The 70,244-nt window shown below is 53.1% G+C and overlaps 1 protein-coding gene across 1 annotated transcript; it reads left to right on the forward strand.

Annotated features, from left to right (window-relative positions):
• The first annotated feature begins 3,008 nt into the window (after positions 1–3,008).
• LOC147118343 (zinc finger homeobox protein 2-like) lies at positions 3,009–42,490 on the forward strand. Its single transcript, XM_085983888.1, has 2 exons — positions 3,009–3,536; positions 42,201–42,490. The coding sequence occupies exons 1-2, from the start codon at positions 3,009–3,011 to the stop codon at positions 42,441–42,443; spliced, it is 771 nt and encodes a 256-aa protein (XP_085840014.1). The 3' UTR covers positions 42,444–42,490.
• The last annotated feature ends 27,754 nt before the right edge of the window (positions 42,491–70,244 follow it).

Genomic DNA, 70,244 nt, shown 5'->3' on the forward strand with positions numbered 1-70,244 from the left:
GACAGTGCAGCTCTCCCTCAGTACTGCCCCTCCGACAGTGCAGCGCTCCCTCAGTACTGCCCCTCCGACAGTGCAGCGCTCCCTCAGTACTGCCCCTCCGACAGTGCGGCGCTCCCTCAGTACTACCCCTCCGACAGTGCAGCTCTCGCTCAGTACTGCCCCTCCGACAGTGCAGCGCTCCCTCAGTACTGCCCCTCCGACAGTGCAGCGCTCCCTCAGTACTGCCCCTCCGACAGTGCGGCGCTCCCTCAGTACTACCCCTCCGACAGTGCAGCTCTCGCTCAGTACTGCCCCTCCGACAGTGCAGCGCTCCCTCAGTACTGCCCCTCCGACAGTGCAGCGCTCCCTCAGTACTGCCCCTCCGACAGTGCAGCGCTCCCTCAGTACTGCCGCTCCGACAGTGCAGCGCTCCCTCAGTACTGTCCCTCCAACAGTGCAGCGCTCCCTCAGTACTGCCCCTCCGACAGTGCAGCGCTCCCTCAGTACTGCCCCTCCGACAGTGCGGCACTCCCTCAGTACTGCCCCTCCGACAGTGCTGCGCTCCCTCAGTACTGCCCCTCCGACGGTGCAGCGCTCCCTCAGTACTGCCCCTCCGACAGTGCTGCACTCCCTCAGTACTGCCCCTCTGACAGTGCTGCACTCCCTCAGTACTGCCCCTCCGACAGTGCTGCACTCCCTCAGTACTGCCCCTCCGACAGTGCTGCGCTCCCTCAGTACTGTTCCTCCGACAGTGCTGCACTCCCTCAGTACTGCCCCTCCGACAGTGCGGCGCTCCCTCAGTACTGCCCCTCCGACAGTGCAGCACTCCCTCAGTACTGCCCCTCCGACAGTGCAGCGCTCCCTCAGTACTGCCCCTCCGACAGTGCAGCGCTCCCTCAGTACTGCCCCTCCGACAGTGCTGCACTCCCTCAGTACTGCCCCTCCGACAGTGCAGCGCTCCCTCAGTACTGCCCCTCCGACAGTGCTGCACTCCCTCAGTACTGCCCCTCCGACAGTGCAGCTCTCCTTCATTTACTGGTAACCAGGAGTATCGGCCCTGGATTACAGGGCTCGTGACCCATGGAGTGGGACTCGAACCCTCGACCTTCGGATCCTGTGGGAGGAGAGCCCTACCCACTGAGCCATGACTGTCGGGTAATGGAGTTCGATGCCTGACACCGTGATGCCTAAGTAGGATGATGATTAGATATCTCGATGCCTTTGGTGGGACCTTGCTGAATAGTTTGTTTCAGCCTCGGAAAATGGCTAGTGATGGAGTCGGTGGCTAGGGAACAGAATTCGTGACGGGGACCGAAGACAAAGGAAATTTCTGCTCCATCCAGGACTGAATGCCGGACAAGCAGCGTGACAAATCAGAGGCAGTGTTGGGGGTCGCGAGAGGTGGCGGCAACGTACCCTCCCCAAAGCTCTCCGCCTCTCTTTCCTCCTTTAAGGCGCTTCTGAAAGCCGAACTCTTTGAACAACCCTCTTGACGCACCTGTCCTAGCATCAGCCGTGGCTCGGTGGGTAGCACTCTCTCTCTCTCTCGCCTCTGAATCAGAAGGTTGTGGGTTCAAGTCCCACTCCAGAGACTTGAGCACAAAAGCTAGGCTGAGGGAGCGCCGCACTGTCGGAGGTGCTGTCTTTCAGATGAGACATAAGAACATAAATAGGAGCAGGAGTAGGCCAATCGGCCCCTCGAGCCTGCTCCGCCATTCAATAAGATCATGGCTGATCTGATCCTAACCGCCAATCTACTATCACAGAACCATCTCCTGCATCTAACAGAATTAGACACACGAAATAGGAGCAGGATCAGGCTACACGGCCCCTGGGCCCGCTCCGCTACCCACAGGGCCATGACCGATCCGAACCTAGACTCATGTCCAAATTCCTGCCCGCTCCCCGTAACCCTTAATTCCCTTTACTTCTAGGAAACTGTCTATTTCTGTTTTAAATTTATGTAATGATGTAGCTTCTACAGTTTTTTGGGGCAGCATATTCCATGGACCTACCACCCTCTGAGTGAAGTAGTTCCTCCTCATCTCAGTTTTGAAAGAGCAGCCCCTTATTCTAAGACTATGCCCCCTAGTTCTAGTTTCACCCATCATCGGGAACATCTTCCCCGCATCCACCCGATCCAACCCCTTCACAATCTTATATGTTTCAATAAGATCGCCTCTCATTCTTCTGAACTCCAATGAGTAGAGTCCCAATCTACTCAACCTCTCCTCATATGTCCATCCCCTCATCCCCGGGATTAACCGAGTGAACCTTCTTTGTACTGACTCGAGAGCAAGTATGTCCTTTCTTAAGTATGGACACCAAAACTGTATGCAGTATTCCAGGTGCGGTCTCACCAATACCTTGTACAACTGAAGCAATACCTCCCTATTTTTATATTCTATCCCCCTAGCAATGAAAGCCAACATTCCATTGGCCTTCTTAATCACTTGCTGCACCTGCATACTAACCTTTTGAGTTTCGTGCACCAGGACCCCCAGATCCCTTTGTACTTCAGTACTTTCCAGTTTCTTGCCATTAAGATAATAACTTGCTCTACGATTTTTCCTGCCAAAGTGCATAACCTCACACTTTCCAGTATTGTATTCCATCTGCCAAATCTCTGCCCACTTACTTAGCCTGTCTATGTCCCCTTGCAGGTTTTTTATGTCCTCCTCACTCACTACTTTCCCTCCCATCTTAGTATCATCTGCAAACTTTGATATGTTTGCCTCATCTGCCCTTTCAGGTGGACGTAAGGGATCCCCTTGTACTAATTTGAAGACGAGCAGCTGCGGCCAATATTTATCCCTTAACCAAAATCGCAAAAAAGCAGATTACTATGTCATTCATCTGATTGCTGCTTGCAGTATGCAAATCGGCTGGTACGTTTCCCTACGTTACAGCACTTCAAGAGTACTTTGTTGGCTGTTACTTATTATTGACATCACCCTGAACATATGCTACGGGGACGGGGGGGGTCTTTTAATTTTTCCGCTCCAGGTTTCGACGGCCTCCCAGCGGACATGACGATTGGCGAGAGCGGAGGCAGAATCCCGGTGGAGGAGGAGGAGGAGGAAGAGTTGGAGGAGGAGGAGGAGGAGGAGGAGGAGGAGGAGGAGGAAGAAGAGGAGAGCTCGCTGGCCATCGACGACCTCCGCACCAAGCTCTTCCAGTGCATGATCTGCCGGCTGTACGGCACGGACAGCCTGGAGGGGCTGCACCACCACGCCGGCGCGGTGAGGCACCTGCCCGAGGCCGAGTGGAGGGAGGTCTCCGGCGACCTCCACCGCTGCAAGCTCTGCTCCTATGGCACCCAGCTCAAAGCCAACTTCCAGCTCCACCTCAAGACCGACAAGCACGGCCAGAAATACCAGCTGGCGGCCCACCTCCGGCAGGGGGGTCCCGGGGCCGAGCTTCGCCTGGCCGCCCTCAACCCCGCCAACCCCGTCCACCTGCGCTGCAACCTCTGCCACTTCGAGACCAACAGCCGGGACCAGCTTCGCCTGCACGCCGCCGGGCAGTCCCACCAGGAGAACCTCAAGGTCTACAAGGTACGTCCCCTGGACCTGGCCGCCGCTCAAGGCAGGGCTCGCACTCATACCGAGACTATCACACCATCGGGTCGTCCCAAAGCGTCTCACTCTCTCTTTCTCTCGCTCTGTATCTCTCATTCTGTATCACTCTCTCTCTCTCTCATTCTGTATCACTCTCTGTCTCTCCCATTCTGTATCACTCTCTGTCTCTCCCATTCTGTATCACTCTCTGTCTCTCATTCTGTATCACTCTCTGTCTCTCCCATTCTGTATCACTCTCTGTCTCTCCCATTCTGTATCACTCTCTGTCTCTCCCATTCTGTATCACTCTCTGTCTCTCATTCTGTATAACTCTCTGTCTCTCTCATTCTGTGTCACTCTCTGTCTCTCTCATTCTGTATCACTCTCTGTCTCTCTCATTCTGTATCACTCTCTGTCTCTCCCATTCTGTATCACTCTCTGTCTCTCATTCTGTATCACTCTCTGTCTCTCCCATTCTGTATCACTCTCTGTCTCTCCCATTCTGTATCACTCTCTGTCTCTCTCATTCGGTATCACTCTCTGTCTCTCTCATTCTGTATCACTCTCTGTCTCTCATTCTGTGTCACTCTCTGTCTCTCTCATTCTGTATCACACTCTGTCTCTCCCATTCTGTATCACTCTCTGTCTCTCTCATTCTGTATCACTCTCTGTCTCTCCCATTCTGTATCACTCTCTGTCTCTCTCATTCTGTATCACTCTCTGTCTCTCCCATTCTGTATCACTCTCTGTCTCTCTCATTCTGTATCACTCTCTGTCTCTCTCATTCTGTATCACTCTCTGTCTCTCATTCTGTATCACTCTCTGTCTCTCCCATTCTGTATCACTCTCTGTCTCTCCCGTTCTGTATCACTCTCTGTCTCTCCCATTCTGTATCACTCTCTGTCTCTCTCATTCTGTATCACTCTCTGTCTCTCCCATTCTGTATCACTCTCTGTCTCTCCCATTCTGTATCAGTCTCTGTCTCTCCCATTCTGTATCACTCTCTGTCTCTCTCATTCTGTATCACTCTCTGTCTCTCCCTGTATCACTCTCTGTCTCTCCCATTCTGTATCACTCTCTGTCTCTCCCATTCTGTATCACTCTCTGTCTCTCCCATTCTGTGTCACTCTCTGTCTCTCTCATTCTGTATCACTCTCTGTCTCTCCCATTCTGTGTCACTCTCTGTCTCCCATTCTGTATCACTCTCTGTCTCTCATTCTGTATCACTCTCTGTCTCTCCCATTCTGTATCACTCTCTGTCTCTCTCATTCTGTATCACTCTCTGTCTCTCCCATTCTGTATCACTCTCTGTCTCTCATTCTGTATCACTCTCTGTCTCTCCCATTCTGTATCACTCTCTGTCTCCCATTCTGTATCACTCTCTGTCTCTCATTCTGTATCACTCTCTGTCTCTCCCATTCTGTATCACTCTCTGTCTCTCTCATTCTGTATCACTCTCTGTCTCTCCCATTCTGTATCACTCTCTGTCTCTCATTCTGTATCACTCTCTGTCTCTCTCATTCTGTATGACTCTCTGTCTCTCCCATTCTGTATCACTCTCTGTCTCTCATTCTGTATCAGTCTCTGTCTCTCCCATTCTGTATCACTCTCTGTCTCTCCCATTCTGTATCACTCTCTGTCTCTCTCATTCTGTATCACTCTCTGTCTCTCCCATTCTGTATCACTCTCTGTCTCTCCCATTCTGTATCACTCTCTGTCTCCCATTCTGTATCAATCTCTGTCTCTCATTCTGTATCACTCTCTGTCTCTCATTCTGTATCACTCTCTGTCTCTCTCATTCTGTATCACTCTCGTGTCTCTCCCATTCTGTATCACTCTCTGTCTCTCATTCTGTATCATTCTCTGTCTCTCCCATTCTGTATCACTCTCTGTCTCTCCCATTCTGTATCACTCTCTGTCTCTCTCATTCTGTATCACTCTCTGTCTCTCATTCTGTATCACTCTCTGTCTCTCCCATTCTGTATCACTCTCTGTCTCTCCCATTCTGTATCACTCTCTGTCTCTCCCATTCTGTATCACTCTCTGTCTCTCATTCTGTATCACTCTCTGTCTCTCCCATTCTGTATCACTCTCTGTCTCTCTCATTCTGTATCACTCTCTGTCTCTCATTCTGTATCACTCTCTGCCTCTCTCATTCTGTATCACTCTCTGTCTCTCTCATTCTGTATCACTCTCTGTCTCTCATTCTGTATCACTCTCTGTCTCTCCCATTCTGTATCACTCTCTCCCATTCTGTATCACTCTCTGTCTCTCCCATTCTGTATCACTCTCTGTCTCTCCCATTCTGTATCACTCTCTGTCTCTCCCATTCTGTATCACTCTCTGTCTCTCATTCTGTATCACTCTCTGTCTCTCCCATTCTGTATCACTCTCTGTCTCTCCCATTCTGTATCACTCTCTGTCTCTCATTCTGTATCACTCTCTGTCTCTCTCATTCTGTGTCACTCTCTGTCTCTCCCATTCTGTATCACTCTCTGTCTCTCCCATTCTGTATCACTGTCTCTCCCATTCTGTATCACTCTCTGTCTCTCTCATTCTGTATCACTCTCTGTCTCCCATTCTGTATCACTCTCTGTCTCTCCCATTCTGTATCACTCTCTGTCTCTCCCATTCTGTATCACTCTCTGTCTCTCCCATTCTGTATCACTCTCTGTCTCTCCCATTCTGTATCACTCTCTGTCTCTCTCATTCTGTATCACTCTCTGTCTCTCCCATTCTGTATCACTCTGTCTCTCCCATTCTGTATCACTCTCTGTCTCTCCCATTCTGTATCACTCTCTGTCTCTCCCATTCTGTATCACTCTCTGTCTCTCCCATTCTGTATCACTCTCTGTCTCTCCCATTCTGTATCACTCTCTGTCTCTCCCATTCTGTATCACTCTCTGTCTCTCATTCTGTATCACTCTCTGTCTCTCCCATTCTGTATCACTCTCTGTCTCTCCCATTCTGTATCACTCTCTGTCTCTGTCATTCTGTATCACTCTCTGTCTCTCCCATTCTGTATCACTCTCTGTCTCTCTCATTCTGTATCACTCTCTGTCTCTCCCATTCTGTATCACTCTCTGTCTCTCCCATTCTGTATCACTCTCTGTCTCTCCCATTCTGTATCACTCTCTGTCTCTCCCATTCTGTATCACTCTCTGTCTCTCTCATTCTGTATCATTCTCTGTCTCTCCCATTCTGTATCACTCTCTGTCTCTCCCATTCTGTATCACTCTCTGTCTCTCCCATTCTGTACCACTCTCTGTCTCGCTCGCTCTGTCTCGCTCGCTCTGTCTCGCTCGCTCTCTGTCTCGCTCTCTCTGTCTCGCTCTCTGTCTCGCTCTCTCTGTCTCGCTCTCTCTCTCAATTCAATTCAATTCAAATTGCTTTATTGGCATGACAAGGTACATCTTATGTTGCCAAAGCACCGAAAAAACCCATTTATGGTTGAACACAAAAACGCAGATCTATCCAATATGTATATACTCTTTTCTTAGATTTAATGGTTGTCTCTCTGCTTATGGCAAGCTGTAACATAGTTTGCTGCAAAGGTTACACAATTTCTCTGTTCCCCTAAGAGGTATGGGAGTTTTTGGTCGTCATTCAAATTTTTGAATTCAGGGCATATTTTTGTGAATTTTGGGTAGAAATTCTCCCTGATGCCCTGATATTTTCCACAAGCTGTGAGGAAGTGCATCTCTGTCTCCACCACTCCCTGACTGCAGTGAGAGCATATCCTGTCCTCTCTGGGCAGCCAGGTCTGCCTGTGTCTGCCTTTTTCGATGGCCAGGCTATGCTCATTATCTCTGTACATAGTCAAGGTTTTTCTCAATTTGCTATCTTTTACCGTGGTCAGGTATTCAGCCATGTTGTATTGTCTGTTTAGGGCCAAATAGCAATCGAGTTTGTTTTGGGCTTTTGTTGTTTCTGTCCAATATGTCAGATATTTTTCCTTTTGTTTAGTGACAATTGTGTTGGGTCGAATTCTCTGTGCTACGATGTCACTGTCCTGGGGCTGGTTATTATTAGTAGTGTTAGTAGTTATTTCACTGAGTCCCAGGACTAGTTGACTGAGGGGACTCTTCTTTATGATCCTCTCTTGGCATTTCAGGGCTTCGTAATGATAGCAGTGGGGGTTGCTCATTTATAGGTGTTTCCAAAATTTGGTGGCTCTTTTTTGGATATTAATTAGCAGTTGATATTGGCCTAGTTCTGCCCCACATGCATTGTTTGCGGTTTTCCTCTGAGTCCGGAGGATACTTTTACAGAATTCTGCATGTAGGATCTCAATTGGGTGTTTGTCCGATTTTGCAAATTCTTGTTGTGTTAGCGGTCCCCACACCTCACTGCCATAGAGTGCAATTGGTTCAATTACTGATTTGAAAATGTTGAACCAAATGCCACCTCCCTGTCTCTCTCTCTCTGTCTCTCTCTCTCTGTCTCTCTCTCTCTCTGTCTCTCTCTCTCTCTCTCTCTCTCTGTCTCTCTCCCTGTCTCTCTCTGTGTCTCTGTCTCTCTCTCTCTCTCTGTCTCGCTCTCTCTGTCTCTCTCTCTCTCTCTCTGTCTCGCTCTCTCTCTCTCTGTCTCGCTCTCTCTCTCTCTGTCTCGCTCTCGCTCTCTCCGTCTCGCTCTCTCCGTCTCGCTCTCTCCGTCTCGCTCGCTCCGTCTCGCTCGCTCTCTCTCTGTCTCTCTCTGCCTCTCTCTCTGTCTCTCTCGCTCTCTTTGTCTCTCTCTGTCTCTCTCTCTGTCTCTCTCTCTCTCGCTCTCTCTCTCGCTCTCTCTCTCGCTCTCTCTGTCTCTCGCTCTCTCTGTCTGTCTCTCTGTCTCGCTCTCGCTCGCTCTGTCTCGCTCGCTCTGTCTCGCTCGCTCTGTCTCGCTCCCTCTGCCTCGCTCCCTCTGCCTCGCTCCCTCTGCCTCGCTCCCTCTGCCTCGCTCCCTCTGCCTCGCGCTCTCTGCCTCGCTCCCTCTGCCTCGCTCCCTCTGCCTCGCTCTCTCTGCCTCGCTCCCTCTGCCTCGCTCCCTCTGCCTCGCGCTCTCTGCCTCGCTCCCTCTGCCTCGCTCCCTCTGCCTCGCTCTCTCGGCCTCGCTCCCTCTGCCTCGCTCCCTCTGCCTCGCTCCCTCTGCCTCGCGCTCTCTGCCTCGCTCCCTCGGCCTCGCTCCCTCTGCCTCGCGCTCTCTGCCTCGCTATCTCTGTCTCAAGAACATAAGAATATAAGAAATAGGAGCAGGAGTAGGCCAATCAGCCCCTCGAGCCTGCTCCACCATTCAATAAGATCATGGCTGATCTGATCCTAACCTCAAGTCTTCTATCACTCTGCATCCACCCGAACCCATGTGATCTCCCGGGAGAGGCGAAAAACCAGATAAAGACCCAATGGCCAATTTTCACAGATTCACAGAAACCCCACAGTGCAGATAGAGGCCATTTCGGCCCATCGAGCCTGCACCGACACATATCCCACCCGATCCCCGTAATTCCTACACCAACACATATCCCACCCTATCCCCGTAACCCCATGTATTTAATCCCCCTAACACTAAGGGTCAATTTATCATGGCCAATCAACCTAACCCGCACATCTTTGGACTGTGGGAGGAAACCGGAGCACCCGGAGGAAACCCACGCAAACACGGGGAGAATGTGCAAACTCCACACAGACAGTCACCCGAGGCCGGATTCGAACCCGGGTCCCTGGCGCTGTGAGGCAACAGTGCTAACCACTATGCCACCGTGCTCCCAATTTGGGAGAAAAAAATCTGGGAAATTCCTCTCCGACCCATCTAGGCGATCGAAACTCTTCCAGGAGATCACGCTGTCCCTATATTTTCTACAGTACTTACCTTCTGTAAAGGCGATCTCCACCTCAGCCAGGAACAGGAATAAAACCATCTCCTGAAACCGAACACAGAATTAGAACACAGTAGGAGCAGAACCAGGCTACACGGCCCCTGGGCCCACTCCACTACCCACAGGGCCATGACCATTCCGAACCTAGACTCATGTCCAATTTCCTGCCCGCTCCCCGTAACCCTTAATTCCCTTTACTTCTAGGAAACTATCTATTTCTGTTTTAAATTTATTTAATGATGTAGCTTCCACAGCTTTCTGGGGCAGCAAATTCCACAAACCTACCACCCTCTGAGTGAAGAAGTTTCTCCTCATCTCAGTTTTGAAAGAGCAGCCCCTTATTTTAAGATTATGCCCCCTAGTTCTAGTTTCACCCATCATTGGGAACATCCTCACCGCATCCACCCGATCAAGCCCCTTCACAATCTTATATGTTTCAATAAGATCGCCTCTCATTCTTCTGAACTCCAATGAGTAGAGTCCCAATCTACTCAACCTCTCCTCATATGACCACCCCCTCATCCCCGGGATTAACCGAGTGAACCTTCTTTGTACTGACTCGAGAGCAAGTATGTCTTTTCTTAAGTATGGACACCAAAACTGTATGCATTATTCCAGGTGCGGTCTCACCAATACCTTGTACAACTGCAGCAATACCTCCCTGTTTTTATATTCCAACCCCCTAGCAATAAAAGCCAACATTCCATTGGCCTTCTTGATCACTTGCTGCAGCTGCATACTAACTTTTTGAGTTTCGTGCACCAGGACCCCCAGATCCCTTTGTACTACAGTACTTTCCAGTTTCTTGCCATTAAGATAATAACTTGCTCTATGATTTTTCCTGCCAAAGTGCATAACCTCACACTTTCCAGTATTGTATTCCATCTGCCAAATCTCTGCCCACTTACTTAGCCTGTCTATGTCCCTTTGCAGGTTTTTTATGTCCTCCTCACTCACTACTTTCCGTCCCATCTTTGTATCATCTGCAAACTTTGATATGTTACACTCGGTCCCCTCCTCCAAATCGTTAATATAGATTGTAAAGAGTTGGGGACCCAGCACTGACCCCTGCGGAACACCACTAGTTACTGATTGCCAAACTGAGAACGAACCATTTATCCCAACTCTCTGCTTTCTGTTAGAGAGCCAATCCTCCACCCACGCCAGAATATTACCCCCAATCCTGTGATTTTTTATCTTGAGCAATAATCTTTTGTGTGGCACCTTGTCAAATACCTTTTGGAAGTCTAAATACACTACGTCCACTGGTTCCCCTTTATCCACCCTGTATGTTACTTCCTCAAAAAACTCCAGCAAATTTGTTAAACATGACTTCCCCTTCATGAAACCATGCTGAGTTTGTCCTATTAAATTATGTTTATCCAAATGTCCCGTTACTGTCTCCTTAATAATGGACTCTAACATTTTACCAACCACTGATGTTAGGCTAACAGGCCTATAGTTTCCAGCCTTCTGCCTTCTACCCTTTTTAAATAAGGGTGTTACATTAGCAGTTTTCCAATCTGCCGGGACCTTTGCCGAGTCCAGGGAGTTTTGGAAAATTATTACCAATGCATCCACAATCCCTACCGCTACTTCCCTCAAGACCCTGGGATGCAAGCCATCAGGTCCAGGGGATTTATCCGCCTTGAGTCCCATTATTTTACCAAGTACCACTTCCTTAGTGATTTTAATCGTATTTAGTTCCTCCCCCCCTAGAGCCCCCTGTTTGTCCAGTGTTGGGATATTCTTGGTGTCCTCTACTGTAAAGAGTGATACAAAATAATTGTTCAGTGTTTTTGCCATCTCCATGTTTCCCACCATTAATTTCCCGGTCTCATCCTCTAAGAGACCAACATTTACTTTAGCCACCCTTTTTCTTTTTATATAACTTTAGAAACTTTTACTGTCTGTTTTTATATTTTTTGCTAATTTACTTTCATAATCTATCTTCCCTTTCTTAATCAATCTTTTAGTTATTTTTTGCTGTCTTTTAAAGACTTCCCAATCTTCCATCCTCCCACTAGATTTGGCTACCTTATATGCCCTTGTTTTTAGTCGGATACTATCCTTAATTACTTTACTTAGCCACGGATGGCTATCTTTTCTTTTACACCCTTTTTCCCTCAGTGGAATATATTTTTTTTGGAAGTTGTAAAATAACTCCTTAAATGTACACCACTGATCATGTACCGTCTTACCCTTTAATCTATTTTCCCAGTCCACTCTAATCAATTCCGCTCTCATACCTTCATAGCCTCCTTTATTCAAGCTCAGCACGCTTGTTTGAGATCCAACCTTCTCACCCTCTAATTGAATATGGAACTCAACCATGTTATGGTCACTCATTCCAAGGGGATCCTTTACTCGGACATTTTTAATTAATCCTGTCTCATTACACAGGACCAAATCTAAGGTTGCTTGCCCCCTGGTCGGTTCAGTTACATACTGCTCAAGAAACCCATCCCTAATACACTCAATGAACTCATCCTCAAGGCTGCTCTGCCCAATTTGATTTGTCCAGTTAATATGATAATTAAAATCCCCCATAATTATAGCTGTTCCCTTATTACAAGCCTCAACTATTTCCTGATTAATACTCCGTCCAACAGAGTTGCAACTGTTCGGAGGCCTATAGACTACAACCACTAGTGTTTTTTTCCCCTTATTATTCCTTATCTCCACCCAAACTGTTTCACTATCCTGCTCCTTTGACCCAGTATCATTTCTCTGTATTATAGTGATTCCTTCCTTTATTAACAAAGCCACCCCACCTCCTCTCCCTTCCTGCCTGTCCTTCCTGATTGTTAAATAACCTGGTATGTTTAATTCCCAGTCATGGTCACCCTGCAGCCATGTTTCTGTAATGGCCACAAGATCATACCCATATGTCGTTATTTGTGCCGTTAACTCATTCATTTTGTTACGAATGCTACGTGCATTCAGATAAAGAACTTTCAAATATGTTTTGTGACACTTAGTTCCTGTTTTTTCCCTTTTTAGTACTTTACTTTTTGCTCCATACCTTCTGTCCCTTCCTGACACATTCTGTTTTTTAATTCCCCCACTGCTACCTAAGTCTATGACCTTCTCTGTTGTCATTTCTATTATTTGCTCTCCAGAAACCTCCCCCCCACTAATTAGTTTAAAGCCCTCTCTACAGCCCTAGTTATATGATTCGCCAGGACTCTAGTCCCAGCACTGGCCAAGTGGAGTCCGTCCCAACGGAACAGCTCCCTCCTGTCCCAGTACTGGTGCCAGTGTCCCAAGAAGCAAAACCCATTTCTCCCACACCAGTCTTTGAGCCACGCATTTAACTCTTTAATTTTATTTATCCTAGCCATATTCGCTCGTGGCTCAGGTAATAACCCACGAGGCTCCCTCTGCCTCGCCCCCTCTGCCTCGCCCCCTCTGCCTCGCTCCCTCTGCCTCGCTCCCGCTGCCTCGGTCCCGCTGCCTCGCTCTCTCTGCCTCGCTCCCTCTGCCTCGCTCCCTCGGCCTCGCTCCCTCGGCCTCGCTCCCTCGGCCTCGCTCCCCCCGCCTCGCTCCCTCGGCCTCGCTCCCTCTGCCTCGCTCCCTCTGCCTCGCTCCCTCTGCCTCGCTCCCTCTGCCTCGCTCTCTCTGCCTCGCTCTCTCTGCCTCGCTCTCTCTGTCTCGCTCCCTCTGCCTCGCTCCCTCTGCCTCGCTCCCTCGGCCTCGCTCCCTCGGCCTCGCTCCCTCGGCCTCGCTCCCCCCGCCTCGCTCCCTCGGCCTCGCTCCCTCTGCCTCGCTCCCTCTGCCTCGCTCCCTCTGCCTCGCTCTCTCTGCCTCGCTCTCTCTGTCTCGCTCCCTCTGCCTCGCTCCCTCTGCCTCGCTCCCTCTGCCTCGCTCCCTCTGCCTCGCTCCCTCTGCCTCGCTCCCTCTGCCTCGCCCCCTCTGCCTCGCCCTCTCTGCCTCGCTCTCTCTGCCTCGCTCCCTCTCCCTCTGCCTCGCTCCCCCTGCCTCGCTCCCTCTGCCTCGCTCTCTCTGTCTCGCTCCCTCCGTCTCGCTCTCTCTGCCTCGCTCCCTCTCCCTCTGCCTCGCTCCCTCTGCCTCGCTCCCCCTGCCTCGCTCTCTCTGCCTCGCCCCCTCTGTCTCGCTCCCTCTGCCTCGCTCTCTCTGCCTCGCTCTCTCTGCCTCGCTCCCTCTGCCTCGCTCCCTCTGCCTCGCTCTCTCTGCCTCGCTCCCTCTGCCTCGCTCCCTCTGCCTCGCTCCCTCTGCCTCGCTCCCTCTGCCTCGCTCCCTCTGCCTCGCTCTCTCTGCCTCGCTCCCTCTGCCTCGCTCCCCCTGCCTCGCTCCCCCTGCCTCGCTCCCTCTGCCTCGCTCCCTCTGCCTCGCTCCCTCTGCCTCGCTCTCTCTGCCTCGGCCCCTCTGCCTCGCCCCCTCTGCCTCGCCCCCTCTGCCTCGCTCCCTCTGCCTCGCCCCCTCTGCCTCGCCCCCTCTGCCTCGCTCCCTCTGCCTCGCCCCCTCTGCCTCGCCCCCTCTGCCTCGCTCCCCCTGCCTCGCTCCCCCTGCCTCGCTCCCGCTGCCTCGCTCCCCCTGCCTCGCTCTCTCTGCCTCGCTCCCTCTGCCTCGCCCCCTCTGTCTCGCTCCCTCTGCCTCGCTCTCTCTGCCTCGCTCCCTCTGCCTCGCTCCCTCTGCCTCGCTCCCTCTGCCTCGCTCTCTCTGCCTCGCTCTCTCTGCCTCGCTCTCTCTGCCTCGCTCTCTCTGCCTCGCTCCCTCTGCCTCGCTCCCTCTGCCTCGCTCCCTCTGCCTCGCTCTCTCTGCCTCGCTCCCTCTGCCTCGCTCTCTCTGCCTCGCTCCCTCTGCCTCGCTCCCTCTGCCTCGCTCCCTCTGCCTCGCTCCCTCAGCCTCGCTCCCTCTGCCTCGCTCCCTCTGCCTCGCTCCCTCTGCCTCGCTCCCCCTGCCTCGCTCCCTCTGCCTCGCGCTCTCTGCCTCGCTCCCTCTGCCTCGCTCCCTCTGCCTCGCTCTCTCTGCCTCGCCCCCTCTGCCTCGCCCCCTCTGCCTCGCCCCCTCTGCCTCGCCCCCTCTGCCTCGCCCCCTCTGCCTCGCTCCCTCTGCCTCGCCCCCTCTGCCTCGCTCCCTCTGCCTCGCTCTCTCTGTCTCGCTCCCTCTGTCTCGCTCCCTCTGTCTCGCTCCCTCTGCCTCGCCCCCTCTGTCTCGCTCCCTCTGCCTCGCTCTCTCTGCCTCGCTCCCTCTGCCTCGCTCCCTCTGCCTCGCTCCCTCTGCCTCGCTCTCTCTGCCTCGCTCCCTCTGCTTCGCTCCCTCTGCCTCGCTCCCTCTGTCTCGCTCCCTCTGTCTCGCTCCCTCTACCTCGCCCCCTCTGCCTCGCTCCCTCTGTCTCGCTCCCTCTGCCTCGCTCCCTCTGCCTCGCTCTCTCTGCCTCGCTCCCTCTGCCTCGCTCCCTCTGCCTCGCTCCCTCTGCCTCGCTCTCTCTGCCTCGCTCCCTCTGTCTCGCTCCCTCTGCCTCGCTCTCTCTGCCTCGCTCCCTCTGCCTCGCTCCCTCTGCCTCGCTCCCTCTGCCTCGCTCTCTCTGCCTCGCTCCCTCTGCTTCGCTCCCTCTGTCTCGCTCCCTCTGCCTCGCTCTCTCTGCCTCGCTCCCTCTGCCTCGCTCCCTCTGCCTCGCTCCCTCTGCCTCGCTCCCTCTGCCTCGCTCTCTCTGCCTCGCTCTCTCTGCCTCGCTCCCTCTGCCTCGCTCCCTCTGTCTCGCTCCCTCTGCCTCGCTCTCTCTGCCTCGCTCCCTCTGCCTCGCTCCCTCTGCTTCGCTCCCTCTGCCTCGCTCTCTCTGCCTCGCTCCCTCTGCCTCGCTCCCTCTGCCTCGCTCTCTGCCTCGCTCCCTCTGCCTCGCTCCCTCTGCCTCGCTCCCTCTGCCTCGCTCCCTCTGCCTCGCTCCCTCTGCCTCGCTCCCTCTGCCTCGCTCTCTCTGCCTCGCTCCCTCTGCCTCGCTCCCTCTGCCTCGCTCCCTCTGCCTCGCTCCCTCTGCCTCGCTCCCTCTGCCTCGCTCCCTCTGCCTCGCTCCCTCTGCCTCGCTCTCTCTGCCTCGCTCCCTCTGCCTCGCTCCCTCTGCCTCGCTCTCTCTGTCTCGCTCCCTCTGCCTCGCTCTCTCTGCCTCGCCCCCTCTGCCTCGCCCCCTCTGCCTCGCTCCCTCTGCCTCGCTCCCTCTGCCTCGCCCTCTCTGCCTCGCCCTCTCTGCCTCGCCCTCTCTGCCTCGCCCTCTCTGCCTCGCGCTCTCTGCCTCGCTCTCTCTGTCTCGCTCTCCGTCTCGCTCCCTCTGCCTCGCTCCCTCTGCCTCGCCCCCTCTGCCTCGCCCCCTCTGCCTCGCCCCCTCTGCCTCGCCCCCTCTGCCTCGCCCCCTCTGCCTCGCCCCCTCTGCCGTGCTCTCTCTGCCTCGCGCTCTCTGCCTCGCGCTCTCTGCCTCGCTCTCTCTGCCTCGCTCCCTCTGCCTCGCTCCCTCTGCCTCGCTCCCTCTGCCTCGCGCCCTCTGCCTCGCTCCCTCTGCCTCGCTCCCTCTGCCTCGCTCCCTCTGCCTCGCTCCCTCTGCCTCGCTCCCTCCGCCTCGCTCCCTCCGCCTAGCTCCCTCCGCCTCGCTCCCTCCGCCTCGCTCCCTCTGCCTCGCTCCCAATTCAATTCAATTCAATTCACATCGCTTTATTGGCATGATAAGGTACATCTTATTTTGCCAAAGCATGAAAATACATTCATGGTTGAACACATAAACGCAGTTCTATTCATACAGTGTATAAACAGGTATATCCCTGAGTGTATAAATATACATTCGCATTATTTATATATACTCTTTTCTTAGGTTTACTGGTTGTCCCTCTGTTCATGGCAAGCTGTGACATAGTGTGCCGCCAGTGTTACACAGCTTCTCTCCTCCCCCAGTAGGTATGGGAGTTTTTGGTCGTCATTCAGATTTCTGAATTCAGGGCATATTTGTGAGAATTCTTGGTAGAAATTCTCCCTGATGCCCTGATACTTTCCACAGGCTGTGAGGAAGTGCATCTCTGTCTCCACTACTCCCTGACTGCAGTGAGAGCATATCCTGTCCTCTCTTGGCAGCCTGGTCTGCCTGTGTCTGCCTTTTTTGATCGCTAGGCTATGTTCGCTAAATCTGTACCTTGTCAAGGTTTTTCTCAGTTTGTTATCCTTTACCATGGTCAGGTACTCAGCCATGTTGTATTGTCTGTTTAGGGCCAAGTAGCAATTGAGTTTGCTTTGGGTTTTTGTTGTTTCTGCCCAATATGACAGGTATTTTTCCTTTTGTTTAGTGACAGTTGTGTTGGGTCGAATTCTCTCTGCTACGATGTCACTGTCCTGGGGCTGGTTATTGTTAGTAGTGTTAGTGGTTGCTTCACTGAGTCCCAGGACTAGTTGACTGAGGGAGTTATTCTTTATGGTCCTCTCTTGGCATTTCAAGGCTTCGTAATGATAGCAGTGGGGGTTGCTCATTTTTAGGTGTTTCCAAAATTTGGTGGCTCTTTTTTGGATAGTAATTATTAGTGGAAATTGGCCTAGTTCTGCCCTGCATGCATTGTTTACGGTTTTCCTTTGAGTCCGGAGGATACTTTTACAGAATTCTGCATGTAGGATCTTAATTGGGTGTTTGTCCCATTTTGCAAATTCTTGTTGTGTTAGCGGTCCCCACACCTCACTGCCATAGAGTGCAATTGGTTCAATTACTGATTTGAAAATTTTGAGCCAAATGCTAATTGGGATTTCTATTTGGATTGATCTTTTAATGGCGTAGAAAGCCCTTGCTTTCCCTTTCAGTTCATTCACAGCCAGTTTGAAATTTCCCGTAGAGCTGATTTTTATGCCCAAGTATGTGTAGTTAGTGGTTTGTTCGATTTTAGTTGTTCCTAGTGTGAGATTTATTTTGGGTCCCTGATGTCTGGATCTTTGTTGGAACACGAGGACTTCGGTTTTTTGGAGGTTTATTGTCAGGGCCCAGCCTCTGCCTTGCGCCCGCTGCATCGCTCCCTCTGCATCGCTCCCTCTGCATCGCTCCCTCTGCATCGCTCCGTCTGCCTCGCGCTCTCTGCCTCGCGCTCTCTCTGCCTCGCTCCCTCTGCCTCGCTCCCTCTGTCTCGCTCCCTCTGTCTCGCTCCCTCTGTCTCGCGCTCTCTGTCTCGCTCCCTCTGTCTCGCTCCCTCTGTCTCGCTCCCTCTGTCTCGCTCCCTCTGTCTCGCTCCCTCTGTCTCGCTCTCTCTGTCTCGCTCTCTGTGTCTCGCTCTCTGTGTCTCGCTCTCTGTGTCTCGCTCCCTCTGTCTCGCTCTCTGTGTCTCGCTCTCTGTGTCTCGCTCTCTGTGTCTCGCTCTCTGTGTCTCGCTCTCTCTGTCTCGCTCTCTGTGTCTCGCTCTCTGTGTCTCGCTCTCTGTGTCTCGCTCTCTGTGTCTCGCTCCCTCTGTCTCGCTCCCTCTGTCTCGCTCCCTCTGTCTCGCTCCCTCTGCCTCGCTCCCTCTGCCTCGCTCCCTCTGCCTCGCTCCCTCTGCCTCGCTCTCTCTGCTTCGCTCTGCCTCACTCCCTCTGTCTCGCTCTCTGTCTCGCTCTCTGTCTCGCTCTCTGTCTCGCTCTCTGCCTCGCTCCCTCTGCCTCGCTCTCTCTGCCTGGCTCTCTCTGCCTGGCTCTCTCTGCCTGGCTCTCTCTGCCTGGCTCTCTCTGCCTCGCTCTCTCTGCCTCGCTCTCTCTGCCTGGCTCTCTCTGCCTGGCTCTCTCTGCCTCGCTCTCTCTGCCTCGCTCCCTCTCCCTGGCTCCCTTTGCCTGGCTCTCTCTGCCTGGCTCTCTCTGCCTCGCTCCCTCTGTCTCGCTCCCTCTGCCTCGCTCCCTCTGCCTCGCTCCCTCTGCCTCGCTCCCTCTGCCTCGCTCCCTCTGCCTCGCTCTCTGTGTCTCGCTCTCTGTGTCTCGCTCTCTGTGTCTCGCTCTCTCTGTCTCGCTCTCTCTGTCGCTCTCTCTGTCTCGCTCTCTCTGTCTCGCTCTCTCTGTCTCGCTCTCTCTGTCTCGCTCTCTGTGCCTCGCTCTCTCTGTGCCTCGCTCTCTCTGTGTCTCGCTCTCTGTGTCTCGCTCTCTGTGTCTCGCTCTCTCTGTCTCGCTCTCTCTGTCTCGCTCTCTGTGTCTCGCTCTCTCTGTCTCGCTCTCTGTGTCTCGCTCTCTGTGTCTCGCTCCCTCTGTCTCGCTCCCTCTGCCTCGTGCTCTCTGTCTCGCTCCCTCTGCCTCGCTCCCTCTGCCTCGCTCTCTCTGCCTCGCTCCCTCTGCCTCGCTCCCTCTGCCTCGCTCCCTCTGCCTCGCTCCCTGTGCCTCGCTCCCTGTGCCTCGCTCCCTCTGCCTCGCTCCCTCTGCCTCGCTCCCTCTGCCTCGCTCCCTCTGCCTCGCTCTATCCGCCTCGCTCTATCCGCCTCGCTCTCTCCGCCTCGCTCTCTCCGCCTCGCTCTCTCGGCCTCGCTCTCTCCGCCTCGCTCTCTCCGACTCGCTCCCTCCGCCTCGCTCTCTGCCTCGCGCTCTCTGCCTCGCGCTCTCTGCCTCGCTCTCTCTGCCTCGCTCTCTCTGCCTCGCTCTCTCTGCCTCGCGCCCTCTGCCTCGCGCCCTCTGCCTCGCGCCCTCTGCCTCGCGCCCTCCGCCTCGCGCCCTCCGCCTCGCTCCCTCCGCCTCGCTCCCTCCGCCTCGCTCCCTCCGCCTCTCTCCCTCCGCCTCGCTCCCTCCGCCTCGCTCCCTCCGCAGCGCTCCCTCCGCCTCGCTCCCTCCGCCTCGCTCTCTCCGCCTCGCTCTCTCCGCCTCGCTCCCTCCGCCTCGCTCCCTCCGCCTCGCTCTCTCCGCCTCGCTCTCTCCGTCTCGCTCTCTCCGCCTCGCTCCCTCCGCCTCGCTCCCCCCGCCTCGCTCCCCCTGCCTCGCTCCCTCTGCCTCGCTCCCTCTGCCTCGCTCTCTCTGCCTCGCTCTCTCTGCCTCGCTCTCTCCGCCTCGCTCCCTCCGCCTCGCTCCCCCTGCCTCGCTCCCCCTGCCTCGCTCCCTCCGCCTCTCTCCCTCCGCCTCGCTCCCTCCGCCTCGCTCCCTCCGCCTTGCTCCCTCCGCCTCGCTCTCTCCGCCTCGCTCTCTCCGCCTCGCTCTCTCCGCCTCGCTCCCTCCGCCTCGCTCCCTCCGCCTCGCTCTCTCCGCCTCGCTCTCTCCGTCTCGCTCTCTCCGCCTCGCTCCCTCCGCCTCGCTCCCCCTGCCTCGCTCCCCCTGCCTCGCTCCCCCTACCTCGCTCCCCCTGCCTCGCTCCCTCTGCCTCGCTCCCTCTGTCTCGCTCTCTCTGCCTCGCTCTCTCTGTCTCGCTCTCTCTGCCTCGCTCCCTCTGCCTCGCTCCCCCTGACTCGCTCCCCCTGCCTCGCTCCCCCTGCCTCGCTCCCCCTGCCTCGCTCCCTCTGCCTCGCTCTCTCTGCCTCGCGCCCTCTGCCTCGCTCTCTCTGCCTCGCGCCCTCTGCCTCGCTCTCTCTGCCTCGCGCCCTCTGCCTCGCTCTCTGCCTCGCTCTCTCTGCCTCGCTCCCTCTGCCTCGCTCTCTGCCTTGCTCTCTCTGCCTTGCTCTCTCTGCCTTGCTCTCTCTGCCTCGCTCTCTCTGCCTCGCTCTCTCTGCCTCGCTCTCTCTGCCTCGCGCCCTCTGCCTCGCTCTCTGCCTCGCTCTCTCTGCCTCGCTCCCCCTGCCTCGCTCTCTCTGTCTCGCTCCCCCTGCCTCGCTCCCTCTGCCTCGTTCCCTCTGCCTCGCTCTCTCTGCCTCGCTCTCTCTGCCTCGCTCTCTCTGCCTCGCTCTCTCTGCCTCGCTCCCTCTGCCTCGCTCTCTCTGCCTCGCTCTCTCTGCCTCGCTCTCTCTGCCTCGCTCCCTCTGCCTCGCGCTTTCTGCCTCGCTCTCTCTGCCTCGCTCCCTCTGCCTCGCTCCCTCTGCCTCGCTCCCTCTGCCTCGCTCCCTCTGCCTCGCTCCCTCTGCCTCGCTCTCTGCCTCGCTCTCTCTGCCTCGCTCTCTCTGCCTCGCTCCCTCTGCCTCGCGCTTTCTGCCTCGCTCTCTCTGCCTCGCTCCCTCTGCCTCGCTCTCTGCCTCGCTCCCTCTGCCTCGCGCTTTCTGCCTCGCTCCCTCTGCCTCGCTCTCTGCCTCGCTCCCTCTGCCTCGCGCTTTCTGCCTCTCTCCCTCTGCCTCGCTCCCTCTGCCTCGCTCCCTCTGCCTCGCTCCCTCTGCCTCGCTCCCTCTGCCTCGCTCCCTCTGCCTCGCTCTCTCTGCCTCGCGCCCTCTGCCTCGCTCTCTCTGCCTCGCTCTCTCTGCCTCGCTCCCTCTGCCTCGCTCCCTCTGCCTCGCTCTCTCTGCCTCGCTCTCTCTGCCTCGCTCTCTCTGCCTCGCTCCCTCTGCCTCGCTCTCTGCCTCGCTCTCTCTGCCTCGCGCCCTCTGCCTCGCTCTCTGCCTTGCTCTCTCTGCCTCGCTCCCTCTGCCTCGCTCCCTCTGCCTCGCTCTCTCTGCCTCGCTCCCTCTGCCTCGCTCTCTGCCTCGCTCTCTCTGCCTCGCTCTCTCTGCCTCGCTCTCTCTGCCTCGCTCTCTCTGCCTCGCTCCCTCTGCCTCGCTCTCTCTGCCTCGCTCTCTCTGCCTCGCTCTCTCTGCCTCGCTCCCTCTGCCTCGCGCTTTCTGCCTCGCTCTCTCTGCCTCGCTCCCTCTGCCTCGCTCCCTCTGCCTCGCTCCCTCTGCCTCGCTCCCTCTGCCTCGCTCTCTGCCTCGCTCTCTCTGCCTCGCTCTCTCTGCCTCGCTCTCTCTGCCTCGCTCCCTCTGCCTCGCGCTTTCTGCCTCGCTCTCTCTGCCTCGCTCTCTCTGCCTCGCTCCCTCTGCCTCGCTCCCTCTGCCTCGCTCTCTGCCTCGCTCCCTCTGCCTCGCGCTTTCTGCCTCGCTCCCTCTGCCTCGCTCTCTGCCTCGCTCCCTCTGCCTCGCGCTTTCTGCCTCTCTCCCTCTGCCTCGCTCCCTCTGCCTCGCTCCCTCTGCCTCGCTCCCTCTGCCTCGCTCCCTCTGCCTCGCTCTCTCTGCCTCGCTCTCTCTGCCTCGCGCCCTCTGCCTCGCGCCCTCTGCCTCGCGCCCTCTGCCTCGCTCTCTCTGCCTCGCTCTCTCTGCCTCGCTCCCTCTGACTCGCTCCCTCTGCCTCGCTCCCTCTGCCTCGCTCTCTCTGCCTCGCTCCCTCTGCCTCGCGCTTTCTGCCTCGCTCCCTCTGCCTCGCTCTCTGCCTCGCTCTCTGCCTCGCTCCCTCTGCCTCGCGCTTTCTGCCTCTCTCCCTCTGCCTCGCTCCCTCTGCCTCGCTCCCTCTGCCTCGCTCCCTCTGCCTCGCTCCCTCTGCCTCGCTCTCTCTGCCTCGCGCCCTCTGCCTCGCTCTCTCTGCCTCGCTCTCTCTGCCTCGCTCCCTCTGCCTCGCTCCCTCTGCCTCGCTCTCTCTGCCTCGCTCTCTCTGCCTCGCTCTCTCTGCCTCGCTCCCTCTGCCTCGCTCTCTGCCTCGCTCTCTCTGCCTCGCGCCCTCTGCCTCGCTCTCTGCCTTGCTCTCTCTGCCTCGCTCCCTCTGCCTCGCTCCCTCTGCCTCGCTCTCTCTGCCTCGCTCCCTCTGCCTCGCTCTCTGCCTCGCTCTCTCTGCCTCGCTCTCTCTGCCTCGCTCTCTCTGCCTCGCTCTCTCTGCCTCGCTCCCTCTGCCTCGCTCTCTCTGCCTCGCTCTCTCTGCCTCGCTCTCTCTGCCTCGCTCCCTCTGCCTCGCGCTTTCTGCCTCGCTCTCTCTGCCTCGCTCCCTCTGCCTCGCTCCCTCTGCCTCGCTCCCTCTGCCTCGCTCCCTCTGCCTCGCTCTCTGCCTCGCTCTCTCTGCCTCGCTCTCTCTGCCTCGCTCTCTCTGCCTCGCTCCCTCTGCCTCGCGCTTTCTGCCTCGCTCTCTCTGCCTCGCTCTCTCTGCCTCGCTCCCTCTGCCTCGCTCCCTCTGCCTCGCTCTCTGCCTCGCTCCCTCTGCCTCGCGCTTTCTGCCTCGCTCCCTCTGCCTCGCTCTCTGCCTCGCTCCCTCTGCCTCGCGCTTTCTGCCTCTCTCCCTCTGCCTCGCTCCCTCTGCCTCGCTCCCTCTGCCTCGCTCCCTCTGCCTCGCTCCCTCTGCCTCGCTCTCTCTGCCTCGCTCTCTCTGCCTCGCGCCCTCTGCCTCGCGCCCTCTGCCTCGCTCTCTCTGCCTCGCTCTCTCTGCCTCGCTCCCTCTGACTCGCTCCCTCTGCCTCGCTCCCTCTGCCTCGCTCTCTCTGCCTCGCTCCCTCTGCCTCGCTCTCTCTGCCTCGCTCCCTCTGCCTCGCTCTCTGCCTCGCTCTCTCTGCCTCGCTCTCTCTGCCTCGCTCTCTCTGTCTCGCTCCCCCTGCCTCGCTCCCCCTGCCTCGCTCCCTCTGCCTCGCTCCCTCTGCCTCGCTCCCTCTGCCTCGCTCCCTCTGCCTCGCCCCCTCTGCCTCGCCCCCTCTGCCTCGCTCCCTCTGCCTCGCTCTCTCTGCCTCGATCCCTCTGCCTCGCTCCCTCTGCCTCGCCCCCTCTGCCTCGCGCTTTCTGCCTCGCTCTCTCTGCCTCGCTCTCTCTGCCTCGCTCCCTCTGCCTCGCTCTCTCTGCCTCGCTCCCTCTGCCTCGCTCCCTCTGCCTCGCTCCCTCTGCCTCGCGCTTTCTGCCTCGCTCTCTCTGCCTCGCTCTCTCTGCCTCGCTCCCTCTGCCTCGCTCTCTCTGCCTCGCTCCCTCTGCCTCGCTCTCTCTGCCTCGCTCTCTCTGCCTCGCTCTCTCTGCCTCGCTCTCTCTGCCTCGCTCTCTCTGCCTCGCTCCCTCTGCCTCGCTCCCTCTGCCTCGCTCCCTCTGCCTCGCTCCCTCTGCCTCGCTCTCTCTGCCTCGCGCCCTCTGCCTCGCGCCCTCTGCCTCGCTCTCTCTGCCTCGCTCTCTCTGCCTCGCTCCCTCTGCCTCGCTCTCTCTGCCTCGCTCTCTCTGCCTCGCTCTCTCTGCCTCGCTCCCTCTGCCTCGCTCTCTGCCTCGCTCTCTCTGCCTCGCGCCCTCTGCCTCGCTCTCTCTGCCTCGCTCCCTCTGCCTCGCTCTCTGCCTCGCTCTCTCTGCCTCGCTCTCTCTGCCTCGCTCTCTCTGCCTCGCTCCCTCTGCCTCGCTCCCTCTGCCTCGCTCTCTCTGCCTCGCTCTCTCTGCCTCGCTCCCTCTGCCTCGCGCTTTCTGCCTCGCTCTCTCTGCCTCGCTCCCTCTGCCTCGCTCCCTCTGCCTCGCTCCCTCTGCCTCGCTCTCTGCCTCGCTCTCTCTGCCTCGCTCTCTCTGCCTCGCTCCCTCTGCCTCGCGCTTTCTGCCTCGCTCTCTCTGCCTCGCTCTCTCTGCCTCGCTCTCTCTGCCTCGCTCTCTCTGCCTCGCTCCCTCTGCCTCGCTCCCTCTGCCTCGCTCTCTGCCTCGCTCCCTCTGCCTCGCGCTTTCTGCCTCGCGCTTTCTGCCTCGCTCCCTCTGCCTCGCTCTCTGCCTCGCTCCCTCTGCCTCGCGCTTTCTGCCTCTCTCCCTCTGCCTCGCTCCCTCTGCCTCGCTCCCTCTGCCTCGCTCCCTCTGCCTCGCTCTCTCTGCCTCGCTCTCTCTGCCTCGCGCCCTCTGCCTCGCGCCCTCTGCCTCGCTCTCTCTGCCTCGCTCTCTCTGCCTCGCTCCCTCTGACTCGCTCCCTCTGCCTCGCTCCCTCTGCCTCGCTCTCTCTGCCTCGCTCTCTCTGCCTCGCTCCCTCTGCCTCGCTCTCTGCCTCGCTCTCTCTGCCTCGCTCCCTCTGCCTCGCTCCCTCTGCCTCGCTCTCTGCCTCGCTCTCTCTGCCTCGCTCTCTCTGCCTCGCTCTCTGTGTCTCGCTCCCCCTGCCTCGCTCCCCCTGCCTCGCTCCCTCTGCCTCGCTCCCTCTGCCTCGCTCCCTCTGCCTCGCTCCCTCTGCCTCGCTCCCTCTGCCTCGCCCCCTCTGCCTCGCCCCCTCTGCCTCGCTCCCTCTGCCTCGCTCCCTCTGCCTCGCTCCCTCTGCCTCGCCCCCTCTGCCTCGCCCCCTCTGCCTCGCTCCCTCTGCCTCGCTCCCTCTGCCTCGCTCCCTCTGCCTCGCTCCCTCTGCCTCGCTCCCTCTGCCTCGCTCTCTCTGCCTCGCTCTCTCTGCCTCGCTCCCTCTGCCTCGCTCTCTCTGCCTCGCTCCCTCTGCCTCGCCCCCTCTGCCTCGCTCCCTCTGCCTCGCTCCCTCTGCCTCGCTCTCTCTGCCTCGCTCTCTCTGCCTCGCTCTCTCTGCCTCGCTCTCTCTGCCTCGCTCTCTCTGCCTCGCTCCCTCTGCCTCGCGCTTTCTGCCTCGCTCTCTCTGCCTCGCTCTCTCTGCCTCGCTCCCTCTGCCTCGCTCTCTCTGCCTCGCTCCCTCTGCCTCGCTCCCTCTGCCTCGCGCTTTCTGCCTCGCTCTCTCTGCCTCGCTCTCTCTGCCTCGCTCCCTCTGCCTCGCTCTCTCTGCCTCGCTCCCTCTGCCTCGCTCTCTCTGCCTCGCTCTCTCTGCCTCGCTCTCTCTGCCTCGCTCTCTCTGCCTCGCTCCCTCTGCCTCGCTCTCTCTGCCTCGCTCTCTCTGCCTCGCTCTCTCTGCCTCGCTCTCTCTGCCTCGCTCCCTCTGCCTCGCTCTCTCTGCCTCGCTCCCTCTGCCTCGCTCCCTCTGCCTCGCTCTCTCTGCCTCGCTCTCTCTGCCTCGCTCCCTCTGCCTCGCTCTCTGCCTCGCTCCCTCTGCCTCGCGCTTTCTGCCTCGCTCCCTCTGCCTCGCGCTTTCTGCCTCGCTCCCTCTGCCTCGCTCCCTCTGCCTCGCTCCCTCTGCCTCGCTCCCTCTGCCTCGCTCTCTCTGCCTCGCTCTCTCTGTCTCGCTCCCTCTGCCTCGCTCCCTCTGCCTCGCTCTCTGTGCCTCGCTCTCTCTGCCTCGCTCTCTCTGCCTGGCTCTCTCTGCCTGGCTCTCTCTGCCTGGCTCTCTCTGCCTGGCTCTCTCTGTCTCGCTCCCTCTGCCTCGCTCTCTCTGCCTCGCTCTCTCTGCCTCGCTCTCTCTGCCTCGCTCTCTCTGCCTCGCTCTCTCTGCCTCGCTCCCTCTGCCTCGCTCTCTCTGCCTCGCTCTCTCTGCCTCGCTCCCCCTGCCTCGCTCCCTCTGCCTCGCTCCCTCTGCCTCGCTCCCTCTGCCTCGCTCTCTCTGCCTCGCTCCCTCTGCCTCGCTCCCTCTGCCTCGCTCCCTCTGCCTCGCTCTCTCTGCCTCGCTCCCCCAGCCTCGCTCCCTCTGCCTCGCTCCCTCTGCCTCGCTCCCTCTGTCTCGCTCCCTCTGCCTCGCTCCCTCTGCCTCGCTCCCCCTGCCTCGCTCCCTCTGCCTCGCTCCCTCTGCCTCGCTCACTCTGTCTCGCTCTCTCTGCCTGGCTCCCTCTGCCTCGCTCCCTCTGCCTCGCTCCCTCTGCCTCGCTCTCTCTGCCTTGCTCTCTCTGCCTCGCTCTCTCTGTCTCGCTCACTCTGTCTCGCTCCCTCTGCCTCGCTCTCTCTGCCTCGCTCCCTCTGCCTCGCTCTCTCTGCCTCGCTCTCTCTGCCTCGCTCTCTCTGTCTCGCTCACTCTGTCTCGCTCCCTCTGCCTCGCTCTCTCTGTCTCGCTCCCTCTGCCTCGCTCCCTCTGCCTCGCTCCCTCTGCCTCGCTCTCTCTGCCTCGCTCTCTCTGCCTCGCTCTCTCTGTCTCGCTCACTCTGTCTCGCTCACTCTGTCTCGCTCCCTCTGCCTCGCTCCCTCTGCCTCGCTCCCTCTGCCTCGCTCCCTCTGCCTCGCTCCCTCTGCCTCGCTCCCTCTCCCTCTGCCTCGCTCCCTCTGTCTCGCTCCCTCTGCCTCGCTCCCTCTGTCTCGCTCCCTCTGCCTCGCTCTCTCTGCCTCGCTCCCTCTGCCTCGCTCCCTCTGCCTCGCTCTCTCTGCCTCGCTCTCTCTGCCTCGCTCTCTCTGTCTCGCTCACTCTGTCTCGCTCACTCTGTCTCGCTCCCTCTGCCTCGCTCCCTCTGCCTCGCTCCCTCTGCCTCGCTCCCTCTGCCTGGCTCTCTCTGCCTCGCTCCCCCAGCCTCGCTCCCTCTGCCTCGCTCCCTCTGCCTCGCTCCCTCTGCCTCGCTCCCTCTGCCTGGCTCTCTCTGCCTCGCTCTCTCTGCCTGGCTCTCTCTGCCTCGCTCTCTGTCTGGCTCTCTCTGCCTCGCTCTCTCTGCCTCGCTCTCTCTGCCTGGCTCTCTCTGCCTCGCTCTCTGTGCCTCGCTCTCTCTGCCTCGCTCCCTCTGCCTCGCTCCCTCTGCCTGGCTCTCTCTGCCTCGCTCCCACTGCCTGGCTCTCTCTGCCTCGCTCCCTCTGCCTCGCTCCCTCTGCCTGGCTCTCTCTGCCTCGCTCTCTCTGCCTCGCTCCCTCTGCCTCGCTCTCTCTGCCTCGCTCCCTCTGCCTCGCTCCCTCTGCCTCGCTCCCTCTGCCTCGCTCTCTCTGCCTCGCTCTCTCTGCCTGGCTCTCTCTGCCTCGCTCTCTCTGCCTGGCTCTCTCTGCCTGGCTCTCTCTGCCTCGCTCCCTCTGCCTCGCTCCCTCTGCCTCGCTCCCTCTGCCTCGCTCTCTCTGCCTGGCTCTCTCTGCCTGGCTCTCTCTGCCTGGCTCTCTCTGCCTCGCTCTCTCTGCCTGGCTCTCTCTGCCTCGCTCTCTCTGCCTCGCTCCCTCTGCCTCGCTCCCTCTGCCTGGCTCTCTCTGCCTCGCTCCCACTGCCTCGCTCTCTCTACCTCGCTCGCTCTGCCTCGCTCACTCTGTCTCGCTCTCTTTCTCTCGCTCTCTGCCTCGCTCCCTCTGCCTGGCTCTCTCTGCCTCGCTCCCACTGCCTCGCTCTCTCTGCCTCGCTCCCTCGGCCTCGCTCCCTCTGCCTCGCTCTCTCTGCCTCGCTCTCTCTGCCTCGCTCCCTCTGCCTCGCTCCCTCTGCCTGGCTCTCTCTGCCTGGCTCTCTCTGCCTCGCTCCCACTGCCTCGCTCTCTCTGCCTCGCTCCCTCGGCCTCGCTCCCTCTGCCTCGCTCTCTCTGCCTCGCTCTCTCTGCCTCGCTCCCTCGGCCTCGCTCCCTCTGCCTCGCTCTCTCTGCCTCGCTCTCTATGCCTCGCTCCCTCTGCCTCGCTCCCTCTGCCTGGCTCTCTCTGCCTCGCTCCCACTGCCTCGCTCTCTCTGCCTCGCTCGCTCTGCCTCGCTCACTCTGTCTCGCTCTCTTTCTCTCGCTCTCTGCCTCTCTCCCCCTCTCAGCGTTCCTCTCTCACGCGGTGGGACTGTCTTCGCATTGACCCCGAACGGACAGAGCTAGTTGCACTGCTTGGGGACTGGCCAGCTGTCCAGCACCTAGTCCATCGGCTCCACCTGTGCTCCCCGTGTCAAGACACCCCCAGTCTCACTGACACCTCGCTGAAAGTTGCCCAAGCGGCCATTAACCCTTGTAAACACAAAACTCACCCCATCACCACTTCATTCTTGGTTCAGTACATCTCTGGGAGACATAAGTTACGTCTGCAAGAGATTCCTTCTCCGTGCTTGGAGGCATCAATCAGATCTGTATTCCTCCGGGAAGGTTTTTAAACGTCTTTACTTGAGCGATGTCAGGTTATTGATGTCTGAGGCTGGGAGTGGAATTCGATAATGGCAAACAAATTGCAATTAATGGGCAACAAGAGACAACGGATTAATGCAGAGTTCATCAAAAGGATCCCGATCCATTCGCAGGGAGGAGTAACCCATTAACCGCCGGGACCCTACCATAAGACAAAGAAAGAAAGCCTCGCATTTCTACAGCGCCTTTCACGACCGCAGGATGCGCCAAAGTGCTTTACAGCCAATGAAGTACTTTTATTGAAGTGTAGTCACTGTTGCAATGTGGACGATGCGGCTGCCAATTTGCGCACAGCAAGATCCCACAAACAGCAATGTGATAATGACCAGATTCATCTGTTTTAGTGATGTTGATTGAGGGATAAATATTGGGCCCCGGACAGCGGGGAGAACTCCCCCTTGCTCTTCTGCTAGTAGTGGGCATGGGATCTTTTGCGTTCACCTGAGGGGGCATCTCATCTGAAAAACGACACCTAAGAACATAAACATAAGAAGTAGGAGCAGGAGTAGGCCATACGGCCCCTCGGGCCTGCTCCGCCCTTCAGTAGGACCATGGCTGATCCGAACTTAGACTCACGTCCACTTCCCTGCCCGCTCCCCGTAACCCCTAATTCCCTTATCAGTTAGGAAACTGTCTATCTCTGTTTTAAATTTATTTAATGCCGCAGCTTCCACAGCTCTCTGAGGTAGCAAATTCCTTAGATTTACTACCCTCCGAGTGAAGAAGTTTCTCCTCATCTCAGTTTTGAGATTCTAAGATTATGTCCCCTAGTTCTAGTCTCACCCATCAGTGGAAACATCCTCACCGCATCCACCCGATCAAGCCCCCTCACAATCTTATATGTTTCGATAAGATCGCCTCTCATTCTTCTGAACTCCAATGAGTAGAGTCCCAACCTACTCAACCTCTCCTCATAAGTCAACCCCTCATCTCCGGAATCAACCGAGTGAACCTTCTCTGAACTGCCTCGAGAGCAAGTATATCTTTTCTTAAATATGGAAACCAAAACTGTACGCAGTATTCCAGGTGTGGCCTCACCAGTACCCTGTATAACTGCAGCAAGACTTCCCTGTTTTTATACTCCATCCCCCTCGCAATAAAAGCCAAGATTCCATTGGCCTTCCTGATCACCTGCTGTACCTGCATACTAACCTTCTGTGTTTCATGCACCAGGACCCCCAGATCCCTTTGTACTGTAGCACTTTGCAGTTTCTCTCCATTTAGATAATAACTTGCTCTTTGATTTTTTCTGCCAAAGTGCATAATCTCACACTTTCCAACATTATATTCCATCTGCCAAATATTTGCCCACTCACTTAGCCTGTCTATGTCCTTTTGCAGGTTTTTTATGTCCTCCTCACTCACTGCTTTCCCTCCTATCTTTGTATCGTCAGCAAACTTTGATATGTTACACTCGGTCCCCTCCTCCAAATCGTTAATATAGATTGTAAAGAGTTGGGGTCCCAGCACCGACCCCTGCGGAACACCACTAGTTACTGATTGCCAACCCGAGAATGAACCATTTATCTCAACTCTCTGTTTTCTGTTAGATAGCCAATCTTCCACCCATGCCAGTATATTACCCCCAATCCCATGATTTCTTATCTTGTGCAGTAATCTTTTGTGCGGCACTTTGTCAAATGCCTTTTGGAAGTCCAAATACACCACATCCACTGGTTCCCCTTTATCCACCCTGTTTGTTACGTCCTGAAAGAATTCGAGCAAATTTGTCAAACATGACTTCCCCTTTATAAAACCATGCTGACTCTGTCCGATTAAATTATGCTTATCCAAATGTCCTGTTACTGCTTCCTTAATAATGGACTCCAACATTTTACCAACCACAGATGTTAGGCTAACTGGTCTATAGTTTCCAGCCTTTTGTCTACCTCCCTTTTTAAATAAGGGCGTTACATTAGCAGTTTTCCAATCTGCTGGGACCTTGCCTGAATCCAGGGAGTTTTGGAAAATTACCACCAATGCATCCACAATCCCTACCGCTACTTCTCTCAAGACCCTAGGATGTAAGTCATCAGGTCCAGGGGATTTATCCGCCTTAAATCCCATTATCTTACCGAGTACCACCTCCTTCGTGATTTTAATCGTGTTTAGCTCCTCCCCCCCAAAGCCCCCTGTTTGTCCAGTGTTGGGATATTTTTAGTGTCCTCTACTGTAAAGACTGATACAAAATATTTGTTCAACGTTTCTGCCATCTCCATGTTCCCCACCACTAATTTCCCGGTCTCGTCCTCTAAGGGACCAACGTTCACTTTAGCCACCCTTTTTCTTTTTATATAACTGTAGAAACTCTTGCTATCTGTTTTTATATTTTTTGCTAGTTTACTTTCATAATCTATCTTCCCTTTCTTAATTAATCTTTTAGTTATTCTTTGCTGGCTTTTAAATGCTTCCCAGTCTTCTGTCCTCCCACTAGATTTGGCTACTTTATATGCCCTTGTTTTCAGTCGGATACTATCCTTTATTACTTTACTTAGCCACGGACGGCTGTCTTTTCTTTTATGCCCCTTTTTCCTCACTGGAATATATTTTTCTTGAAAGTTGTGAAATACAGGTACACTATCCCTTATCCGAAAGCCTTGGGACCAGCTGAGTTTCGGTTTTCGGAATTTTTCGGATTTCAGAAGGTATTATTATAAGACTGGGAAATTTGTATTTAATATAAGTTGTAAAAGTTCAGGCTACCTCTTGCGACTGTTCCGTGTCTCATTCCCCTTCCTGCTTCTCTGCAAAGCCGGATATCGGCTGACTCCTACTAAGCTGGCCCGCAAATCAGGTCGGGGGTCGGGTGGGGGGGGAGAAAGGAATATCGGACGGGCCGCGGTTCAGGTCGGGGGGCTCCGGGGGGGGGGGGGTCGGGGGGGTCCGGTGGGGGGGGTCGGGGTCCGGGGGTGGGGGGGGGGTCGGGGGGTTGGTCGGGGTCCGCGGGGGGGTCGGGGGTGGGGGTCCGGGTCGGATCGGGAGAAAGGAACATCGGACGGGCTGCGGTTCGGGTCGGGTCGGGGGGAGGAAAGAATATCGGACGGGCCGCTGCAGCTATCGGACGGGCCGCTGTATTGTTGGGTTCACTCTCCCGGTACCTCCTTCACACTGCCCGGCTCGGCCTGCAATCTCCTACCCAGGAGGGAACTCTGTGACCCTCTGCCCTGCTCAGCGTAAGTCGTGCGCCACTCTGGTCATGTCGTGCGCACGACTTACGTTGAACAAAAAAACTTTCGGTTTTTAGAGGTTTTCGGTTTTCGGAAGTTCGGATAAAGGATAGTCTACCTGTATCTCCTTGAATGTAGACCACTGCTCATGTACCGTCTTACACGTTAATCTATTTTCCCAGTCCACTTTATCAACTCTGCTCTCATACCTTCATAGTCTCCTTTATTTAAACTTAGTACGCTGGTTTGCGATCCAACTCTCACCCTCCAACTGAATTTGGAATTCAACCATGTTATGGTCACTCGTTCCAAGGGGATCCTTTACTAGGACATTTTTTATTAATACTGTCTCATTACACAGGACCAGATCTAAGATTGCCTGCCCCCTGGTTGGTTCAGTTACATACTGCTCAAGGAACCCGTCCCCAATGCACTCTATGAACTCTTCCTCAAGGCTGCCCTGCCCAATTTGATTTGTCCAGTCAATATGAAAGTTAAAATCCCCCATGATTATAGCTGTTCCCTTATTACAAGCCCCAACTATTTCCTGATTTATACTCCGACCAATAGAGTTGCAACTGTTAGGAGGCCTATAGACTACGCCCACTAGTGACTTTTTCCCCTTATTATTCCTTATCTCCACCCAAACTGTTTCACTATCCTGATCCTTTGACCCAATATCATTTCTCACTATTGCAGTGATTCCATCCTTTATTAACATAGCCACCCCACTTCCCTTTCCTTCCTGTCTGTCTTTCCTAATAGTCAAATACCCCTGGATGTTTCGTTCCCAGTCATGGTCACCTTGCAGCCATGTTTCTGTAATGGCCACCAGATCATCCCTCAGTACTGCCCCTCCGACAGTGCGGCGCTCCCTCAGTACTGCCACTCCAATAGTGCAGCGCTCCCTCAGTACTGACCCTCCGACAGTGCAGCGCTCCCTCAGTACTGCCCCTCCGACAGTGCAGCGCTTCCTCAGTACTGCCCCTCCGACAGTGCAGTGCTCCCGCAGTACTGCCCCTCTGACAGTGCAGCGCTCCCTCAGTACGGACCCTCCGACAGTGCAGTGCTCCCTCAGTACTGCCCCTCCGACAGTGCGGCACTCCCTCAATACTGACCCTCAACAGTGCAGTGCTCCCTCAGTATTGACCCTCCGACACTGCAGTGCTCCCTCTACTGCCCCTCCGACAGTGCGGCGCTCCCTCAGAACTGCCTCTCTGATAGTGCAGCGCTTCCTCAGTACTGCCCCTCCGACAGTGCGGCGCTCCCTCAGTACTAGTGTGGCGCTCCCTCAATACTGCCCCTCTGACAGTGCAGCGCTCCCTCAGTACTGCCCCTCCAATGCTGCAGCGCTCCCTCAGTACTGCCCCTTGACAGTGCAGCGTTCCCTCAGTACTGCCCCTCCGACAGTGCAACGCTCCTTCAATACTGCCCCCTCCAACAGTGCAGCTCCCACTCAGTACTGTCCCCTCTGATAGTGCAGCACTCCCTCAGTACTGCCCCTCTGACACTGCACTGCTCCTTCAGTACTGTCCCTCCGACAGTGCAGCGCTCCCTCAGTACTGACCCTCCGATAGTGCAGCGCTCCCTCAGTATTGCCCCTCCCGACAGTGCAGCGCTCCCTCAATACTGTCCCTCCGACAGAGCAGCGCTCCTTCAGTACTGACCCTCCGACAGTGCAGTGCTCCCTCAGTACTGCCCCTCCGACAATGCAGTGCTCCCTCAGTACTGTCCCTCCGACAGTGCAGCGCTCCCTCGGTACTGACCCCCCGACAGTGCAGCCCTCGCTCATTGCTGACCCTCTGACAGTGCAGCGCTCCCTCAGTACTGCCCCTCCGACAGTGCAGCACTCCCTCAGTACTGCCCTTCCGACCGTGCAGCGCTCCCACAGTACTGCCCCTCCGACAGTGCAGCTTTCCCTCAGTACTGACCCTTCCGACAGTGCAGCGCTCCCTCAGTACTGGCCCCCCGACAGTGCAACGCTCCCTCAGTACTGCCCCTCCGACAGTGCAGCACTCCCTCAGTACTGACCCTCCGACAGTGCAGCACTCCTTCAGTGCTGCCCCTCCGACAGTGCAGCGCTTGCTCAGTACTGCTCCTCCGACAGTGCAGCGCTCCCTTAATACTGCCCCTCCGACAGTGCAGCGCTCCCTCAGTACTGCCCTTCCGACAGTGCAGCGCTCCCTCAGTACTGCCCCTCCGACAGTGCAGCGCTCCCTCAGTACTGCCCCTCTGACAGTGCAGCGCTCGCTCAGTACTGCCCCTCCGACAGTGCTGCACTCCCTCAGTACTGCCCCTCCGACAGTGCAGCGCTCCCTCAGTACTGCCCCTCCGACAGTGCTGCACTCCCTCAGTACTGCCCCTCCGACAGTGCAGCGCTCCCTCAGTACTGCCCCTCCGACAGTGCAGCGCTCGCTCAGTACTGACCCTCCGACAGTGCAGCGCTCGCTCAGCACTGCCCCTCCGACAGTGCAGCGCTCGCTCAGTACTGCCCCTCCGACAGTGCAGCGCTCGCTCAGTACTGACCCTCCGACAGTGCAGCACTCCCTCAGTACTGTCCCTCCGACAGTGCAGCGCTCCCTCAGTACTGGTACCAGGAGCGTCGGTCTTAGATTATGGGGCTGGAGTCTCTGGAGTGTGGGGGACTCGAACCTACGGCCTTCTGACTCGGAGGGGAGAGAGAGAGTGTGACCCACTGAGCCACGTCTCATTCAGTCCTGGCCAATTCTCTTCCCAAGTTAATACGCAAACTTTCTAGTGTGTGTGCAAGGCTCCTCTTTAACCCTAGCTCAGTGATGTTGTCACATAACAACATAAGACATAAGAGCAGGAGTCGGCCATCTGGCCCCTCGAGCCTGCTCCGCCATTCAATAAGATCACGGCTGATCATCGACCTCAACTCCACTTTCCCGCCCGATCGCCATATCCCTCGATTCCCCTAGAGTCCAACAATCTATCGATCTCAGCCTTGAATACACTCAAAGACTCAGCATTCACAGCCCTCTGGGGCAGAGAATTCCAAAGATTCACAACCCTCTGAGTGAAGAAATTCCTCCTCATCTCAGTCTTAAATGGCCGACCCCTTATCCTGAGACTATGCCCCCTAGTTCTAGACACACCAGCCAGGGGAAACAACCTCTCAGCATCTACCCTGTCAATCCCCTTCAGAATCTTGTATGTTTGAATGAGATCACCTCTCATTCTTCTAAACTCCAGAGAGTATCGGCCCATTCTACACAATCTCTCCTCATAGGACAGCCCTCTCATCCCAGGAATCAATCTAGTGAACCTTCGTTGCACCGCCTCCAAGGCAGGTATATCCTTCCTTAGATAAGGAGACCAAAACTGTACACAATACTCCAGGTGTGGTCTCACCAAGGCCCTGTGCAATTGTAGCAAGACTTCCTTACTCTTATACTCCAAACCCCTTGCAATAAAGGCCAACATGCCATTTGCCTTCCTTATTGCTTGCTGTACCTGCATGCTAGCTTTCTGTGTTTCTTGCACGAGGATCCCCAGATCTCTCTGAACACCAACATTTGAAAGTTTCTCACCATTTAAAAAAGATTCTGTGTTTCTATTCCTACCAAAGTGAATAACCTCACGTTTCCCCACATTATACTCCATCTGCCACCTTACTGCCCACTCACTCAGTCTATCTACATCCCTTTGCAGACTCTTTGGGGGAGAAATTGAGTATGGCCCTGTTTGGGGCGCCAGCCTCGCCAGGGCGCTAAAAGTAGCGTCCCGGAAACATTCGCGCCCCCGCACCAGAAATTGAGTGGTTGCGCCCCAAAGGGAAGCGCGGCGCTACCGGAGGTGCCCCGCATCCCTCTTGGGGCGCTGCGAGTGAATATCGTGCGTCGCGCTGCGGTATTGCAGGCCTTCCTCCCCTTCTTAAAGGGGAGGGGCCTTGTGCAGTGCGATCTGGGGCCCAGCTGGGCCCCGAGGATCAGGGGTGCAGGCAGAAGAGCCTGGCCCCGAAGAGAAGTGCCGGACTCTTGGAGCGCAACCGGCATTCCGCGGGGCGGGGGGGAGGGGGTGTTCAGGAGGCCGGGGACGGGAGCGCTGGCAGGCGGCCAACAACAAAAATGGCCGCCCCGCACCTCGCCTTTAATTTGCGCCTCCCCGGCCACAGGTAGGCCCCCCTGAACCCGTCAGATATAGCGTCCGGCGGCAAATCAGGGGGTGCTGCCGAATATCGCGGCCGGGGCGTCAGCGGGGCGCTGCGCACACCAATGACGTCATCGGCAGCAGCGCAGCGCTAACGGTTAGCGCCACCACTAACGTCCCGCGGAATTTAGCGGGAGGCGTGGGCAGTGCCGCGTCCAGGCGGCAGTTGGCTTGTGACCCACTTAGTGCCCTCTTAAGGCGCTAATGGGTGGTGCAACCTACTGAATTTCTCCCCCTTTGTGTTCTCCTCACAGCTCACCATTTAAAAAATATTCTGTTTTTCTATTCTTCCTACCAAAGTGAATAACCTCACATTTCCCTACATTATACTCCATCTGCCACCTTACTGCCCACTCACTTAGTCTATCGATATCCCTTTGCAGACTCTGTGTTCTCCTCACAGCTCACTGTCCCACCTAGCTTTGTATCATCAGCAAACTTGGATACTTTACACTCGGTCCCTTCATCTAGGTCATTAATATAGATTGTAAATAGCTGAGGTCACCGAATGAACCGTCAGCTTCTTGCTCCCAAAATGGCTGCTTCTATATCTAAAATGGTGGTTGGCTTCATGTTCGCCCTCTCTTCAAATACTTGTTCTACACCAAGCATGTCAGCCTAGATTATGGGGCTCAGGAGTCACGGAGTGGGACTCGAGCCCACGACCTTCTGACTCAGGTGGGGGGGGGTTGGAAAGCGTCATGCCCACTGAGCCATTGCCATCCAGAGACTTGAGCACAAAAATCTAGGCTGACACTCCAGTGCAGTGCTGAGGGAGTGCTGCACTGTCAGAGGTGCCGTCTTTCAGATGAGACGTTAAAATCTCAGGTGGACGTAAAAGATCCCATGGCACTATTTCGAAGAGAAGCAGGGGAGTGCTCCCCGGTGTCCTGGTAAATATTTAAGCCTCAACTAACATCCCTAAACAGATTATCTGGTCATGATCACGTTGCTGTTTGTGGGAGCTTGCTGTGCGCAAATTGGCTGCCGCGTTTCTGACATTACAACAGTGACTACACTTCAGAAGTACTGCATTGGGTGTAAAGTGCTTTGGGACGTCCTGAGATCATGAAATAAGCTATATAAATGCAAGTCTTTCTTACTAGCTTATGCGCGGTCCTTGCACAAACCTTTTTAATAGAACCTTAGACTACATTTAGAGCACTGTGCACAGTTCTGGTCTCCATATCACACTGGGAGCACTGTGCACAGTTCTGGTCTTCATATCACACTGGGAGCACTGTGCACAGTTCTGGTCTCCATATCACACTTGGAGCACTGTGCACAGTTCTGGTCTCCATATCACACTGGGAGCACTGTGCACAGTTCTGGTCTCCATATCACAATTGGAGCACTGTGCACAGTTCTGGTCTTCATATCACACTTGGAGCACTGTGTACAGTTCTGGTCTCCATATCACAATTGGAGCACTGTGCACAGTTCTGGTCTTCATATCACACTGGGAGCACTGTGCACAGTTCTGGTCTCCATATCACACTTGGAGCACTGTGCACAGTTCTGGTCTCCATATCACAATTGGAGCACTGTGCACAGTTCTGGTCTTCATATCACACTTGGAGCACTGTGCACAGTTCTGGTCTCCATATCACACTTGGAGCACTGTGCACAGTTCTGGTCTCCATATCACACTTGGAGCACTGTGCACAGTTCTGGTCTCCATATCACACTGGGAGCACTGTGCACAGTTCTGGTCTCCATATCACACTTGGAGCACTGTGCACAGTTCTGGTCTCCATATCACAATTGGAGCACTGTGCACAGTTCTGGTCTCCATATCACACTTGGAGCACTGTGCACAGTTCTGGTCTCCATATCACACTGGGAGCACTGTGCAGAGTTCTGGTCTCCATATCACACTGGGAGCACTGTGCACAGTTCTGGTCTCCATATCACACTGGGAGCACTGTGCACAGTTCTGGTCTCCATATCACAATTGGAGCACTGTGCACAGTTCTGGCCTCCATATCACACTGGGAGCATTGTGTACAGTTCTGGTCTCCATATCACACTTGGAGCACTGTACACAGTTCTGGTCTCCATATCACACTGGGAGCACTATGCACAGTTCTGGTCTCCATATCACACTTGGAGCACTGTGCACAGTTCTGGTCTCCATATCACACTTGGAGCACTGCACAGTTCTGGTCTCCATATCACACTTGGAGCACTGTGCACAGTTCTGGTCTCCATATCACACTTGGAGCACTGTGTACAGTTCTGGTCTCCATATCACACTTGCAGCACTGTGCACAGTTCTGGTCTCCATATCACACTTGGAGCACTGTGCACAGTTCTGGTCTCCATATCACACTTAGAGCACTGTGTACAGTTCTGGTCTCCATATCACACTTGGAGCACTGTGCACAGTTCTGGTCTCCATATCACACTTGGAGCACTGTGCACAGTTCTGATCTACATATCACACTGGGAACACTGCACAGTTCGGTCTCCATATCACACTTGGAGCACTGTCCGCAGTTCTGGTCTCCATAACACATTGGGAGCACCGTGCACAGTTCTGGTCTCCATATCACACTTGGAGCACTGTACAGTTCTCATCTCCATATCACACTTGGAGCACTGTGTACAGTTCTGGTCTCCATATCACACTTAGAGCACTGTGCACAGTTCTGGTCTCCATATCACACTTGGAGCACTGTGCGCAGTTCTGGTCTCCATATCACACTGGGAGCACTGTGCACAGTTCTGGTCTCCATATCACACTTGGAGCACTGTGCACAGTTCTGGTCTCCATATCACACTTGGAGCACTGTGCACAGTTCTGGTCTCCATATCACACTGGGAGCACTGTGTAGCGAGAGAGAGAAGAGTGGGTCCAAATCATTTTAAAATTAAATCAGGGAAATTATGAGGGAATGAAAACAGAGCTAACTGAAGTGAACTGGCAAATTAGGTTAAGGGATAGGTCAATAGAGTTGCAGTGGCAGACATTTAAAGGCATATTTCAAAATACACAGAATATATACATTCCAACAAGAACGAAAAATTCCAAGGGGAAGACCCACCATCCGTGGTGAACTAAAAAAAGTTAAAGATAGTATTAAACTTAAAGAAAAAGTATATCATTACGCAAAGATGGGTGGCAGGTCAGAAGATTGGACAGAATATAAACAGCAAAGAATGCCTAAAAGATTAATAAGGAGAGTACGAGAGACAGCTAGCTAGAAATATAAAAACAGATAGTAAGAGTTTCTATCAATATTTTAAAAAGAAAATAAGGAGATGGCAGTTGAATTGAACAGGTATTTTGCATCGGTCTTCACTATAGAGGATTCAAGTAACATCCCAGAAATAGCTGTAAATCAGGAAATGGAAGGGAGGGAGGAACTCAAGAAAATTACAATCACCAGGGAAGTGGTACTGAGCAAATTGTTGGAGCTGCGGGCCGACAAGTCCCCGGGTCCTGATGGACTTCATCCTAGGGTCTTAAAAGAAGTGGCTAGTGAGATAGTTGATGCGTTGGTTTTAATTTTCCAAAATTCCATAGATTCAGGGAAAGTTCCATTAGATTGGAAAATAGCGAATGTAACTCCTTTATTCAAAAAGGGAGGGAGACAGAAAGCAGGAAACTACAGGCCAGTTAGCTTAACGTCCGTCATAGGGAAGATGTTAGAAGCTATTATTAAAGATGTTATAGCAGGGCACTTGGAAAAGTTCAAGGTAATCAGGCAGAGTCAACATGGTTTTGTGAAAGGGAAATCATGTTTAACCAATTTATTGGAGTTCTTTGAGGAAGTAACATGTGCTGTGGATAAAGGGGAACTGGTGGATGTACTGTACTTAGATTTCCAGAAGGCATTTGATAAGGTGCCACATCAAAGGTTATTGCGGAAAATAAAATCTCATGGTGTAGGTGGTAATATATTGGCATGGCTAGAAGATTGGCTAGCTAATAGGAAACAGAGAGTAGGCATAAATGGGTCATTTTCTGATTGGCAAGATGTAACGAGTGGTGTGCCACAGGGATCAGTGCTGGGACCTCAACTTTTTACAATTTATATAAATGACTTGGATGAAGGGACCGAAGGCATGGTTGCTAAATTTACTGATGACACAAAGATAGGTAGGAAAGTAAATTGTGAAGAGGACATAAGGAGGCTACAAAGGGATATAGATAAGTTAAGTGAGTGGGCAAAGATCTGGCAAATGGAGTATAAATGTGGGAAAATGTGAAGTTGTCCATTTTGGCAGGAAGAATAAAAAAGAAGCATATTATCTAAATGGTGAGAGATTGCAGAGCTCTGAGATGCAGAGGGATCTGGGTGTCCTAATGCATGAATCGCAAAAAGTTACTTTGCAGGTACAGCAAGTAATTACGAAAGCTAATAGAATGTTATTGTTTATTGCGAGGGAAACTGAATACAAAGGTAGGGAGGTTATGCTTCAGTTCTACAGGGCATTGGTGAGACCACATCTGGAGCACTGTGTACAGTATTGGTCTCCTTATTTAAGGAAGGATGTAAATGCATTGGAAGCAGTTCAGAGAAGGTTTACTAGACTAATACCTGGAATGGGCGGGTTGTCTTATGAGGAAAGGTTGGACAGGCTGGGCTCGTATCCGCTGGAGTTTAGAAGAGCAAGAGGTGACTTGATTGAAACATATAAACAGAAACATAGAAGATAGGAGCAGGAGTAGGCCATTCGGCCCCTCGAGCCTGCTCTGCCATTCAATGTGATCATGGCTGATCATCCAAATTCAGTACCCTGTCCCTGCTTTCTCCCCATACCCCTTGATCCCTTTAGCCTTAAGAAATATATCCAACTCCTTCTTGAATATATTTAATGAATTGGCCTCCACTGCCTTCTGTGGTAGAGAATTCCACAGGTTCACCACTCTCTGGGTGAAGAAATTCCTCCTCATTTCTGTCCTAAATGGCTTACCCCTTATCCTTAGACTATGACCCCTGGTTCTGGACTCCCCCGCCACCGGGAGCATCCTTCCTGCATCTAGTCTGTCCAGTCCTGTCAGAATTTAATAAGTTTCAATGAGATCCCCTCTCATTCTTCTAAACTCCAGCGAGTACAAGCGCAATCGACCCAATCTTTCCTCATACGTCATTCCTGCCATCCCAGGTATCAGCCTGGTGAATCTTCGCTGAACTCCTTCCATGGCAAGAACATCCTTCCTCAGATAAGGCGACCAAAACTGCACAAAATACTCAAGACGTGGTCTCACCAAGGCCCTGTACAAGTGCAGCAAGACATCCTTGTTCCTGTACTCAAACCCTCTCGCTACGAAGGCCAACATACCATTTGCCTTCTTAACCGCCTGCTGCACCTGCATGCTTACCTTCAGCGACTGGTGCACAAGGACACCCAGGTCTCGTTGCACTTCCCCTTCTCCCAATCTATTGCCATTCAGATAATAATCTGCCTTCCTGTTTCTGCCACCAAAGTGGATAACCTCACATTTATCCACGTTATATTGCATCTGCTATGCTTCTGCCCAATCACCCAACCTGTCCAAATCATCCTGGAGTTTCTTGGCATCCTCCTCACAGCACACACGCCCACCCAGCTTAGTGTCGTCTGAAAATTTGGAGATATTACATCTTGTTCTCTTGTCTAGATCATTAATATATATTGTGAATAGCTGGGGTCCAAGGACTGATCCCTTTGGTACCCCACTAGTCACTGCCTGCCACTCGGAAAAAGACCCGTTTATTCCAACTCTTTGCTTTCTGTCTGCCAACCAGTTTTCTATCCAAGTCAATACCTTGCCCCCAATCTCATGTGCCTTAACGTTACACGCTAATCTCATATGCGGGACCTTATCGAAAGCCTTCTGAAAGTCCAAATATACCACAACCACTGGTTCTCCCTTATCTATTTTACCAGTTACATCCTCAAAAAATTCCAGTAGATTAGTCAAGCACGATTTACCTTTTGTAAATCCATGTTGACTTTGTCCGATCCTGTCACTGTTTTCTAAGTGCTCTGCTATTACATCTTTTATAATGGACTCTAGCATTTTCCCCACTACCGATGTCAGGCTTACCGGTCTATAATTCCCCGTTTTCTCCCCACCACCTTTTTTGAATAGTGAGGTAACATTAGCTACCCTCCAATCCATGGGTACTGTTCCAGATTCCATCGAATGTTGGAAGATGATCAGCAATGCATCTACTATTTCTAGGGCCACTTCCTTAAGTACCCTAGGATGTAGATTATCAGGCCCTGGGGATTTATCGGCCTTCAGTCCCATCAATTTCCTTAACATAATTTCCTTACAAATACTGATTTCTTTCAGTTCCACCCCTTCATCAGACGCTATGTTCCCCGACATCTCTGGGAGGTCATTTGTGTCCTCCTTTGTGAAGACAGAACCAAAATATGCATTTAATTGGTCAGCCATTTCTTTGTTCCCCATTATAAATTCCCCTGATTCTGACTGCAAGGGACCGACGCTTGACTTCACCAATCTAATCCTGAGGGGTCTGGACAGGGTGGATGTGGAGAGGATGTTTCCTCTTGTGGGAGAATTTAGAACTAGGGGTCACTGTTTAAAAATGAGGGGTCACTCATTTGAGACAGAGATGAGGAGAAATTTTTTCCCACAGAGGGTCGTGAGTCTTTGGAACTCTCTTCCTCAGAGGGCGGTGGAAGCAGAGTCTTTGCATATTATTAAGGCAGGGGTAGATAGATGCTTGGTAAGCAAGGGGATTAAAAGGTATCGGGGAGGAGGCTGGTGTGGCCGAATGGCCTGTTTCTGTGCTGTAAACTTCCATGTTCTTAGATGTATGTAAAGTAAAACGTGGCCTCCCACCCTTGATGTCCCGCAGCACTTGCTGGAACTGGACTGCGCGACGGAGTCGGAATGGCGGTACTACTCATGCGCACTGTGCGACTTCGACACCCCGGTCAAGCTCAGCCTGGTGCAGCACACCCGGACGCCGGGCCACCAGAACGCCAGGACCCAGTGGAAACTCCAGCAGCTGCAGAGCGGCCTGTCCAACGGCGAGGAGACGGAACTTAGCAACATCGTCCTTGTGGAGGACACGCAGGAGAAAGGCGATGGTGAGTAGCACTGGCCTTGTGTGTGTATATATATATTCTCTATATATATAAATAAAGCGGTATGTCTCTCTGTCTGTCTCTCTGTCTGTCCGGCTATACAATCAATAGTTATAGAGCGTACCTACACATATGTTATATCAAAAGAAAGCTTATCATTAGGGGACTCTCATAGGCGTATTTACTTGTTGGTCGGACAAAAATTATGCCGACGGTATCCAAAAAACGTTCAAAATTCCGCTCATTATCCGCTCATTAGCATCGAGTGACGTGAAGGTTGACCAATCATACAGTCGAGCGACCCGACGGTCGACCAATCGCTGCGTCACGGGGGCGGGTTCATTGCGTGTGCGGGTGGGCCGTCCTAGAGTCGAGTGACAGGACGATTGACCAATCCTACAGTTCAGTGACCTGACGGTTGACCAATCGGTGCATGTGTGGGCGGGCCTAATCCTTCTGAGTTGAGGTGAGTGGCCGCCATCTTGATTCCAAACTCTTCATTTCTTTTTCCCACTTTCTGCGTGTTTCTTTTCAAATCTACATTTCCAGCAAAAAAAAAGTTGCTTTTAAAACACATTGTTTTTTAAAAAAGTTAATTAATTTGTAAATCTTTTCTCTAACCTCTATAATTTTCCTACCTTTCAACGTTTTTCCAGGCCTCGAAGCCTGGGCCTCTGTTGCCCAGCCACGCCCGAGCTAGGCACCTCCCGTCCCGCTCAACAAACGGCCCGCGATCGCCGCCATCTTTGTGAAGGCTGGAGGGGCGGGCCTGAGCCGAGCGTCGCCACCATCTTAGTAAAGGCAGGCGGGAGTCAGTGCGCTTGTCAACGTCGGCCCGGAGCGCGACTTGAGTCCGGCCGGGCCTCACGCGCTAGGTCGCGCACCGGCCGGCTCTGAGGCGCTCATGAGCGGCGGCGTCTCTCTGTCTGGTCTTGAAGCCGGCTCGGGCAGGGGGCGGGGCTCGGAAAGGCGGGGGGCGGGGCTCGGGAGGGCGGGGGACGGGGCTCGGGGGGGCGGGGCTCCGGGGGGCGGGGCTCGGGAGGGCGGGAAGGGGGGGGAAGGGTTACCCCGGCAACCGGGCCCGGCCATCTCTCTCAGCCTGAAGCCGACTCACGCCGGTTCCCGGGACTTGGCTCCATTTGCGGCCGCGGTCCACTCGCCCTCTCTCTCTCTCCTTTCCTCTGTCTCTCCTCCCCCCCTCTCCCTCCCATCTCCCCCCCTCCTCCTCCCCCTCCCCCCTCTCCCCCGCCTCCTCCCCCTCCTCCCTCTCCCCCTCTCTCCCCCCTCCCTCTGTCTCCCCCCTCCCTCTGTCTCCCCCCTCCCTCTGTCTCCCCCCTCCCCTGCCCCCTCCTCTCCCCCCTCCTCTCCCCCACTCCCACTCCCCCACTCCCTCTCCCCACCTTCCTCCCACTCTCTCTCTCCCCCCTCCCTCTACACTGTCCCATCAAATACTCCCAGGGAATGTACAGCATGGGTTAGATACAGAGTAAAGCTCCCTCTACACTGTCCCATCAAACACTCCCAGGGAATGTACAGCATGGGTTAGATACAGAGTAAAGCTCCCTCTACACTGTCCCATCAAACACTCCCAGGGCAGGTACAGCACGGGTTAGATACAGAGTAAAGCTCCCTCTACACTGTCCCATCAAACACTCCCAGGGCAGGTACAGCACGGGTTAGATACAGAGTAAAGCTCCCTCTACACTGTCCCATCAAACACTCCCAGGGCAGGCACAGCACAGGTTAGATACAGAGTAAAGCTCCCTCTACACTGTCCCATCAACCACTCCCAGGGCCGGTACAGCACGGGTTAGATACAGAGCAAAGCTCCCGCTACACTGTTCCATCAAATACTCCCAGGGCAGTTACAGCACGGGTTAGATACAGAGTAAAGCTCCCTCTACACTGACCCTACATTACAACAGTGACTACACGACAAAAGTGCTTCGGAACAGGAATCACTGGATGAATAAAGGCCAAGGTCCGTCTAGCTTGCCTTCTACCATCCTGGTAGTCATGTGATAGAACCATAAAAGAGTTGTTGACTAATCATAGCGATCAATCTCTTATCGATTCATCTGCAACAGAGCCTGACATGAGGTGAGGAAACCCCAGTGGGACAGTGTAGAGGGAGCTTTACTCTGTATCTAACCCATGCTGTACCTGCCCTGGGAGTGTTTGATGGGACAGTGTAGAGGGAGATTTACTCTGTATCTAACCCATGCTGTACCTGCCCTGGGAGTGTTTGATGGGACAGTGTAGAGGGAGCTTTACTCTGTATCTAACCCATGCTGTACCTGCCCTGGGAGTGTTTGATGGGACAGTGTAGAAGGAGTTTTACTCTGTATCTAACCCGTGCTGTACCTGCCCTGGGAGTGTTTGATGGGACAGTGTAGAGGGAGCTTTACTCTGTATCTAACCCGTGCTGTACCTGCCCTGGGAGTGTTTGATGGGACAGTGTAGAGGGAGCTTTACTCTGTATCTAACCCGTGCTGTACCTGCCCTGGGAGCGTTTGATGGGACAGTACAGAGGGAGCTTTACTCTGTATCTAACCCGTGCTGTACCTGCCCTGGGAGTGTTTGATGGGGCAGTGTAGAGGGAGCTTTACTCTGTATCTAACCCGTGCTGTACCTACCCTGGGTGTGTTTGATGGGACAGTGCAGAGGGAGCTTTACTCTGTATCTAACCCATGCTGTACCTGCCCTGGGAGCGTTTGATGGGGCAGTGTAGAGGGAGCTTTACTCTGTATCTAACCCGTGCTGTACCTGCCCTGGGTGTGTTTGATGGGACAGTGTAGAGGGAGCTTTACTCTGTATCTAACCCGTGCTGTACCTGCCCTGGGAGTGTTTGATGGGACAGTGTAGAGGGAGCTTTACTCTGTATCTAACCCGTGCTGTACCTGGCCTGGGAGTGTTTGATGGGACAGTGTAGAGGGAGCTTTACTCTGTATCTAACCCGTGCTGTACCTGCCCTGGGAGTGTTTCATGGGACAATGTAGAGAGAGGTTTACTCTGTATCCAACCCATGCTGTACGTGCCCTGGGAGTGTTTGATGGGACAGTTTAGAGGGAGCTTTACTCTGTATCTAACCCGTGCTGTACCTGCCCTGGGAGTGTTTCATGGGACAATGTAGAGAGAGGTTTACTCTGTATCCAACCCATGCTGTACCGGCCCTGGGAGTGTTTGATGGGACAGTGTAGAGGGAGCTTTACTCTGTATCTAACCCGTGCTGTACCTACCCTGGGAGTGTTTGATGGGACAGTGTAGAGGGAGCTTTACGCTGTATCTAACCCGTGCTGTACCTGCCCTGGGAGTGTTTGATGGGACAGTGTAGAGGGATCTTTACTCTGTATCTAACCCGTGCTGTACCTGCCCTGGGAGTGTTTGATGGGGCAGTGTAGAGGAAGCTTTACTCTGTATCTAACCCATGCTGTACCTGCCCTGGGAGTGTTTGATGGGACAGTGTAGAGGCAGCTTTACTCTGTATCTAACCCGTGCTGTACCTGCCCTGGGAGTGTTTGATGGGACAGTGTAGAGGAAGCTTTACTCTGTATCTAACCCGTGCTGTACCTGCCCCGGGAGTGTTTGATGGGACAGTGTAGAGGGAGCTTTACTCTGTATCTAACCCATGCTGTACCTGCCCTGGGAGTGATTGATGGGACAGTGTAGAGGGAGCTTTACTCTGTATCTAACCTGATATGCCATCAATGACTCAAAGACAAGGATTCAACTGAAGGCTTTTAATCACTAAGAACATTGCAGCATTACAGGTCTTCCCACATCGGGTTCGTCTGGTAGGAATGACTCATACAGCTTTTGAGACCTTTATATGGCAAAAGACAGGGGCATAGCCAATACACACAATAGGAACAAAAGGGGGTGGTTCACACAATACAAGCAGGTAAAACACATGGGCTGATGAAGGCATATATTTCATCACATTCACCCCTTCTACAGATTTAGTCTGTCCGGGGGTGTGATAGTCCTTCCTGAACGTCGCAACAGTACCTCGGGTTCCGACCGGGAGTCCGTGGTGCCCTCCTGGGCATACCCATGTGCTGGGGGTGTTGCAGGTACTTATGGGGGCGGTGAGGATACCTCTGGGGATGGTGGAGGTTCTTCTGGGGGTGGTGGTGATGGGTCGTCGTCGCTTCCTGCCGAGGCGAGGTCCTTTATGGACACGGTGTCTTCACGCCCATCGGCGTGCTTGACGTACGCGTACTCTGGGTTTGCGTGGAGTAGGTGTACTGCCTCCACGAGGGGATCCGTTTTGTGGCCCCTCACATGCTTCCGTAACAGGACTGTCCCTGGGGTGGAGAGCCACGAGGGTAGGGATACTCCTGAGGTTGATTTGCGGGGAAAAGCACACAGCTTCTCGTGGGGAGTGGCGTTAGTAGCAGTACACAGTAGCGACCTTATCGAGTGGAGTACGTCTGGGAGGACCTCCTGCCAGCGGGAGGTGGGGAGGCCTTTAGACCTTAGTGCTAAGGTGACCGTCTTCCACACTGTCGCGTTCTCCCTCTCCACTTGCCCATTACCCCGGGGGTTATAATACAATACAATACAAATCGCTTTATTGGCATGATAAGGTACATCTTATGTTGCCAAAGCATCAAAATACATTTATGGTTGAACACATAAACGCGGTTCCATTCATACAATGTATAAACAGGTATATCCCTGAGTTTATAAATATACATTCGCCTTGTTTATATATACTCTTGTCTTAGTTTACTGGTTGTCCCTCTGTTCATGGCAAGCTGTAACATAGTGTGCCGCCAGTGTTACACAGCTTCTCTCCTCCCCCAGTAGGAATGGGAGTTTTTGGTTGTCAGTCAGATTTCTGAATTCAGGGCATATTTGTGAGAATTTTTGGTAGAAATTCTCTCTGATGCCCTGATATTTTCCACAGGCTGTGAGGAAGTGCATCTCTGTCTCAACTACTCCCTGACTGCAGTGAGAGCATATCCTGTCTTCTCTTGGCAGCCTGGTCTGCCTGTGTCTGCCTTTTTCGATCGCTAGGCTATGTTCGCTAAGTCTGTACCTTGTCAAGGTTCTTCTCAGTTTGTTATCCTTTACCATGGTCAGGTAATCAGCTATGTTGTATTGTCTGTTTAGGGCCAAGTAGCAATTGAGTTTGCTTTGGGTTTTTGTTGTTTCTGCCCAATATGACAGATATTTTTCCTTTTGCTTAGCGACGATTGTGTTGGGTCGAATTCTTTGTGTTACCCTGTCACTGTCCTGGGACTGGTTATTGTTAGTATTGTTATTAGTTACTTTATTGAGTCCCAGGACTAGTTGACTGAGGGTATTCTTCTTTATGGTCAGCTCTTGGCATTTCAGGGCGTCGTAGTGATAGCATTGGGGGTTGCTCATTTGTAGGTGATTCCAAAATTTGGTGGCTCTTTTTTGGATAGTGATTATTAATGGGTATTGGCCTAGTTCCGCCCTGCATGCGTTGTTTACTGTTTTCCTTTGAGTCCGGAGGATACTTTTACAGAATTCCGCATGTAGGATCTCAATTGGGTGTTTGTCCCATTTTGCAAAATCTTGTTGTGTTAGTGGTCCCCAGACCTCACTGCCATAGAGTGCAATAGGTTCAATTACTGATTTGAAAATTTTGAGCCAAATGCTAATTGGGATTTCTATTTGGATTGATTTTTTGATGGCATAGAAAGCCCTTCTTGCTTTCCCTTTCAGTTCATTCACAGCCAGTTTGAAGTTTCCCGTAGAACTGATTTTTAAGCCCAAGTATGTGTAGTGAGTGGTTTGTTCAATTTTGGTTGTTCCTACTGTGAAATTTATTGTGGGTCCATGTTGTTTGGATCTTTGCTGGAACACAAGGACTTTGGTTTTTTGGGGATTTATTGTCAGGGCCCAAGTCTGGCAGTACGACTCCAGCAGGTCCAGGTTCTGCTGTAGACCCTCCTTAGTTGGTGACAGCAGAACCAGGTCGTCGGCATAGAGGAGGAATTTAACCTTGGATTCATATAGGGTGAGGCCGGGTGCTGTAGATTGTTCAAGTAGTTTTGCCAATCCATTTATGTAAATATTAAAGAGTGTCGGTGAGATTGGCGAGCCCTGCGTCACCCCCCGCCCCTGTGGGAAGTATTTTGTTTGTTTGTCTCCAATTTTAACTGCACATTTATTGTTTGTATACATTGATTTAATTACATCATATGTTTTCCCTCCTACCCCGCTTTCGATAAGTTTCAGGAATAAACCGTCATGCCAGATGGAGTCGAAAGCCTTCTGGAAATCTACAAAGCATGCGTAGATTTTGCTTTTGTTATGGTGAACGTGTTTGTCAATTAGGGTCTGTAGGGTGAAGATATGATCGGATGTTCTATAGTTTGGCAGGAATCCAATTTGGCTTTTACTCAAGACATTGTGCTCTTCAAGGAAGTTCATAAGTCTTTTGTTTATGATGCTACAGAATACCTTCCCCAGGTTACTGTTTACACAGATGCCTCGATAGTTGTTTGGGTCGATTTTGTCCCCACTTTTGTATATGGGTGTTATGAGTCCTTTGTTCCAGATGTCAGGGAAATAACCGACACTCAGAACCAAGTTGAAGAGTTTTAGGATAGCCAGTTTCAGTTTGTCGTCTGCGTGTTTAATCATCTCGTTTAGTATGCCGTCTGTCCTGCAAGCTTTTCCTGGTCGCAGGTCCTTGAGTTTTTCAAGAAGTTCTTTTTCTGTTATTATGGCGTCTAGCGGGTTTTGGTTATCTTTTATGGCCATTTCAAGCTTTTCCAGTTTTTTGCGTATTTGGTGTTGCTCTGGTCTTAGTGTGTTTTTCTGGTATAATTTTTCAAAGTGGTTTACCCATGTGTCCCCATTTTGAATGGACAAATCGTCGTGTTGTTTTTTGTGTAGTGTTTTCAAGTTGTCCCAGAAACAATTCGACTCAATGGATAACTAGTAGTCCGACTCGTGGCTATCCCCTTTGACAGCAGGCATTGGCGCAGTTCATCGCTCATGAACGACGCCCCCCTGTCAGTGTGGATGTAGTTAGGCATGCCGAACGTGCAAAACAGGTTGCCGAGGCATTTGATGACCGTGGCACTGGTCATATCTGGGCAGGGGTAGGCGAATGGGAAGCGGGAGTACTCGTCCACAATGTTGAGAAAGTACACATTGCAGTCGGTGGAGGGGAGTGGTCCCTTGAAATCTAAGCTCAGGCGCTCGAATGGCCGTGTAGCTTTGATCAGGTGGGCTCGGTCGGGCCTGAAAAAATGGGGCTTGCATTCCGCACAAGTGCGGCAGTCCCTGGTCATAGACCGGACCTCCTCGATGGAATAGGGCAGGTTACGGGATTTTATAAAGTGGAATAGCCGGGTGACCCCCGGGTGGCAGAGGCCATTGTGGAGGCCCTGTAGCCTGTCCCCCTGGATGCTGGCACACATCCCTCGTGATAGGGCGTTGGGGGATTCGTTGAGGGCCCCCGGCCTATATATTATGTGGTACTCAAACGTGGAGAGTTCGATCCGCCACCTGAGAATTTTGTCGTTCTTGATCTTCCCCCTCTGTTGTTAAACATGAAGGCTACCGACCGCTGGTCGGTAAGCAGCGTGAAGCGTTTGCCGGCTAGGTAGTGCCTCCAGTGCCGCACTGCCTCCACTATGGCCTGGGCCTCCTTCTCTACCGAGGAGTGCCTGATCTCGGGCCCTTGGAGGGTTCTTGAGAAAAAGGCTACGGGCCGCCCATCCTGGTTGAGGGTGGCTGCTAAAGCGAAGTCGGATGCATCGCTTTCGACCTGGAAAGGGATGTTTTCGTCCACTGCCCGCAGCGCGGCCTTCTCAATGTCGTGTTTAATGCTGTTGAAGGCGGCGTGGGCCTCGGCCGTGAGCGGGAAGGACGTTGATTTCAGGAGGGGACGGGCCTTGTCGGAATAATTGGGGACCCATTGGGCGTAATAGGAGAAGAACCCCAGGCACCTTTTCAGGGCCTTGGGAGTGTTTGGTAGGGGTAGCTCCCGTAGGGGGCGCAATCGGTCGGGGTCCGGACCGATTTCCCCGTTTTCCACCACGCAGCCCAAGATACAGAGGCGCGTGGTGCTAAAGACACACTTATCCTCGTTGTAGGTGAGATTGAGTCCGAGGGCGGTTTTCAGAAATCTCGCGAGGTTCGAGTCGTGGTCTTGCTGGTCGTGGCCGCAGATGGTGACGTTGTCTAGGTATGGGTAGGTGGCTGTTAACTGGTTCTCATCGACCATGCGGTCCATCTCCCGCTGGAAGACCGAGACCCCGTTCGTTACCCCAAAGGGGACTCTGAGGAAGTGGTAGAGGTGTCCGTTCGCCTCGAAGGCGGTGTATGGACGGTCCTCCGGCCTAACGGGGAGCTGGTGGTATGCCAATTTTAGGTCGATGGTGGAAAACACCCGGTATTGCGCGATTTGGTTAACCATATCCGCTATGCGGGGCAGAGGGTAGGCATCTAGCTGGGTGTATAGATTAACCGTCTGGCTATAATCTATCACCATCCGCTTCTTTTCGCTACCCTTAACAACTACTACCTGGGCGCGTCACGGGCTGGTACTGCATTCGATGATACCCTCCCGCTTGAGTCTTTCTACTTCCGACGCAATGAACCGTCTGTCCTCCCAGCTGTACCGCCTACTCTTGGTCGCTATGGGTCGACAGTTGGGTGCGAGGTTGGCGAACAGAGAGGGCGGCTTGACCTTCAGGGTAGCCAGACCGCACACTGTGAGGGGCGGCTGGGACCCACCGTAGGTAAGCGTGATACTTTGGTGGTGGCACTGGAAGTCCAGACCCAAGATCACGCTCACACAGAGATCTGGCATTATCAATAGTTTAAAATCTCTGTAATCATTGCCTTTTACCGACAACATAACCGCGCAGAAACCTGTAATTTTTGAGGTATGAGTCTTATCGGCCATGGTGATTTTGCCCTGTGTGGGGACTATCGTTAGTGAAAGTCGTTTTACCAGGCTAGGATGAATAAAGCTTTCGGTGCTCCCGCAGTCAATCAAGCATTTAACCTTGTTCCCGTTTACCTCTATGTCCATCATCGATTTAGACAACGGATGCGGCCTGGATTGATCCACTGTGATCGAGGCCACCAGTGGGTCCTGGAGTTCCGTGTAGTCGGGGCAAGATGGTGGACTCCATGAGGGTGGACAAGATGGCTTCCAAGATGGCCGCTCCCACGGCGCGCACGCGGCGGTGGTGGAGTTGGAGGCGGGGTTCCCTCTGCAGACTTTGCTGAAATGTCCTTTCTTCCCGCATTTAGAACAGGTGGTGCCCTTCGCTGGGCACAGATGCCTGGCGTGTTTGTCCTGGCCGCAGAAGTAGCATTTCGGGCCCCGATGCATCGCGGCAGTAGTGGGGCTCCTGGGTGGAGGCTGGGGCTCCGATGGTGCTGGGCTGGCCTGAGACCTGGGAGGTGAAGATGGCTTCCAAGATGGCGGCCCCCACGGCGCGCACGAGGCGGAGTGGGCCGCGTGGCCTGGGGAACAGGATTCAGAGTTCTTCTGGGCCATATCCAGCGATCGCGCTATATCTATAGCCTGTTTTAAGTCTAGTCCCTCCTTTTCAAACAGTTTCTGCCGAATGTAATTTGAACTGAGGCCCGCAATAAGGGAGTCTCGAATCAGCTCCTCCGTGTACACGATGGCAGACACGGCCTTACAGTTACAGTCTCTGCCCAGTACTTTTAGGCTTAGTATAAAGTCCTCTAGTGACTCACCATGCCGCTGCGTGCGAGTAGTCAGAAGATGCCTGGCATACACCTCGTTTATTGGCTGCACGTAGTGGGCCTTCAGAATGGTGCAGGCATCCCCGTAGCTGGTGGCATCTTGGATGAGAGGGGAGACCCAATGGCTCACCCAGTTTCGCAGGATTCCCAGTTTCATGTCTCCGGTAGCGGTTGCGGCTGCTATGGTGGTGGATGAGTTGGCAATGAAAATTTCGAAGCATTGGAACCAGTGTCCGAACTGTGTGGCTGCGTCTGAGGCATGGGGGTCCAGATCCAAGCGCTCTGGTTTCAGGAGTCGATCCATCTTGGTGTTTTAGTGATTAAAATTGATATGCCATCAATGACTCAAAGACAAGGATTCAACTGAAGGCTTTTAATCACTAAGAACATTGCAGCATTACAGGTCTTCCCACATCGGGTTCGTCTGGTAGGAATGACTCATACAGCTTTTGAGACCTTTATATGGCAAAAGACAGGGGCGTAGCCAATACACACAATAGGAACAAAAGGGGGTGGTTCACACAATACAAGCAGGTAAAACACATGGGCTGATGAAGGCATATATTTCATCACATAACCCATGCTGTACCTGCCCTGGCAGAGTTTGATGGGACAGTGTAGAGGGCGCTTTACTCTGTATCTAAACCGAGCTGTACCTGCCCTGGGAGTGTTTGATGGGACAGTGTAGAGGGAGCTTTACTCTATCTAACCCATGCTGTACCTGCCCTGGGATTGTTTGATGGGACAGTATAGAGGGAGCTTTACTCTGTATCTAACCCATGCTGTACCTGCCCTGGCAGAGTTTGATGGGACAATGTAGAGGGCGCTTTACTCTGTATCTAACCCATGCTGTACCTGCCCTGGGAGTGTTTGATGGGACTGTGTAGAGGGAGCTTTACTCTGTATCTAACCCGTGCTGTACCTGTCCTGGGAGTGTTTGATGGGACAGTGTAGAGAGAGGTTTACTCTGTATCTAACCCGTGCTGTACCTGCCCTGGGAGTGTTTGATGGGACAGTGTAGAGGGAGCTTTACTCTGTATCTAACCCGTGCTGTACCTGCCCTGGGAGTGTTTGATGGGACAGTATAGAGGGAGCTTTACTCTATCCAACCCATGCTTTACCTGCCCTGGGAGTGTTTGATGGGACAGTGTAGAGGGAGCTTGACTCTGTATCTAACCCGTGCTGTACCTGTCCTGGGAAAGTTTGATGGGACAGTGTAGAGAGAGGTTTACTCTGTATCTAACCCGTGCTGTACCTGTCGTGGGAGTGTTTGATGGGACAGTATAGAGGGAGCTTTACTCTGTATCTAACCCATGCTGTACCTGCCCTGGGAGTGTTTGATGGGACAGTGTAGAGGGAGCTTTACTCTGTATCTAACCCATGCTGTACCTGCCCTGGGAGTGTTTGATGGGACAGTGTAGAGAGAGGTTTACTCTATTATGTCCGTGTGTAATTGAGAGACGGACTGCAGGAGTTGGTTATAACAGGTTTTTACTGAGTGGAGACAAACTGGAACTAACTATGCAAAGTTACTACACAGGCTTATATACAAGGTACATGCAATTGGTACTTCGGTTTCATCACCAGGTGTATCGGATCGTGGTGTGGAATCGACGTTTTCCAGTGACTCTAGAATCTGGTCAGCATGGCGTCTTACAATGCTCTCTCCACCGTCCACGGTATACATTAGAGGTCCTTGCCATGTACAGATCGTTCCTGGCTGCCATTTCTCAGTGCGGTAGTCCCGGGCCAAAACTGGTTGACCTATCTTAAAAGTCCTGGTCGGCCTTTCATTCATATTCTGAAACTGCCTGTTCTCCACATCTCTTCTGATGTTTGGCTTAACCAAATCCAAGCGGCATCGTAGTCTTCGATTGAAGAACATCATGGCTGGAGTTTGGTTGGTAACCGCATGTGTCGCATTCCGGTAGGCAAACAAGAAGTTATCCACCTTGTGTTGTAGGGGTATATCTTCATTACACATTGCCTTGATAGCCTTCTTGAATGTTTGAACGAACCTCTCAGCCAATCCATTGGTGGCTGGATGATATGGGGCGGATGTGTAATGCTTAACACCATTGTTCTTTAAGAACCTCCGGAACTCTTCAGACGCAAACTGTGGTCCATTGTCAGAGCAAATCTGTTCAGGCAGCCCATTCCTGGCGAATATGGTTCGTAAGACTGTGATAGTTTTTTCTGTGGTGGTTGAGGACATTTTTATTACCAATTCCAATTCCAATTAAAATGCTTTATTGGCATGAAAGTTTACAGAGAACCATATTGCCAAAGCTTACATAGCAAAAAGGTACAGTTTTCCAACATTCTGTAGGTGTCAATCGATTTGACATTTGTTGGGTACATACAATATTACTTTTAAACAATATTAATTTTAAACAGTCTTTGTACTTCATTTGGTACGTTCAATATTAATTTTAAACTTCCTCTGGCCACTTTGAATGTGCATCCACCGCAATTAAAAACATCGAGTCCATAAATGGACCAGCAAAATCAATTTGCACCCTTTGCCATGGAGATGAGGGCCACTCCCATGGATGTAGAGGGGCTTGTGGTGGGGCGTTTTGGACCTTCTGGCATCCTGTACAGCTCTTGGTCATCTCTTCGATTTCTCTATCGATTCCCGGCCACCACACAAACGCTCTGGCTAAGTTCTTCATTTTTACCCCTCCCAGATGACCCTCATGAAGCTCATTGAGCACTCTATCCTTCAATTTGGGTGGAATTACTACTCTGGATCCACACATCAAGGTTCCTCTGCACACTGACAGCTGTTCTCTTCTCGGCGAGAATGCTGGCAACAGTGGTTCGCCATGTGCTGGCCATCCCTTCACCGTTAAATCATAGACCCAGGAGAGTGTCGGGTCATTTCGTGTTTCCTTTTCTATGTTTGCATTCGTCACAGGTAGACATTCGACTATGGTCGAGTGGAATATCTCCACTGGATCCACTGCAGGTGCTTCTTCCACCGTCGACAACGGTAGGCGCGACAATCCATCAGCATTCCCATGCTGTTTAGTTCCTTTGTACTCGATGTCATATTGGTGTGCCCCTAGGAAAAGGGACCACCTCTGTAGCCGCTGTGCTGTCATTATCGGGATGCCCTTCTGAGGGTTGAAAATGGAGACAAGAGGTTGATGATCAGTTAGTAGAGTAAATTTTTGACCGTGCAGGTAGTGATTGAACTTCTTCACCCCCCACACCAGGCTGAGGGCCTCTCTGTCAATCTGGGCGTAGTTACGCTCGGCTGAAGTTAACGAGCGTGACGCAAAAGCTGTCGGCCTCTCTGAACCATCAAGGAATTTATGTGACAGTACCGCTCCAATGCTGTAGGGAGACGCATCACACGCCAGTCTTATCGGTAGTGATGGGTTGTAGTGAGCCAATACTTCTCTTGAAGTGATAGGTCTTTACTCTTCTGAAAGGCCCGCTTACATTCATCGCTCCATTTCCATGCTACTCCAGTTTGTAGTAGGCGTTCAGTGGGTGCAGAATTGTGGGCAAATTCGGCAAAAACTTATGGTAGTAATTCACCAATCCGAGGAATGACCTCAGTTGCGACACATTTTCAGGCGCTGGAGCCTTAACTACCGCTTCAATTTTGTCAGGGGACTTATGTAACCCCTCTTCATCAATCACGTGGCCACAATACGATATCTGTTTCTTAAAAAACTCGCACTTGGGGCGATTGGCTCGTAGCCCATGTTCTCTTAGTCTAGTGAGCACCTGCTCTAGGTTGGCAAGGTATTCACTGTCATTTTCACCTGTCACTAGGATGTCGTCCAAGTAACACTGAGTCCCCGGAATCCCTTGCAGGACTTGTTCCATCGCTCTGGAAATAGTAGATGCATTGCTGGTAATCTTCCAGAAGTCGATAGACTCTGGAACAGCACCCATGGATTGGAGGGTAGCTAATGTTACCCCACTATTCAAAAAAGGTGGTCGAGAAAAAGCGGGGAATTATAGACCGGTAAGCCTGACATCGGTAGTGGGGAAAATGCTAGAATCTATTATAAAAGATGTAATAGCAGAGCACTTGGTAAGCAGTGACAGGATCGGACAAAGTCAACATGGATTTACAAAAGGTAAATGCTTGACTAATCTACTGGAATTTTTTGAGGATGTAACTGGTAAAATAGATAAGGGAGAACCAGTGGAGGTGGTGTATTTGGACTTTCAGAAGGCTTTCGATAAGGTCCCACATAAGAGATTAGCGTGCAAAATTAAGGCACATGGGATTGGGGGCAAGGTATTGACTTGGATAGAGAACTGGTTGGCGGACAGAAAGCAAAGAGTTGGAATAAACGGGTCGTTTTCGAGTGGCAGGCAGTGACTAGTGGGGTACCGCAAGGATCGGTCCTAGGACCCCAGCTATTCACAATATATATTAATAATCTGGACGAGGGAATTGGATGTAATATCTCCAAATTTGCAGACGACACAAAGCTGGGTGGGAGGGTAAGCTGTGAGGACGATGTCGTGAAACTCCAGTACGATTTGGACAGGTTGGGTGATTGGGCAGAAACATGGCAAATGCACTATAATGTGGATAAATGTGAGGTTATCCACTTTGGTGGCAAAAACAGGAAGGCAGATTGTTATTTGAATGGCAATAGATTGGGAGAAGGGGAAGTGCAAAGAGACCTGGGTGTTCTTGTGCACCAGTCGCTGAAGGTAAGCATGCAGGTGCAGCAGGCGGTTAAGAAGGCAAATGGTATGTTGGTCTTCGTAGCAAGAGGGTTCGAGTACAGGAACAGGATGTCTTGCTACAGTTGTACAGGGCCTTGGTGAGACCGCACCTTGAGTACTGTGTGCAGTTTTGGTCGCCTTACCTGAGGAAGGACGTTCTTGCCAGGGAAGGAGTGCAGCGAAGATTCACCAGGCTGATACCTGGGATGGCAGGAATGACGTATGAGGAGAGATTGTGTCGATTGGGCTTATACTCACTGGAGTTTAGAAGATTGAGAGGGGATCTCATCGAAACTTATAAAATTCTGTCAGGCCTGGACAGACTAGATGCAGGAAGGATGTTTATGATGGCCGGGAAGTCCAGAACCAGGGGTCATAGTCTAAGGATAAGGGGTAAGCCATTTAGGACTGAAATGAGGAGGAATTTCTTCACCCAGAGAGTGGTGAACCTGTGGAATTCTCTGCCACAGAGGGCGGTGGAGGCCAGTTCATTAAACATATTCAAAAAGGAGTTGGATATATTTCTTAAGGCTGAAGGGATCAAGGGATATGGGGAGAAGGCAGGGACAGGGTACTGAGTTTGGGTGATCAGCCATGATCTCACTGAATGGCGGAGCAGGCTCGAAGGGCCGAATGGCCTACTCCTGCTCCTATCTTCTATGTTTCTATGTTTCTTTGCCATATCGCCGGAGCTGATGCTACTCCGAATACCAGTCGATTATACTGGTAAAGACCTTTGTGAGTGTTTATCGTGAGATACTTCCTAGAGGATTCTTCAACCTCCATCTGCAAATATGCTTGTGCTAGGTCAATTTTTGTAAAACGCTTCCCTCCAGATAGTGAGGCGAAAATATCTTCTATCCTCGGGAGAGGATATTGTACTGTGTGAAGGACTGGGTTCACCGTCACCTTAAAGTCCCCACAGATGCGAACCTTCCTTGGCTCCTCAGACTTATTCTTTAATGTTTTCTTCATGACAGGAACGATGGGTGTCGCCCACTCGCTCCAGTCTACCTTAGATAACACGCCTGCATTCTCCAGATTCTCCAGCTCTGCCTCGACGGCTGGGCGAATTGCATATGGTACCGGTCTTGCTTTGAAAATCTTGGGAATTGCATTCTCTCCTATTTTTATCGAGGCGGTTACGCCTTTAAGAGTTCCCAGTTCTTGTTGAAATACCTCTTTGGCGTTAGCTAAGATTTTTGACAATCGTCCAGGTGTGACGTCGTCATCCTTTTTACCAGCCACCGTCAGTGCCTGAATGGAGTGCCAGTCTAAACTTATCTTTCTGATCCATTCACGTCCCAATGACGGTGGTCCACCATCTTGCAGTATGTACAGATACAATTTCTGTATTTCCTTGCCGTTGTATTCGACAGGCACCCTTATTTTCCCTCTGGGGTATCCTTTTTGCCCCGTATACGTCTTCAAGACAATGGATGTCTCTTTCAAGGGTATGTGTGAGAATAGCCGCTCGTAGCCTCGTCGATTCATGACGGTCAGGGCTGATCCTGTATCCAATTCCATTTTGACTGGGGACCCTGCTATCGTGAGGGTGACCCAAATGGTTTGGTGATCCTCTTTTGCGATTACGTTGTGAAGTTTGAGACAGCTTAGTCTCTTGTTCCCGGATTCACTATCGCTCATCTGGTCTTCGGAACTACTGTCCGTCATCTTTTGTACTTTCTGTACTGTTCCTTAGTAGCCTTTTTGTTGTCGTTAGTCTTCTTCCCAGACCTGCAAACTCGTGCAATGTGTCCCATCTTTCCGCATTGCCTGCATATTTTGTCCTTGGACCAGCAGTCCTTCTGGTCATGGGTTGTTCTGCCGCAGCGATTACATTTTTCAAATCCCCGTGTCATTTCGTGGGTGCCGTATTCCTGTGGCTTTTGCTGTATTTCCGCAGCTCCCCTTGCTGCTGCTTCGTACGATACTGCCATGCTGAAAGCCTTATCTAGCATCAGCTCTTTCTCTGAGAGTAACCTCTTCTGGGTTCCTTCACTCAGGAGTCCACAGACAAATTTTTCCCGTAGGGTATCTGCCAGTCCTGCTCCGAACTGGCAGTGCTTTGATAGCTTGCGTAGTTCCGTAAGGTAATCAGCATTGCTCTCATCTTTATGCTGATTTCTCCTGTGGAATTTAAATCTTTCTGCTATCAGCAGCGGTGTAGGATTTAGGTGTTCCTGTAGGATATCAACAATTTCGTTAAAACTCTTCGCCATCGGTTTGGCTGGAGTAATCAGGTTCCGCAATAAGCCGTACGTTCTTGCGCCCATTAAGTTTAGTAGTACCGATGCCTTTTTCTCATCGGCTACTTCGTTTGCGTCGCAATATACTTCGACTCTTTCCACATACGTGGTCCAGTCTTCGATTGCATTATCGAAGGCAGTGATATTGCCAGTCTTCGGCATCTTGGAAATCTAAGATGGCGCCTCCCGCGCTTTGCCTTCTTCCCCGATTTAACAAAATGGCGCCTCCCGCGCTTTCCGTCTTCTCCGCTGCTGCTAGCGCTGTTGCTGGCGTTTTATGCCTTGATGGCGACGCCCTATGGTCTTCGCGCACTTCCCCCCGCGCTGCTGCTAACGCCGCTCTCCGCGGTTCCCGTGGCAAACTGCAGCTCCTCGCGGCTTTCTGCGCTTCTAATTTCTTTTATTTCCCCGTCGTCGGAGCAACCCTGCGGGACACTTTCCTCCCTCTTCTCGTGTCTGTACGCTGCCCGGCTTCGTAGCACCGGCCGCGCCCCGTGTGCTCCACCCTCTCTCTCTCCTCTTCCCGACAACGCTGCTCGGCCCCGTTGAAAAGCCACCCGATCGAGCTCTAGCCCGCCGCAGCCCAGGAAGGATCAGTGTACTACCTGCCACCAGCCCGATTAGCTGGAACACCATCGACAGGATAACCAAGCCCCACTCTCAACAGCAAATCTTTCACTCCGATGAATCAGAGGCGGTTGCCCACGGTCGACGCCCGTTTCTTCTGATTGCTTTTTTTTCTTCCTTCTGGCCTTGACCTCTGACAACTTCGCTTCAGGGATGGATCCCCATGAGGTGGTGCAGACTGTAGGTAAGTTCGGATCTGCTCGTCGCCAGTATTCGCCCAGTAATTCTGTTCCAAACGCGTGAGTACGGTCGGGGTACTCACGCGTCTGGCCGGAGGAAATGCCGGTTTTCAGCATGCACAGCGCATGCGGAGAAAACTGGCATTTCCTGTCCTCTGAACGAAGGGGTTCAGAGGCACAGCGCGTGCGACTGCACAGGCAGCGCGTGCGCAGTGAACTTCGTCGATTTCATTCATGGATTCAGTGAGGTTAAGTCCTTACAACTTACACGTGAAAAAAGCATGTGTAAAGTTGCTCCAGAGGCTGCGGAGGAAGATATATTTTATCGTGGAGCTTCTGAAAGGCAATATTTTTGTTTGGGAAAGGGAGGAAAGTTATTTTAAGAAATGATGAGGTAAGTTTGAAAGTTTAATTTTTTTTTTAAAACGTGTTTTCAGTACTGTAGGTAGAAGGAGCAATTGTGGCTGTGTGAATTGAATTTGCTGTGTTTAATGTGAAAATGACTGTTCTAAAATGAGTAATGTAACATTTCCAACATTTTTAAGAAAGAAACTGTTCAGTAATATATTCTTTTAAGTAATTATGTATGTATGTCCGTATATATTCCTTTACTTATGTGTATGAATGTATGTATTTAATTATGATTTTCCAATAAGTTACTTTCTCTGAAAGTCATAATTAAATACATACATTCATACACATAAGTAAAGGAATATATAAATACATATACGCAAAGGAATATACACAGACATACATACATAATTACTTAAAAGAATATATTACTGATGAAAAGTTTCTTTCTTTAAAAATGTTGGAGTCATTTTCACATTTAATAAACACAGCAAATTCAATTCACATAGCCACAATTGCTCCTTCTACCTACAGTACTGAAAACCCGTTTTAAAAAACAAAAATAAACTTTAAAACTTACCTCAGCATTTCTTAAAATAACTTTCCTCCCTTTCCCAAACAAAAATATTGCCTTTCAGAAGCTCCACGATAAAATATATCTTCCTCCGCAGCCTCTGGAGCAACTGTACTCATGCTTTTTTCATGTGTAAGTTGTAAGGACTTAACCTCACTGAAAGCATGAATGAAACCGGCGAATTTTACTGCGCACGCGCTGCCTGTGCAGTCGCACGCGTTCTGCCTCTGAACCCCTTCGTTCAGAGGACAGGAAATGCCAGTTTTCTCCGCATGCGCTGTGCATGCTGAAAACCGGCATTTCCTTCGGCCAGACGCGTCAGTACCCCGACCGTACTCACGCGTTTGGAACGGAATTACTGGGCCAACATTTTACATGTCAATAAAATGAAAAATTTAACAATTGCACGATTTGCCCCCTCGCATCTGCGACTGAGGGTCCAAGGAGGTGCATTGCGCAAGAGGTCATCGTCGTACGTATCCTCACACTGTTCCCTTTCGGGAACTGTATGAAGTGGTGGAAGGATTTCTGGCCACGTTGACGCTCGTTCCGTGACCATAACCATCTTCATACCAGCCATTAGGGTGGTTAGTCCTATGGCGTGAGGGTTTTACGGGCTCCCACAACCCATCTGAGGGGAGGGGGGCCACCCACACCCGCGGACGCAAGTATCCCGTTGGATGTCCACCCAGAATTTATAGTTGGAGCTCCGACTCCACTTGCCGGGACTGTCTGGAGCGGGGTTCGAAACCCTACTCCTTCTGGGCCAGCGGCGGGGATGCTTACCGCTACGCAAAAGGCCCACTCCGCGCAAAAGGTGACACCCATACGTTTCCTGCGCCTTTTCCCTCCCCGTGACTGGAGCCCTATGCTGCCACTTGAAAGACCAAGCTATCATCTGTCCTTTTTGTGGCGCCTTGGACTTCTCATTACCAATGATGAGCAGGCGCTGCGCCTCCACCTCGTTGAGGAGATTGCTGAGGTCATCATCAGTTCAATTGTGAGTCCTTTTAATGCCGTGAATTGTGCTCATTCCAGCCATTTCACGTTGCTAATCGGAGTGGGCCTTTGGCGTAGTGGTAGGATCCCCGCCGCTGGGCCAGACAGGGGGAGGGTTTCGAACCCCGCTCCAGACAGTCCCGGCAAGTGGAGTCGGAGCTCCGGCTCTAAATTCTGGGTTGACATCCAGTGGGATATTTGCGTCCGTGGGTGTGGGTGGCCCCCCCTCCTCGTATAGCTTGTGGGAGCCCGTAAAACCCTCCCGCCATAGGACTAACCACCCTAATGGCTGGTACAAAGATGGTTACGGTCACGGAAGGAGCGTTAATAACGGCCATAAATCCTTCCACCACTTCATACAGTTCCCCAAAGGGAACAGTGTGAAGACACGTATGACGACGACATTGCTAAATAAATAAATGGAATGAAAAAAATTCTTTCAGGGCTTTTAAAAGTCTTTAAATTGCTTTAATTCTGTTTAAAACTACTTCAGATTCTTCAAAATAATCTAAACATTTTAAAAAGTTTATAAAAGTTACCAAAAGCTTCTTAAAAATACCAAAAACCTATTTAAAATGCTGCTCTACATGTAAAAATGCTTTGCAGCTTGTGAGAAACATTGGGGGCGTGTCCTTTTAAAATGAGACCTCAAGGGGCGTGTCTCACTTGCACAGCGCGCTACAGGCTTCGCGCTGGCTGCACTCCTGGGCGGCGTGACGTCAGACGCTGCCCGGGAGGAGTCATTTTAAAACAGGAATTCCAGGCGTCCCTGAAGCTCAACGGCCGGCGCGTCGGGTAAGTGCAGATCGGGGGCTTGCACGCGCGGCAAGCCCCCGACCCGAATTTCTGCCCCATTATGTCCGTGTGTAATTGAGACACGGACTGCAGGAGTTGGTTATAACAGGTCTTTACTGAGTGGAGACAAACTGGAACTAACTATGCAAAGTTACTGCACAGGCTTATATACAGGGGTGGTCACTACTGGTACTGCAGTATACAGGGGCTACAGAATATAGTTCCTTCTGCAAAGTACATACACTACACTCTGTATCTAACCCGTGCTGTACCTGCCCTGGGAGTGTTTGATGGGACAGTGTAGAGGGAGCTTTACTCTGTATCTAACCCATGCTGTACCTGCCCTGGGGGTGTTTGACGGGGACAGTGTAGATTGAGCTTTACTCTGTATCTAACCCATGCTGTTCCTGCCCTGGGAGTGTTTGATGGGACAGTGTAGAGGGAGCTTTACTCTGTATCTAACCCATGCTGTACCTGCCCTGGGAGTGTTTGATGGGACAGTGTAGAGGGAGCTTTACTCTGTATCTAACTCGTGCTGTACCTGCCCTGGGAGTATTTGATGGGACAGTGTAGAGGGAGCTTTACTCTGTATCTAACCCCTGCTGTACCTGCCCTGGGAGTGTTTGATGGGACAGTGTAGAGGGAGCTTTACTCTGTATCTAACCCGTGCTGTACCTGCCCTGGGAGTGTTTGATGGGACAGTGTAGAGGGAGCTTTACTCTGTATCGAACCCGTGCTGTACCTGCACTGGGAGTGTTTGATGGGAAAGTGTAGAGAGAGCTTTACTGTGTTTCCAACCCATGCTGTACCTGCCCTGGGAGTGTTTGATGGGACAGTGTAGAGGGAGCTTTACTCTGTATCTAACCCGTGCTGTACCTGCCCTGGGAGTGTTTGATGGGACAGTGTAGAGGAAGCTTTACTCTGTATCTAACCCGTGCTGTACCTCTCCTGGGAGTGTTTGATGGGACAGTGTAGAGGGAGCTTTACTGTGTATCTAACCCGTGCTGTACCTGCCCTGGGGGTGTTTGATGGGACAGTGTAGAGGGAGCTTTACTCTGTATCTAACCTGTGCTGTACCTGCCCTGGGAGTGTTTGATGGGACAGTGTCGAGGGAGCTTTACTCTGTATCTAACCCTTGCTGTACCTGCCCTGGGAGTGTTTGATGGGACAGTGTAGAGGGAGCTTTACTCTGTATCTAACCCATGCTGTACCTGCCCTGGGAGTGTTTGATGGGACAGTGTAGAGGGAGCTTTACTCTGTATCTAACCCATGCTGTACCTGCCCTGGGAGTGTTTGATGGGACAGTGTAGAGGGAGCTTTACTCTGTATCTAACCCATGCTGTACCTGCCCTGGGAGTGTTTGATGGGACAGTGTAGAGGGAGCTTTACTCTGTATCTAACCCATGCTGTACCTTCCCTGGGAGTGTTTGATGGGACAGTGTAGAGGGAGCTTTACTCTGTATCTAACCCGTGCTGTACCTGCCCTGGGAGTGTTTGATGGGACAGTGTAGAGAGAGTTTTTCATCTGTATCTAACCCATGCTGTACCGGCCCTGGGAGTGTTTGATGGGATAGTGTAGAGGGAACTTTACTGTGTATCTAACCCGTGCTGTACCTGCCCTGGGGGTGTTTGACGGGGACAGTGTAGATTGAGCTTTACTCTGTATCTAACCCGTGCTGTACCTGCCCTGGGAGTGTTTGATGGGACAGTGTAGAGGGAGCTTTACTCTGTATCTAACCCGTGCTGTAGTTGCCCTGGGAGTGTTTGATGGGACAGTGTAGAGGGAGCTTTACTCTGTATCTAACCCGTGCTGTACCTACCCTGGGAGTGTTTGATGGGACAGTGTAGAGGGAGCTTTACTCTGTATCTAACCCGTGCTGTACCTGCTTTGGGAGTGTTTGATGGGACAGTGTAGAGGGAGCTTTACTCTGTATCTAACCCGTGCTGTACCTGCCCTGGGAGTGTTTGATGGGACAGTGTAGAGGGAGCTTTACTCTGTATCTAACCCGTGCTGTACCTGCCCTGGGAGTGTTTGATGGGACAGTGTAGAGGGAGCTTTACTCTGTATCTAACCCATGCTGTACCTGCCCTGGGAGTGTTTGATGGGACAGTGTAGAGGGAGCTTTACTCTGTATCTAGCCCGTGCTGTACCTGCCCTGGGAGTGTTTGATGGGACAGTGTAGAGGGAGCTTTACTCTGTATCTAACCCGTGCTGTACCTGCCCTGGGGGTGTTTGATGGGACAGTGTAGAGGGAGCTTTACTCTGTATCTAACCCATGCTGTACCTGCCCTGGGAGTGTTTGATGGGACAGTGTAGAGGGAGCTTTACTCTGTATCTAACCTGTGCTGTACCTGCCCTGGGAGTGTTTGATGGGACAGTGTAGAGGGAGCTTTACTCTGTATCTAACCCGTGCTGTACCTGCCCTGGGAGTGTTTGATGGGACAGTGTAGAGGGAGCTTTACTCCGTATCTAACCCGTGCTGTTCCTGCCCTGGGAGTGTTTGATGGGACAGTGTAGAGGGAGCTTTAATCTGTATCTAACCCGTGCTGTACCTGCCCTGGGGGTGTTTGATGGGACAGTGTAGAGGGAGCTTTACTCTGTATCTAACCCGTGCTGTACCTGTCCTGGGAGTGTTTGATGGGACAGTGTAGAGGGAGCTTTACTCTGTATCTAACCCGTGCTGTCCCTGCCCTGGGAGTGTTTGATGGGACAGTGTCGAAATCCTCACTTTAGACACCGTAATACAATCATTGACTGAAGAAAAACAGCAGCCTAGTGGAACGATTCCCTTTACCCCAGTCCTGAGAGGTGTGCCAGGGATCTGTCTGCAACACATTTGCCGCCTGCCCCTTGACCTGCCTGGGGCGTTCGAGCTGCACTGCGAGCCTAACGACTGCTCTTTACCTCATTCGCCATTGCCTCATTAGGGCTCTCATTGGGAGTCCGGTCGATCTACTCCCTTTCCTGCCTCGGGACGGGATTTCTCCTCGCAGCTGTGTTGTACGGGGCCTGAACGAGAGGCCTAAAGTGAAGCCCTCACGGCCTGGGTTTGTTTGTTCCATCTCCCGAGCCAGCTCACCCCTCGCACGCCCTTTCAATCTGTCCCGGTTGACTCACCTCCTCCCGGCAGCACCTTCCCCACCCCGCCCCTCCCTCAAGCCCTTTCTCGCTGCAGCTTATCCCGTTTCCTTGACGTTGTTCAAACTTCCAGTGGTTGAGATAAACGGGCACGCCTTCCCACTTCCTTTCACGACCTTGTGATGCCCCAAAGCCCTTCACAGCCAATGAAGTACTGTTTGAAATGTAGTCACTGTTGTAATGTAGCAAATGCGGCAGCCAATTTGCGCACAGCAAGCTCCCGCAAACAACAGTGAGATAATGACCAGATCATCTGTTTTTTTGGGATGTCACTAGAGGGCTAATTATCGGCACTAGGGCACTGGGGAGGACCCACCCACCCCAACCGCTCCCCGCTACCCCCCCCCCCCCCCCCACGCTCTTCTTCAAAATACTGACCGTGGGATCTTTTACATCCCACCTGAGAGGGCCGGCGGGGCCGCAATTTAACATCTCATCCCGAAACACAGCACATCCCTTGGTACTGCCCCTCCGACACTGCAGCGCTCCCTCAGTACTGCCCCTCCGACAGTGCGGCGTCCCTCAGTACTGCCTCCTCCGACACTGCAGCGCTCCCTCAGTACTGCCCCTCCGACAGTGCAGCGTTCCCTCAGTAGTGCCCCTCCGACAGTGCGGCGCTCCCTCAGTACTGCCTCCTCCGACACTGCAGCGCTCCCTCAGTACTGCCCCTCCGACAGTGCGGCGCTCCCTCAGTACTGCCTCCTCTGACAGTGCAGCGTTCGCTCAGTACTGCCCCTCCGACAGTGCGGCGCCCCCTCAGTGCTGCCCCTCTGACAGTGCAGTGCTCGCTTAGTACTGCCCCTCCGACAGTGCGGCGCCCCCTCAGTGCTGCCCCTCTGACAGTGCAGTGCTCGCTTAGTACTGCCCCTCCGACAGTGCAACGCTCCCTCAGTACTGCCCCTCCGACAGAGCGGCGCTCCCTCAGTGCTGTCCCTCTGACAGTGCGGCATTCGCTCAGTACTGCCCGCCCGACAGTGCGGCGCTCCCTCAGTGCTGCCCCTCTGACAGTGCAGCGTTCGCTCAGTACTGCCCCTCTGACAGTGCGGCACTCCCTCAATACTGCCCCTTTGACAGTGCAGCACTCGCTCAGTACTGCCCCTGCGACAGTGCGGCGTTTCCTCAGTACTGCCCCTGCGACAGTGCAGCGCTCCCTCAGTACTGCCCCTCCGACAGTGCAGCTCTCGCTCAGTACTGCCCCTTTGACAGTGCAGCGCTCGCTCGGTATTGCCCCTCCGACAGTGCGGCGCTCCCTCAGTACTGCCCCTCCGACAGTGCAGCTCTCCCTCAGTACTGCCCCTTTGACAGTGCAGCGCTCGCTCAGTATTGCCCCTCCGACGGTGCGGCGCTCCCTCAGTAGTGCCCCTCCGACGGTGCAGCTCTCCCTCAGTACTGCCCTTTTGACGGTGCAGCTCTCCCTCAGCACTGCCCCTTTGACAGTGCAGCACTCCCTCAGTACTGCCCCTTCGACAGTGCAGCGCTCTCTCAGTACTGTCCCTCCGACAGTGCAGCGCTCACTCAGTACTGCCCCTCCAGCAGTGCAGCGCTCCTTCAGTACTGCCCCTCCGACAGTGCGGCGCTCCCTCAGTACTGCCCCTCCGACAGTGCAGCACTCCCTCAGTACTGCCCCTCCGACAGTGCGGCGCTCCCTCAGTACTGCCCCTCCGACAGTGCAGCGCTCCCTCAGTACTGCCCCTCCGACAGTGCGGCGCTCCCTCAGTACTGCCCCTCCGACAGTGCAGCACTCCCTCAGTACTGCCCCTCCGACAGTGCGGCGCTCCCTCAGTACTGCCCCTCCGACAGTGCAGCACTCCCTCAGTACTGCCCCTCCGACAGTGCGGCGCTCCCTCAGTACTGCCCCTCCGACAGTGCAGCACTCCCTCAGTACTGCCCCTCCGACAGTGCAGCGCTCCCTCAGTACTGCCCCTCCGACAGTGCGGCGCTCCCTCAGTACTGCCCCTCCGACAGTGCGGCGCTCCCTCAGTACTGCCCCTCCGACAGTGCAGCGCTCCCTCAGTACTGCCCCTCCGACAGTGCAGCGCTCCCTCAGTACTGCCCCTCCGACAGTGCGGCGCTCCCTCAGTACTGCCCCTCCGACAGTGCAGCGCTCCCTCAGTACTGCCCCTCCGACAGTGCGGCGCTCCCTCAGTACTGCCCCTCCAACAGTACAGGGCTCCCTCAGTACTTGTTCCAGGAGGCAGTCACAACTCTTTGGATAGGGTCTTCTGATTTGGTCAGTGGTCAGGGACAGGAGGATGTGACTCCGAGTGAGGCAGGTATGGGGACCCAGGAGGTGAAGGAACCTCAGCCTTTGCAATTGTCCAACAGGTTTGAGGTTCTTGCAGCCTGTATGGATGAAAGCAGTGGCTGCAGGGTGGATGAGCAAACTGACTACGGCACCGATGTACAGGAAGCCATTCAAGCGGGGGGAGTTAATAGTAATGTAGTGGTAATAGGGGACAGCATAGTCAGGGGGATAGATACAGTTTTCTGCGGCCAAGAGCAAGAGTCCAGACGGCTGTGTTGCCTGCTTGGTGCCAGGGTTCGGGATATCTGCTCTGGGCTGGAGAGGAACTTGCAGTGGGAGGGGGAGGAGCCAGTGGTTGTGGTCCATGTAGGTATCAACGACATAGGTAGATCTAGGAAAGGGGTTCTGCTGAGAGAGTATGAGCAGCTAGGGGCTAAATTTAAAAGCAGAACCTCAACGGTAATACATTGGCCCAGTAATTCCGGGCACAACGCGTGAGTAAGGACGGGGTACTCATGCGTGTGCCCGGAGGAATTGCCGGTTTTCAGCATGCACAGCGCATGCGCTGAAAACCGACATTTCCTGTCCTCTGACCCAAGGGGTTCAGAGGCAGAACGTGCGCGACTGCACAGGCAGCGCGTGCGCAGTGCAATTCCTTTTTTTCAGAGTTGCGCGCGTGTAAAGGCCTCCGGTCTTTACGCGTGGAAAAACAAGACGTAAGTATTTAGTTTTTCAGGTAAGTGGGCTTTTAGTACAATGTAGAAATTTTTTTCCCACAAGTTTGTTATTTTTAAAGAATTTACAGGATGCTAAGTTTAGTTTTAGACCCTATTTTTTAAAAATTTATTTTTTTCAAAAAATTGATTAATTGTTTAAAACATTTTTTAAAACTTATTTATAGTTAATATAATCAGTGGGATGTTTTTTAAAATTTTATTTAAAGTTAAAGTAGTGTTTTGGCAGCCCATACTTTTCATGAGTTTGACAGCTCTTGCTGTCAAACTCATGAATGAGTTTCCCCTCCCCTGATTGGCTGCACAGTGCTCACCTGATCCCAGCCGGCACATCGCACTAACTACGCCGCTGTATCAGGTAAGCACATCGCGCCGACAGCTGAACCGGGCCAGTGACAGGAAATGCAAGCAGGCCCGGGCTTCAGATGTCAGCGCGCAGGGTGAGTGCACATCGGGGGCTTGCACGCGCGGCAAGCTCCCGATCCTAATTTCAGGGCCAATATTACCTGAGCCATGAGCAAATTGGCATAGGGTAAATAAAATTAGAGAGATGAATGTGTGGCTCAAAGACTGGTGTGGGAGAAATGGGTTTCGATTCCTGGGGCACTGGCACCAGTACTGGGGAAAGTGGGATCTGTATCGTTGGGACGGTCTTCGCCTGAACCGTGCTGGGACCAGTGTTCTGGCGAGCCGTATAACTAGGGCGGTAGAGAGGGCTTTAAACTAAATATTGGGGGCATGGGATCAAATTTGGGAAGATGTGGTAATTCAAAGATTAGAGACAAGGCAATAGAGAAAGGTATTAATATGGGAAATGATAAACAGACCGTGACAGGAAGGGATAGAGAGTACAAATCTAAGAGTAAATCAACAGATAAGGCTAGAGGTTAGAAAAATAATAAAAGGACAAAACGAAAGGCTCTGCATCTGAATGCACGTAGCATTCAAAACAGATGAACTGATAGCGCAAATAGAAATAAATAAATATGATCTGATAGCCATTACAGAAACATGGCTGCAGGATGACATAGATTGGGACCTGAATATTGAAGGGTACATGACATTTAGGAAGGACAGGAAAGTGGGAAAAGGTGGAGGGGGCTCTGTTAATTAATTATGGTATTAGCACAATAGAGAGGGATGACCTAAGTTCAGGAAACCAGGATGTAGAAGCAGTTTGGGTAGAGATGAGAAATGATAAAGGCAAGAAGTCACTTGTGAGAGTGGTGTACAGGCCCCCTAACAGTAACCACACGGTAGGATGGAGTATAAAGGAAGAAATAATGGGAGCTTGTCAGAAAGGTACGGCAATAATCATAGGGGGTTTTAATCTGCATATAGACTGGAAAAATCAGATGGGCAAAGGTAGCATAGATGAGGAGTTCATGGAATGTTTTCGGGATAGTTTCTTACAACAGCACGTTCTGGAGCCAACCAGAAAGCAGGCTATACTAGACCTGGTATTGTGCAACAAGATAGGATTAATTAATGACTTC

This window comes from Somniosus microcephalus, chromosome 4, assembly GCF_052327205.1.
Source record: "Somniosus microcephalus isolate GS21.2 chromosome 4, FLI_Smic_1.0, whole genome shotgun sequence".
NCBI classification, from domain to species: Eukaryota; Metazoa; Chordata; class Chondrichthyes; order Squaliformes; family Somniosidae; genus Somniosus; species Somniosus microcephalus.

Bases quoted from the DNA above. Each gene is read 5' to 3' on its own strand.
- LOC147118343 (XM_085983888.1), top strand. From the start codon at position 3,009: ATGACGATTGGCGAGAGCGGAGGCAGAATCCCGGTGGAGGAGGAGGAG. The intron at 3,537-42,200 runs GTACGTCCCCTG...GATGTCCCGCAG, and splicing joins AGAACCTCAAGGTCTACAAG to CACTTGCTGGAACTGGACTG.